Genomic DNA, 72,089 nt, shown 5'->3' on the forward strand with positions numbered 1-72,089 from the left:
GGAATATGACTGATTTGATGCCGATGACATGCTTCTTCTTCGCGAGCGTGTGCAAATTCCTCATGCCTGCATGACCTAGTCTTCGGTGCCACAGCCATCCTTCTGAGGTTTTTGCTAGTAAGCAAGTGGCTGGTTGAGGACCTGTAGAGAAATCAACAATGTACAAATCCCCTCTTCTTACACCTTCGAAGACTTTGGATCTGTCAGATTCCATGATGACTACACATCCATATCAACCAAAGATAACAATCATATCAAGATCACAAAGCATCGAGACTGACATGAGGTTAAAACCAAGGGATTCAACAAGCATCACTTTGTCCATATGCCTATCCTTGGAAATAGCCACTTTGCCAAGTCCCAATACCTTGCTTTTACCTTTGTCAGCATATGTGATTTGCTTCAGAGGTGATGGAGTTAGTGGCATATTCATCAGCAAGCTTTTATCACCAGTCATGTGATGTGTGCAGCCACTATCAAGAACCCACTCAGTGTTCTTGGGTTTATCATCCTGCAGATGAATTAGTACTGCTTACCATCTCATATGCTTCAGATTTGAAGAATATGATATCAATTTCATCAGATAAGAGTTTCATCACAACAGAATTATAAGGGCGTGTGAAATATTTCTATTTCATCAGTATTAGCTTGCGTCCTATCAAGCATTTCCCGAGGTCTCCAGCAAATTCTTCAGATGATGATTTTCATCTGGAGACCTGACCTGCAGAAGTGATTAGTTCGATTTCTTCACCACCCACATCTGAAGGGGTGGTAAAGCATTCATCATCCTGCGAGCACCATATGAGAAAGGTGGCATTGAAGCTAATGCACTTCTGTTAATAGTAGGGGGGTTAAAGTACTCATATGAATATGCAGAAAACTGGTTTGAGGATTTATGAACATAATGATTTGAAGAGTAACACTCATATTCATATTCCTTGTACTTTCCCTGCATGTTAGACGCATTAGCACGGGTACGAGCATAATTTTGACCAGTTCAGGATTTTGATCCTCTTGAAGATTTTGGTCCTCCTGAGGAATTTGATCTGGGGTTCAGATTCTTCATCGGTGGTGTCATGAGCACATTCACCTAAAGCTTTTCAAGACAGCTTTTGGGAACCCAGATTTTCCTCAAGGGAGGACCATTCCTGCAGTTAGTTCCAACATATCGAGCAAATACTTCACCAGATTGATTTTTGAACAGTTTATAGTTGGAGTCAAATGACTCATGTGCGGCATAGGATAATTCACATGAAAAGCCAGTTAGATTGGATGGATCAAAAGGAGGCCCAGTAGCAGCAACCCATGAGTTTTTGGGATACTGCTCAGGTTTCCAATAAGATCCATCAGCATTTAATTTCCTCTCAAAGGCAATTCCTTCTTTCCTCGGGTTCCTGTTCAAGATCTGCTTTTTGAGCACATCACAAAGGGTTTGATGTCCTTTGAGGCTTTTGTATATGCCTGTCACATACAATTCTTTCAACCTTGCATTTTCATCAGTAACATTTGTGTTTTCCTCAAGTGAGGAAATAAACACTACAGGTGCAGTTGAAGAATTTGTAGCAATAGAAGCATTTGATGATTCTGGTGAAGAATTAGCAGTTTCGCGTTCAATGCATTTAAGACATGGAGGAATGAATTCAGCTTGAGCAGCGCTGATCTGTTGAGCTAGTAATGAATCATTTTCCATACGAAGATCATCATGAGAAATCCTCAGCTTCTCTAGATCAAGCTTCCTTTGAAGAAATTCATAGGAAAGTTTCTCATGATCAGCGAGGAGTGTATCATGACGATCTTGAAGATTATCAAATCTAGACTGAAGACTTTTCACATCTTCAGTGAGGATTTGGGTAAGATTCATTTCATCATTCAACACATCATCACTTCTATCTAGCAGTTTCTGAAGCTTTTCCAGGGCAGTTTGTTGTTTAGTGGCAATGATAGCAAGTTCACTGTAACTGGGTTTTTTATAATCATCAGGTTCACAGTCACTTGAATCATAGGAGGAAGCATCATTCGGTACCTTTGAACCTTTTGCCATGAAGCAATAGGTTGGAGCAAAGTGATCAGCATAGTCATCAGTGTGGATGGTGTTATCATCTTCTTCAAGGTTGAAGATTGACTTGCTGACGAAAGTGGTTGCCAGTGCAAGACTAGCCTGTCCGGATTCTGAGTCTTCATCAGAACCCTCTTCTTCATCACATTCCTCTGATTCTGCCTCGGAATCCATTTCCTTGCCAATAAGTGCCCGAGCCTTTCTGAAACTAGTCTTCTTGTGCGATGAGGGCTTTGAAGATGAGGATTTTGAAGATTTCTTCTTCTTCTTCGAGTCATCAGAACTATCATCCTTGCATTTCTTCTTCTTTGATTCCTTTCCCCAATGGGGACACTCAGCAATGTAATGACCTGATTTCTTGCATTTGTGGCAGGTTCTTTTCTTGTAGTCCTCAGATGAAGATTCTGATTTCCTCATGTCTCTTCTTGAAGATTTACCGAACTAGCCACGTTGTGTAAACCTCTGGAATTTCCTCACGAGCATTGCAAGCTCCTGTCCAAATTCTTCAGGGTCAACAATGCTATCATCTGAATCTTCTTCTTTAGATGAGGAAATTGCACTAGCCTTCAGTGCACGTGGTCTAGAATAGCTTGGTCCATATAGATCTTTCTTTTCTTCTAGCTGGAATTCATGAGTATTGAGTCTTTCGAGTATATAACCTGGATCAAGCATTTTGTAGTCTAGTCTTTCTTGAATCATCAGGACTAAAGTATCAAATGAAGAATCCAAAGATCATAGCAATTTCTTCACAACTTCGTGATCAGTGATGTCTCGAGCTCCCATTGCTTGCGGTTCATTTGATATGTCAGTGAGGCGATCAAAGGTATCTTGGCAGCTTTCATTGTCATGCCTCTTGAAGCGATTGAAGAGATTGCGAAGAATATCAACACGAGAGTCACGCTGGGTTGATACTCCTTCATTTACATTGCACAGTCTCTCCCAGATAAGTGTTGCAGAGCCCAAAGCACTCACTCTTCCAAACTGGCCTGGGCTCAAATGGCCACAGATGATATTCTTCGCTTGAGAATCAAGTTGTTTGAATTTCTTCACATCAGCAGCAGAGACACTAGCAGAGATGATGGGGACGCCATGTTCCACAATATACCAGAGATCATTGTCAATAGCTTGTAGATGCATTTGCATCTTGTTCTTCCAGAAGGGAAAGTTCTTTCCTTCGAAAGTAGGACATGCTGCAGTAACCTTAAACATGCCTGCAGTCGACATAACTAAAACTCCAGGTGGTTAAACCAAAATCACACAGAACAAGGGAGTACCTTGCTCTGATACCAATTGAAAGTGCGTTATATCGACTAGAGGGGGGTTAATAGGAGATTTTTAGAATTTCATCACTGAGGAAATTCCTTTTGAGGAAATTCTTCACTGATGACCAACTTACAGCGGAAACAGTAAAGGATCAGAAATGCAAAGTTTCACAACAGCAGTTTTTCAGTGTGAGGAATGTGAAAACAGATTGCACAGTGAGCAGGCATGCAGAAAACAGATGAGGATTAACTAGCGTGAAGAATTTGGGGTTGAGGAATTTCAGAGAAAGTCTTCAGCAAATTCTTCAAACAGTAACAGTGAAAGTCATCAACACATAATCTGAGGAAAGTAAGGAGTTGAGGAATTAGAACCCGTTTCACAGCGAAGACAGTAGTTGATGACCCAGTTCCAACTGTTGTGACAGTTGTACATCTAGTTTGGAGCGGCTTGGTATTGAAACCAAAGGACACACGGTCCCTACCGTGTTCTCCTTGGGCTAAGAACACACAGTCCTCGCCCAACACTCATGGTAAGTCTTCAGGGCAGACTTCCAAACCCTCACAAACTTGGTCACCCGGCGATCCACAATTGACTGCTCGATTGCTCTAGACCATGACGCCTAAACGTTTGGAGGATGCACAGTCCTCAAAGGTAAAAGGCTTCATTCCCACACAGGAACAACTTCTTTAGTGATGCTCAATCACTTGGTTCGAGGTTTGTGGTTTCGGTGTATGGGGTATTTCCTCACTGATGAATTACTCTCGAAGACTCTGAGGAATTGGGTTGCTCTTATCACAAGTGTCAGTTTCTAATGGAGCAGCCAACCAGCTAATGGTTGTGGGGGGGCGGCTATTTATAGCCTGGGAGCATCCCGACATGATTTGACACTAATGCCCTTAAATAATATGACCGTTGGTGTGGATAAGACCAATGATGTGGTGTGGCTATCGAGACGGTCGGAACCCTCAACTGTGAGAGTCCTCATGTCACTCGTATTCCTCACTTGAGGCTTTTGGTAGGATTAGGCTTGGGTTGAGCATCATGAGGAAATTCATTCCAAAGTGTAACTTTGACCCCCTTTAACAGTACGGTGTTCCTACTACTCAAGTGTGAAGAAAATAAAACAGAAAGAGTAAATCTTCATGCTTCAAACTCTTCGAAATGATTTTCTTCAGGACACACCGAATTCCTCAATTTCAATATCTTCATGAGGAATATCAATTTCATCGCAGATTCTTCGTGATTCAGTTCTTCAGCTTCAGACCAATTTCTTCAACCGAAGATATACATTTTTAGGGGTCGATATTCATCAAATATATCAAACTCCTCAGTGACTTATAGATCCTATGTACACTCATAAACATATTAGATACTTAACCTATAAGTCTTCAAACCACCAAAATCACTAAGGGGCACTAGATGCACTTACACCTGCACTGCTAACTCTAGTAGTGAACTGGCATCTATTCTTAAGGAAAACTGTTCGCTAAAGGCACAGCTAGATAGAGGTCTCATGACATGTGCACAAGGACAAAAGACTCTCAATGAGATCTTAAGTCAACACAATGAAGTCTTTGCCAAGGAAGGGCTTGGGTTCAATCCAAGCACCGCCAAGAAAAGTGTATCTCCTCTCAAGTGCACCACCCCGCTTAAAGAAATATTTGGACGAGAGGGACACAAGGAGAAAGGTAAGGTTGTGAGTGGGTCGGCCGCTAGGGGTTTGCCCACTCTCAACAAGACAACTGAATTCATGCCTCCATCCTATGTACTTCGCAAATCAAAGGAAGGAGAGGTTTATGCTAAATTCGTTGGTCCCCGTAATGCATTCTGGTTTTATGCTATTTGGGTCCCTAAGACTCTTGTAACTAATGTGAGAGGCCCCATGACGAAATGGGCACCTCAAACCAAGTCTTAATTCGTGTACAGGTTGTTTTCTTCGGAGGAGTCAAATGGGTGATCGACGGTGGATGCACCAATCATATGACCGGAGATAGTAACTTGCTCTATGACTTCATGCAAGCCATTTGACCATACATGAGCATTGTATTCGGTGGAGGGTCGAAAGGGCAGGTAATGGGGTTGGGCAAGGTGGCAATCACTAATGACATGTCTCTTGCAAATGTCATGCTTGTCCAATCTCTTCAATATCATTTGCTTTCAGTTCGTCAATTGGCTTCCGTTGGTTATGACACACTTTCGGACTAGCGGATGTGAAAGTCTTTAAGAGAGACACTCTCTAAGTGGCCTTTGTTGGAGAGTTGGATGGCAACCTTTACACGGTTGATTTCTCGAAAGAGAGCACTTTCCATACAACTTGTCTGATGGCCAAGGCTGACATGGGATGGTTGTGGCATCGCCGGCTCGCCCATGTCGGCATGAGAAATCTTCAAAATCTCTTAAAAGGCAATCACATCCTTGGACTAACTAATGTATCTTTTAAGAAAGATCGTGTGTGCAGTGCATGCATAGCTGGGAAGCAACATCAATCAAAACACCCACCCAAGAATATTGTATCCACTTCAAGGCCGTTAGAGCTCCTTCATGTGGATCTGTTTGGGCCTCCTTCATGGGCAAGTCTTGATGGGAAAAAGTATGGACTAGTCATTGTTGATGATTACTCAAGATACACATCGGTATTCTTTCTCAAGTCCAAGGACTAGACGAAGATCACCTTCATTGATTTTGCCAAACAAGTCCAGCGGAAGTTTGACAAGGACATCAAGGCAATAAGAAGTGATAATGGCTCCGAGTTCAAGAATTACACCCTAGAAGAATTTCTTAGTGATGAGGGAATTGAACATTAGTACTCCGCACCTTACACCCCTCAGCAAAGTGGTGTAGCAAAGAGGAAGAACCGGACACTTGTGGGAATGGCAAGGTCCATGTTAGACGAATACAAGTCACCACATAGTTTTTGGGTTGAGGCTGTCAACACAGCATGTCATGCATCAAACTGGCTTTTCCTTCGACCAATATTGGAAAAGACTCCATATGAGCTCCTAACCGGGAACAAGCCCAATGTCAAGTACTTTCGTGTATTTGGATGCAAGTGTTTCATCCTCAACAAACGGGACCGGTTAGGAAAATTTCAATCCAAAACAACTGAAGGGATTTTTGTTGGCTATGGATCAAACTCTCACGCCTACAGAGTCTACAACAAATCCACTGGATGTGTTATAGAAACCTGTGACGTGACGTTTGATGAATTTAACCGCTCCCATGGGGAGCAAGTTGATCTAAGTGATGCGGGTGAAGAAGATTCCTTGCAAGATATCTTGAACATGGGTGTAGGTGCACTTCTTCCCATGGAACAAAAACCCCATGATGATGATGAAGATGATGACAGTATTTCTCATCCTCAAGACAGTTCACTGCCCGTACCTCCACAAGATACTAGCACACATATCATGCCAGTTGTTGAGGATCAAGTGGGAGAACATGTCTCTCACCCTGATCACACTCAAGAACAAGTTGACCTTCAAGAGCTAGACCAAAGTATGGATATGGTTGATGATGAACCTCAACAGGTGCAACGCGAAGAGGAATATCTTCCACCGCACGTTAATGATCCATATGTTGAGGACGTTGATGATGGAAACGAAGTCGAACCTCGTGAAACCCTGACCTCCATCATGCCACGTGTGGCTGGTCGTGTTGATATTGATCAAATCCTCACCGGCGTGTCGGAAGGTAGAGTGACTCGTAAACAATTAACAAACTTTTGTGCTCACTTTTCGTTTGTCTCTAGTATTGTGCCACACAGGGTTCATGATGCATTGTGTGACAATGACTGGCTCCTTGCTATGCAAGAAGAGTTAAACAGTTTTACATGCAACGAAGTATGGTCATTGGTAGAACGACCAACTGAGGAACACAATGTCATTGGAACTAAATGGATCTTCAAGAACAAGGAAGATGAGAATGGGACTGTCCTCCACAACAAGGCAAGGTTAGTAGCACAGGGGTACTCCCAAGTTGAAGGTTTGGACTTTGGTGAGACTTTCGCCCCTGTTGCTCGTCTTGAATCCATTCGCATTCTATTTGCCTATGCTGCTTTCAATGGTTTTACTTTGCATCAAATGGATGTGAAAAGTGCTTTCCTTAACGGTCCTCTATAAGAAGAGGTATATGTATCACAACCACCTGGGTTTGTTTACCCCCATCACAAAGACCATGTGTACAAACTTCACAAGGCTCTGTATGGCCTTAAACAAGCACCCCGTGCTTGGTACGATCATCTTAAGAAGTTCTTACTCGATGATGGATTTGTGAGGGGTGATCGATCCCACTCTTTTTACTAAGAGGGAAAATGGTGATTTGATCTTATGCCAAATCTATGTAGATGACATCATTTTTGGTTCTCCTAACATTCATCTATGCAAGAAGTTTGCGGCCTCCATGACCAAGACCTTTGAGATGTCACTCAACACGGACTTTAAGTTCTTTCTTGGGTTTCAAATACAACAATTTCAAGAAGGAATTTTCTTGTCTCAAACTAAATACCTCAAGGACATTCTAGAAAAAATTGATATGACAAATGCTAAACCAATGAAGACACCTATGGCCACAGATGTTGTTCTAAATGAAGACACCAACGGTATTCCTTTTGACCCATCTACTTACCGCTCTATGTTTGGTTCGTTACTTTATATTTGTGCATCTAGACCGGACATCATGTTAAGTGTAGGCATATGTGCTAGATTTCAAGCTTCCCCTAGGGAAAGCCATCATACGACGGTTAAGCATATTCTTAGATACCTTGTTCACACCCCAAAGTTAGGCCTACTAGTCGTCAACCCGTGCATTCGCACGGGCTAGTCCAGTTCATCATAGCAGTATTATTTGGTCATATATCAATTGCTTGTGTTGCCTTTTATTTTTTATGCATGAATGATTGATATAAGATTGTTAACTTCTAAGCTAAGTTTGGAACTTCAGTATTGAAAAAGATATCCGTGAAAGCATGTATTTTTTCCTTCCTATAAAAGAGCATGGAGAAATGCCTTTTGGATCCCAATTATTATTCTTAGGTAAATGGGTTAAACCTATGTAGGTGTGCATGCCCACTTATGTGACTGTAGCTTTGTGAACGGTGATGCATTCCTATACCAGAATCCTATTTGTTATTGATAATACATATATACATCTAAATGTAGATACATTTCTACAACATAGTTACAACATGGATAAAATGGCTAGCCACACTCATGTGTGAAATAAATATATATTTTGCAAAATCTCGATTAGTGGTTAGCACTAACTTTTTGGGTCAAAAAAGTCCATGGACGATAAAATTTGGTTCATTGTATGACGAAGTTTCTTATTTTTTAACCAAGGACATAATCGCTGAACATGCTGTCCTTGTTACCTAAAAAATGGTGTATAAGTTCAATGTTGAGTTCGATGATTAAATGTACTCCTATTAAAATTTAGAGCAACCTTATATTTTCATGCGAATGAAATAGAATAGTGCATGTCTCCAGTGAGGAAATCAACACATCAAATGTGTCTTGTTTGGCAATTTATTATTCAGGAAATAGAATTGCATTATCCATTTTTCTCATCTTCAAAACCTAAAGAAGCCAGAGGAGGATTTTTTTAGTCCAACCTGGCATATGCAATTATTTAAATTAATAAGAAAAGGAAATGTTGGCATTGATCGTTGACATAGAATCTCCTTATTCTTAGACCGGGTATCCTGACCTTTGTACCACACGACCTGGAGATACCGATTGACACTATGAACATCCATTTGTGTGATTGTGAACAACCATTTGTACCTGCGTGTCTTGCAAAATAATTGCCTTTTGTTCATCTAATTCAATGCCTAAAAATGGTCTGTACAAAGTTAGTAGGAAAGCAATCATATAGATTAAACCAAGTTATAATAGGAAAGAAATTATAATATTCAGATAGGTGCATATATACCTAGAATATGAGAAGATTATATACAATTAAGAGAACAATTAACCTGATTAAACCATGAACTATTTAGGAGTAGCAAGTTATTGGAAGAAATCAGATCCAAGTATAATAGGACAAAAAAGAACTGCATGCTCAAGAAGAAACTAATAAATGGGATTGAGGGCCAAAACTTAGGCGCACCAATTTTGTAGCAGTAAACATGAGGGAGATGAGGATCGACTTTGCTTATAGTACATATAAGAAAATAATGGCTGGTAGACAAACTGGTTAATATACATACAACAAAATAACTATTTTTACTGTTACTTGATGAGTATAAAATATTCTATGTGATTCACTTCGTTGATAAGAATCTGCGTGTAGAAAAGACTGACTCATAGCTATTTTCTATAAACATTACCTAAAAAGGCTCAAGTACACAGGGACGGAGCTCCCTTGTAGGCAATGGGGTCAATTGACCCCAGTAAAATTAGCAAGCCCTTCACTAATTTAGCACTAATCATTACTCATTTTTAAAGGATGACCCCATTATCATAGACATGACCCCATTAAACTCTTTTTCAAGCTTCGTCACTTCAAGTACATGCATGGGGAGCAGGCCGAACAGGTAGACAGAGGGATGTTTGAAACTGGCCAGAGAAAAGGGATGTATGCTATAACGTTTATTGTAGTGCCTCATGAGTAACACATGCATATGGGGGTCTGCTTCGTCCTTGTTATGTCGATGGATGGCAAGTTATTGCTGCTTGCAAGTCACATGCATGGTGGGTGTCATCATGTGGTCGCATGCCAAGTTGAAATTTAACTCATGCATTGTCTCGCACGCTGATCCTATATGAAAAATATGCAATACATCACCCGTAGCTATAAAAGGAGATAACAGGAAAAATCAATCTGTCAGGAATTCAAAACTCTAAGAAGAAAGTGAAGCACTGACGTACGTGCTCAGCATATGGTTGCAGGACGTAAGGGTGTAGTGGGGGCAATGGCTGGGCTGATGCGCATCATTGTTACTCGGGAGGTGGCAGCCATGTAACGTGCAAAAAAACCTGCAGAAGATAGACAGTGGAGGAGATGAGCTTGGGAGAGATTCGAGATTGAATCCTTTGAGACTAACCTACACGTTAATTATCATTAGCTTGTAGCCAATAACCTGTAGGTCGCGGGTCATTGTGTTATCGTTGTGGAAGTCGGGGATGTAGTGAGGCCGGCCGTAGCGATTCCTGCATATTGACTTTGATCGACACCTGTCAGGATAGAAATTGTTGGACTTGAAGTCCTCTTCGCACAGATCTTGCTACCCCGCTAGCAAGACGTAAATAATAAAATCTACACCATCACCCAGTTCTGTCAAGTTCCAGATTAAAGAACACACTGAGAATCTGGGCGGAACACACACATTCTCATGTTCGTTGGTGGCCATCAATAGACAAACCCAACCAAGGAGAAGAGCTTGCGGAGATCTTCAAGATTCAATCCATGGAAGCAAGAAAAAAACTGAATCAAAAACCAATGGGGCACGTCATCCTGATCCAAAGAGCCAAAACCAAAGGAGAACACCATCTTGATCCAGATCTCGGGGGGAGGGGGCTGTTTTTTTATGACGGGGAGAGAAGGAGGTTGAGACTGATGTGGCTCCTTTGGTTTTCTATTAGAAAATAATAGGATTGTTTTTGTTTTTCTAACGGAGAGAGAAGAAGATTATGATTGACGTGACTCCTTTTGATTTCTATAAGAAAAAATAGGACAAATATAGCAAAATTAATTAGGGGTAGCTCAGTTAATCTCCACCGTAATAATTCGGACCCACCAAAATAAACGGCTCATAAATTCTAATTAACGTGGTAATTTCTTGGAAGTGCCTAATTAGTATAAGTATAGATGGTACCCTAAGGATGCAAAGTTCGATCTTATTGGGTACTCCGATGCGGATTGGGCTGGTGACAAAGTGGGACGGAAATCCACTTTCGGTGCATGTCAGTTTCTTGGACGTTCCTTGGTAAGTTGGTCCTCGAAAAAGCAGAATCGTGTTTCTCTCTCCACGGCCGAGGCCGAATATATTGCAGCCGCAAGCTGTGCAACCCAACTGCTATGGATGAGGTAAACCCTAAAGGATTATGGCATCACGTATCGACACGTGCCTTTTCTGTGTGATAATGAAAGTGCCATAAAGATCTCCGAGAACCCCATTGATCACCCTCGCACAAAACATATTGATATTAGGTATCATTTCTTGAGAGACCATGTGCAAAAGGGTGACATTGATATTGCTCATGTGGGTACCGACATGCAGCTCGCTGACATTTTCACCAAGCCACTTTGCGTAGCAAGATTCTGTCAACTTAGGCGTGAACTTGGTATCTTGGAGCTTGATAACATAACTTGAAATCTTGTACACATGCACACACTCACATTATGTTCTTGTCTTGATGTCGCCATGCATTTAGGGGGAGTCACTAGGACTCACGTCATAACTTTTGTTTTAACCCTATAATATGCATAAGTCAACTACTTTCCACAAGTAGTATATATAATTCTTGTAGGCAACTGTGTTGGGTGTCCCTTGTGATAAACCATGTCAAATCACCTCATCATCCAAATCCCAGAAATTGCCTCTGCCTACTTCTCTCTCGGTCGTCCGACGAGTCTCGGACGTTCGATGGCTAAACACACTCCGGACGTCCGGCACATGTCGGTCGTCCGACGGCTGATGCTCTCCGGACATCCGACGCCCGTCGGACGTCCGACACATCGGGAGCCTCTATAAATAGAGGGGCGCGGGCTGGGCCTTGCCCTAGCCCCCACGCACCCCCCTTTCTCACAGCCGCCTCCCCAGCCGCCGCCAGCTGCCTGAGGAGCTCGACCGCGCCGCCACCGGGGGCCCTGCCACGCGATCTGTCTATTCTCCTCCGTGTGATCCTTCTTCTATTCCTCTCCTCTCTCGATTTGCAGGTATCCTCTCGGTCTCCCTCGTGATTGGTTCCCCTTTCTCACTAGTTCATGTGTTCGTTCATGTGTTTTGACCGTGACCGTTCCCCATTGGGTTTCCAATCGTGTAGGCCTTTTTCCATCATGCCCAAGATTAAGCACACTGCCCGGAAGAACTCTGTTGTCTCATCCGCTCGTGCCCCTACTGGCACGGGGTCGGATGACTCCGATGTACCACGTCGTCCCTTCAAACGGCTCACCCGGTGCCCTCCTCCACAGCCCCACTCCTCGTCTGATGGCTCTGACTTCGAGGATGAGCTTGCAGCTGAGGAACGTGCTGACTACGTTGCCGTTCGGAAGACTATGCCGAAGTCGGGGACTCGCAGGCCCTCATATATGCCACCGCCTCCTCCTGAACAGCCCGAAGGTGATGCTCGTCGCATCTCCCTTGAACCTCCTCCTACTTTAGGTCGTGAAGTCAAGGACTTCACCAAGGTTCCTAAGTCTTCCTACTTTACATTCCGCCGCGATGTTAACCAATTTTCTGTTGAACGTGACTCTATGGACTCACGTTTCCGCACACACGTCCAAGCGGACATCTTTTCTACTGTCATCGTTCCTAAGGGTCTCTCAGTACATCATTATATTGATCTTGAGCATATTCGCACTCACCCAGCGAAATACCCGGGTGCCATTGAGCTCATTGAGTCATCGGGGCTCACTGCCCCCTTTGCTTTTCGGTGCGATTTTAACAGTGGCGCTATTCATAAATTTTATGCCACGTGTTTCTTTGGCTCAAACAACACTGTTCGTTGGATGACTTCTGATGTTGAGTTCACAGCCTCTTATGATGAGTTTGTTGCCGCACTCGGTTTCCCCGACTCCGGCATCAAAATCCATAAGAATGATCCTAACCATGCACATAAGCCCGTTGAGGCGTGTGGCCTTCTCCTCAAACCACTTCGTGAACTTGATGCAGACGAACGGATGAAGGATCTTAACCAAGTATCCATCTGGCGCTCTCCTTTCTTTATCATTTTTCAGTGTCTTATCTGCAACATCTATCCCAAGATGGGTGACAGGGGAACCTGCAGCGGCTACTGTATTGATATCATGTCACATTTACATGAGTCCCCCAAGCGCAAGACTAATGTGCCTCACTTTCTCTGGCATGAGATTCGGCTCACCAGTCTTCAATACAAGCGAGCCTTCCCTCATGCCCCCTTCATCCAAGCCTTTATTCACCACGTTGCTGAATTCACTGTTGCTCCCACTCACACGCATCACAAGTGGGCCATTCCCAATCACATGGCGGATGACTATGCTCCTAAGAAAACCTCATCAACCTCCACTCGCCGCACTGCTGCCCGGTCAGCAACCCCTTCATCCAGCTCAGCTCCTCTCGGTCGCTTTGCCAAATTCATTGGCAAGGCACATTCTGCCATGATGAAGGCTTTCTCTTTCCAGTGCGGTCAAACTCATGAGGTGGTTTCTCGCCTCGTCTCCTCCAAGAATTCCCTCAAGACTCGTCTGAGAGACTCGGGCGCTCTTGATGTGAGTGACGATGAGGATCTTCCTGCTGCTCCTCCTTCTGACTTTGGCTTCCCATCTGGTCCTGAGTGGGCTGATTTTCTTGACGAGGCTGGTGGCAGTGGCTTGCCTGAGGATGAGGATGATGCTGCTGATGATCTCTGAGCATGGTTGATGCTTCTGGTGCGTCCCTTTTTGGTACTTGATGCCAAAGGGGGAGAAATGTATCCTAGTTTTAGTCTTTGGAGATTTAGTTTTTAAACTCAATTTGCATGTTTGTGTAATGTAATGGATAAACGAATGTGATGCACTATGTATAGCTACCTATGAATGTCGTGATTGCTATGAATTGCTATGATATCATCGTATGCTATTATGTTTTGCTCTATTACTTCATATGATGATCTATTATCTTTACTAAGTCACATGATATTTTCGATACACACATTAAGGGGGAGCTCCGATATTTTACCATGCACATACTAAGGGGGAGCTCCGTACTAAACCTCTCCAAAGCTAAAATGTATGTTAAATCTTTTGAGAGCTATGTATATGTTGTCATCAACTACCAAAAAGGGGGAGATTGAAAGTGCAGTCATGCCCTTAATCGTGTTTTGGTGTTAATGACAACACATACATAGGAAACTAATCTTATTTGTTGAGTGTATCTCAGGATGTCAAGTACTCTTAGTAGATCGAGAATTATGTGCCAATGTGGCCTGAGAAGATCGGGACTTATATGTCAAGAAGGCTCGGGATTGAGAAAAGATGATGTAGCCTATCCTTTAAATTTACTATTCTTGAGTATAGGGATCCCGCACTATTAAGAGGGGATCACAGGTTTTGCGATGAACTTGCTCATACTACATCTCTACTTTTCTGCTCATACCACATCTCCACTGCTCTGCTTTTATCTCAAAACAGAACAAATGCCTCGGACATCCGGCTTCCTCCGGACGTCCGAGGGCTGGACGCCCGACAACTTCGGAAATCCGGAACCTTATACGAGAGAAATCCAGAGTCAAATAACTCGGACTTCCGGCTCCCTCCGGACGTCCGAGGGCCGGACGCCCGACCACTTCGGAAAACCGGAACCTTGCACGAGAGAAATTTGAGTCAAATAACTCGGACTTCCGGCCTCCTCCTGTCGTCCGAGGGCCGGACGTCCTACCTCCTTCGGAAATCCGATGCCCTTGAACAGAGCCAATGTCTCGGACATTCGGCTTCCTCCGGACGTCCGGTCCCTGTTCGACTACACAGTGGTTCCTGATATATATACATCCCTCAAACGACCGACCCGTGTCGGACGTCCGACCCCTTGTGGGTGTCCGGACATCCGAGAACTGCCGGGTGTCCGACCATTGTCAGACTTAAGTGACCCAAACGGTTGTTTTATTCTCCCCACTATATATACCCCCGTCCCACTTCGTGAGAGGGTGTTCAACACAGCAAGAACACTTACCAGAACACCTTTCTCCTCACTCACTCTTGCCTACACCCAAATTTAGATCCCAAGAGCATTTGTGAGCCCCTTTGAGTGTTGTTCCAATCAAAAGATAGATTGTCTCCTTCTCCTCCTCTGCACCAAAGCGATTTGTGATTTGAGCAAGTTTTGAGAAATCCCCGTGATCTTGTTGCTCTTGGAGGTTGGAGACTCCTAGGCGGTAGGAGTCTTCGGAGAGGAATCAAACCATTGTGATTACCCCCCGAAAAGTTTGTGAGGGTTGGGAAGCCACCTCAAGGCTTACCACTAGTGGTTGAGAAACGCCTTCGTGGTGTTGTCTCAAAGGGAGAATAGGGTGAGCCTTTGTGGCGTTAGTGTGCCTTCGTGGTAACATCCGCCCCTCTAACGGTGACGTAGCTTCCCTCCAAGGAAGTGAACACCGGGATACATCCTCGTTTCTCTTGGAGTTTCGGTTATCCCTAACCCTAACTCTCTACTTGTGTTAATCCTTATTACGTACTTGCATTTGATTATTGTTTACCGGCTGCCTTACTTTACTCTAAATAGCTTATTCTTTGTCTTTGCAATTATTAGGCTCACGCTCATATTCCGCACCATTGCCTAAAATTGCTAAGTAACTATTAAAATTTGGTACTGTACCTATTCACCCCCCCCCCTCTAGGTCCATCTTGATCCTTTTCAACTAGGTTCAATCTCCACATACTTTTCATTGCTAGGTTGAGCATCTTCATGAACATCACTATTGATATTATCATTGGGCTCATGTTCATCACCAGATTGTGTTTCAGCATCAGAGATAGAGGCATCGTTTGGACTCTTAGGGGTAGCAGCAACAGGGTTGCTAGCGTGCAGGTTCCTATCATCTCTCTTCTTCTTTCTAGGATGACTAGGTGCATCAGTGCTAACTCCTTGAGACTCTTGTTCAACTCTCTTCGGATGACCCTTGGGATACAGAGGTTCCTGGGTCATTCTACCGCCTCTAGTGACGACTCTGACGGAATTGTCATTCAACTCATTGAGCAAGTCATTTTGAGCTTTAAGTACTTGTTCTACTTGAGTAGTAACCATAGAGGCATGTTTACTCAGAAGTTTAAGATCATTGACGTTTCTGTCCACACAAGCACTTAAATGACTAAGCATACGAGCATTCTTTTCCAATTGTCTCCTAACATAATCATTGAAACTTTGTTGTTTGACAACGAAGTTATCAAATTCATCCATGCATAAGCTAGCAGGTTTATCAAAAGGAATATTACTCTCGTCAAACCTACGCAGAGAATTTACTTCTACTACCTGTATCGGGTTATCGAGACCATGGATCTCTTTGAAAGGTGGTAGATTTTTGACATCTTCAGATTTAATGCCTTTCTCTAGCATAGATTTCTTAGCTTCTTGCATATCTTCAGGACCGAGGAATAGAATACCTCTTTTCTTAGGAGTTGGCTTAGGAGGTGGTTCGGGAATAGTCCAAGCATTCTCATTGCACAAGATGTTGTTCAATAGAATCTCAGCTTGTTCTATAGTTCGTTCCCTAAAAACACCACCAGCACAACTATCTAAGTGGTCTTTGGAAGCATCGGTAACTCCATTATAGAAGATATCAAGTATTTCATTCTTCTCAAGAGGGTGATCAGGCAAAGCATTCAGTAGCTGGATGAGCCTCCCCCAAGCTTGTGGGAGACTCTCTTCTTCAGCTTGAGCAAAGTTGTATATTTCCTGCAACGCAGCTTGCTTCTTATGGGCAGGGAAATATTTTTCAGAGAAGTAGTAGACCATATCCTGGGGGCTACGCACACAACCAGGAGCAAGAGAAGTGAACTAGGTCTTAGCATCATCCTTTAGCGAGAAAGGAAACAACTTGAGCATATAGTAGTGGCGGATCTTTTCCTCACTAGTGATATATTGTGCAGTTTGGTAAGATGGGCTACAACCGTTTCAGACTCGTAACCGTGAAAAGGATCAGATTTGACCAGAGTGATTAACTTAGGTCGACAGAGAATTCATAATCCTTATCGGTCACAAAGATAGGTGAAGTGGCAAACTTCGGGTCGTATTTCATCCTAGCGTTCAGAGATTTTTCTTTCCACTTGCGCAGAAGTTTCTCAACATCATAGCTATCCTTACACGCAAGAAAATGTTGGGGAACTTCGCATGGGAAACCAAAATTTTCCTCCGCGCACGAAGACCTATCATGGTGATGTCCATCTACGAGAGGGGATATTCGATCTACGTACCCTTGTAGATCGCACAGCAGAAGCGTTAGTGAACGCGGTTGATGTAGTGGAATGTCCTCACGTCCCTCGATCCGCCCCGCGAACCGTCCCGCGATCAGTCCCACGATCTAGTGCCGAACGGACGGCACCTCTGCGTTCAGCACACGTACAGCTCGACGATGATCTCGGCCTTCTTGATCCAGCAAGAGAGACGGAGAGGTAGATGAGTTCTCCGGCAGCGTGGCGGCGCTCCGGAGGTCGGTGGTGATCTAATCTCAGCAGGGCTCCGCCCGAGCTCCGTAGAAACGCGATCTAGAGGTAAAACCGTGGAGATATGTGGTCGGGCTGCCGTGGCCAAGTTGTGTCAAATCAGCCCTTTACTATACGAATCCGTTTCACTACTCATAGTTATTCGGATTAGTGTCAAAGCTTGCATCGACGTAACCCTTTACGACGAACTCTTTAACCACCTCCATAATCGAGAAAAATTCCTTAGTCCATCAGTTACTAAGGATAAATTTTGACCGCTGCTAGTGATTCAATCATGGATCACTTTCTGTACCTCTCAACAGACTTTGAGTCAAGGCACACATCAGGTGCGGTACCCAGCATGGCATACTTCAGATTCTACGGCTAAGGCATAGAAGACGACCTTCTTCTATTCTCTTTATTCTGCCGTGGTTGGGTTTTGAGTCTTACTCAAATTCACACCTCACAACGCAACCAAGAACTCCTTCTTTGCTGATCTATTTTGAACTCCTTCAAAAACTTGTCAAGGCATGCATCTTGTTGAAACTTCTATTAAGCGCTTTCGATCTATGCCCATAGATCTTTGATGCTCAACGTTCAAGTAGCGCAATCCAGGTACTCCTTTGAAAACTCCTTTCAAACAAATGCTTTACAGAAATTCTACATTACTTCTGATCAACAATATGTCAACCACATATACTTATCAGAAATTCTATAGTGCTCCCACTCACTTCTTTGGAAATACAAGTTTCTCATAAACCTTGTACAAACCCAAAATATTTGATCATCTCATCAAAGTGTATATTCCAACTCCGAGATGCTTGCACCAGTCCATTGAAGGATCGCTGGAGCTTGCATACTTGCTAGTATCTTTAGGATCGACAAAACCTCCTGGTTGTATCACATACAATGTTTTCTCAAGGAAACCGTCGAGGAAACAATGTTTTGACATCCTATGTGCAATATTTCATAAATAATGCAGCAACTACAAACATAATTCTAACAGACTTTTAGCATCGCTACGAGTGAGAAAGTCTCATCATAGTCAACTGTTTGATCTTTTCGGAAACATCTTTGCGACAAGTCGAGCTTTTCTTAATAGTGACTTATCACCATCATCGTCTGTATTCCTTTTAAAGATCCATCTTTACTCAATAGTCTTACTACCATCAAGTAGTTCTTCCAAAGTCTACACTTTGTTTTCATACATGGATCCTCTCTCGGATTTCATGGCCTCCATCCATTTGTCGGAATCCGGGCCCACCATTGCTTTCTCCATAACTCGTAGGTTCACTGTTGCTCAACAACATGACCTCCAAGACAGGGTTACCGTACCACTCTGCAGTAGTACGCGACCTTGTCAACCTACGAGGTTTGTAGTAACTTGATCCGATGCTTGATGATCACCATCATCAGCTTTCACTTAAATTGGTGTAGGCGCCATAGGAACAACTTCCTGCGCCCTACTACACACTGGTCGAAGTGATGGTTCAATAACCTCATCAAGTTCTACCACCCTCCCACTCATTTCTTTCGAGAGAAACCTTTCCTCGAGAAAGGATCTGTTTCTAGAAACAAACACTTTGCTTTCGGATCTGAGATAGGAGATGTACCCAACTGTTTTGGATATCCTATGAAGATGCATTTATCCGCTTTGGGTTCGAGCTTATCAGACTGAAACTTTTTCACATAAGTGTCGAAGCCCCAAAATTTCAAGAAACGACAGTTTAGATTTCTCTAAACCTCAATCTATACTGTGTCATCTCAACGAAAATACACGGTGCCCTATTTTAAAGTGAATGCGGTTGTCTCTAATGCATAACCCATAAACGATAGTGGTATTTCGATAAGATACATCATAGCATGCACCATACCAAATAGTGCGTGGCTATGACGTTCTGACACATCATCACATTATGATGTTCCAGGTGGCATGAACTGCGAAACAATTTCCACATTGTCTTAACTGCGTACCAAAACTCGTAACTCAGATATTCATTTCTATGATCATATCGTAGACAGTTTATCCTTTTGTTACGACGAACTTCACTCTGAAACAGAATCGAACTTTTCAATATTTCAGACTTGTGATTCATTAAGCAAATACTCTTGTATCTGCTCAAATCTTCATTGAAGTAAGAACATAATGATATCCACTGCGTGCCTCAGCACCCATTGGACTGCATACATCAAAATGTATCACTTCCAACAAGTTACTATCTTGTTTCATCTCAATGAAAAACAAGGCCTTGCTCATGTGGTATGATTTGCATGTCACTAGTGATTCAAAATCAAGTGAGTATAAAGATCCATCAGCACGGAGCCTCTTCATGCAATTTATACCAACATGACTCAAGCGGCAGTGCCACAAGTAAGTGGTACTATCATCATTACCTCGTGTCTTTTGGCACCAATATCATGAACATGTGTAACACTACGATCGAGATTCAATGAACCATTGAAGGTGATTATTCAAGCAAATAGAGTAACCATTATTCTCTTTAAATGAATAATCATATTGCAATAAACATGATCTAATCATGTTCATGTTAACGCAAGCACCAAATAACAATTATTTAGGTTTAACACCAATCCCGATGGTAGAGGGAGCGTGCGACGTTTTGATCATATCAATCTTGGAAACACTTCCAACATGTATCGTCACCTCGCCTTTAGCTAGTCTCTGTTTATGCCGTAGCTATCATTTCGTGTTACTAATCACTTAGCAACCGAACCGATATGCAATACCCTCGTGCTACTAGGAGTACTAGTAAAGTACACATCAACATCATGTATATCAAATATACTTCTTTCGACTTTTGCCAGCCTACTTATCTACCAAGTATCTAGAGTTGCTCCGCCTCAGTGACTGTTCCCCTCATTACAGAAGCACTTAGTCTCAGGTTTGGGTTTAATCTTCGGTCTCTTCATTAGTGCAGCAACTGTTTTGCCGTTTCACGAAGTATCCCTTCTAGCCCTTGCCTTTCTCGAAACTTAGTGGTTTTACTAACCATCAACTATTGACGCTCCTTCTTGATTTCTACTTTCGCAGTGTCAAACATCGTGAATCACTCAAAGATCATTGTATCTATCCTTGATATGTTATAGTTCATCACGAAGCTCTCACAGCTTGGTGGCAGTGACTTTGGAGAACTATCACTATCTCATCTGGAAGATTAACCCCCACTTGATTCAAGCGATTGTCGTACTCAAACAATCTGAGCACACGCTCAACGATTGAGCTTTTCTCCTTTACTTTGTGGACAAAGAATCTTGTCGGGGGTCTCGTACCTCTTAACAAGGGCACGAGCAAGAAATCACAATTTCATCTCTTTAGAACATCACTTATGTTCCGTGACGTTTCAAAACGTCTTCGGCGCCTTGCTTCTAAGCCATTAAGTATTTTGCACTGAACTATCGTGTAGTCATTAGAAACGTGTATGTCGGATGTTCACAGCATCCACAGATGATGCTCGAGGTGCAGCACACCGAGTGGTGCATTAAGGACATAAGCCTTCTGCGCATGAACGAGGACAATCCTCTCCAAAGTTTGCTACTATCAACTTTCAACTAAATTTTCTCTAGGAACATATAAAAACAGTAGAGCTATAGCGCAAGCTACATCGTAATTCGCAAAGACCATTAGACTATGTTCATGAAAATTAGTTCAATTAATCATATTACTTAAGAACTCCCACTCAAAAAGTACATCTCTCTAGTCATTTGAGTGGTACATGATCCAAATCCACTATCTCAAGTCCGATCATCACGTGAGTCGAGAATAGTTTCAGTGGTAAGCATCTCTATGCTAATCATATCAACTATACGATTCATGCTCGACCTTTCGGTCTCATGTGTTCTGAGGCCATATCTGCACATGCTAGGCTCGTCAAGCTTAACCCGAGTGTTCCGCGTGTGCAACTGTTTTGCACCAGTTGTATGTGAACGTTGAGTCTATCACACCCGATCATCACGTGGTGTCTCGAAACGAAGAACTGTCGCAACGGTGCACAGTCGGGGAGAACACAATTTCGTCTTGAAATTTTAGTGAGAGATCACCTCATAATGCTACCGTCGTTCTAAGCAAAATAAGGTGCATAAAAGGATTAACATCACATGGGAATCATAAGTGACGTCATATGGCCATCATCACGTGCTCCTTGATCTCCATCACCAAAGCACCGGCACGATCTTCTTGTCACCGGCGCCACACCATGATCTCCATCAACGTGTCGCCATCGGGGTTGTCATGCTACTCATGCTATTACTACTAAAGCTACATCCTAGAAAAATAGTAAACGCATCTGCAAGCACAAATGTTAGTATAAAGACAACCCTATGGCTCCTGCCGGTTGCCGTACCATCGACGTGCAAGTCGATATTATCTATTACAACATGATCATCTCATACATCCAATATATCACATCACATCGTTGGCCATATCATATCACAAGCATACCCTGCAAAAACAAGTTAGACGTTCTCTAATTTTGTTGTTGCATGTTTTACGTGGTGACCATGGGTATCTAGTAGGATCGCATCTTACTTATGCAAACACCACAACGGAGATATATGAGTTGCTATTTAACCTCATCCGAGGACCTCCTCGGTCAAATCCGATTCAACTAAAGTTGGAGAAACTGACACTTGCCAGTCATCTTTGAGCAACGGGGTTACTCGTAGCGATGAAACCAGTCTCTCGTAAGCGTACAAGTAATGTCGGTTCGAGCCGCTTCGATCCAACAATACCGCGGAATCAAGAAAAGACTAAGGAGGGCAGCAAAACGCACATCACCGCCCACAAAAAATTTTGTGTTCTACTCGAGAAGACATCTACGCATGAACCTAGCTCATGATGCCACTGTTGGGGAACGTCGCATGGGAAACAAAAAATTTCCTACGCGCACGAAGACCTATCATGGTGATGTCCATCTACGAGAGGGGATATTCGATCTACGTACCCTTGTAGATCGCATAGCAGAAGCGTTAGTGAACACGGTTGATGTAGTGGAACGTCCTCACGTCCCTCGATCCGCCCCGCGAACCGTCCCGCGATAAGTCCCACGATCTAGTGCCGAACGGACGGCACCTCCGCGTTCAGCACACGTACAGCTCAACGATGATCTCGGCCTTCTTGATCCAGCAAGAGAGACGGAGAGGTAGATGAGTCCTCCGCCAGCGTGACGGCGCTCCGGAGATTGGTGGTAATCTAATCTCAGCAGGGCTCCGCCCGAGCTCCGCAGAAACGCGATCTAGAGGTAAAACCGTGGAGATATGTGGTCGGGCTGCCGTGGCCAAGTTGTGTCAAATCAGCCCTAAAACCTCTGTATATATAGGGGGAAGAGGGGGAGCCTTTCCTTGGGGTCCAAGGACCCTCAAGGGGGTCGGCCGAGCCAAGGGGGGGAGTCCTCCCCTTCCAAACCGAATCCAACTAGGTTTGGAAGGAGGAGTCCTTCCCCTTTTTCCCACCTCCCCTTTTTTCTCTTTGATTTTCTTCCTATGGCGCATAGGGCCTTCTTGGGCTGTCCCACCAGCCCACTAAGGGCTGGTGCGCCACCCCCAAGGCCCCCGGGGTGGGTTGCCCCCCCCCCCCCCGGTGAACACCCGGAACCCATTCGTCATTCCCGGTAACTCCGAAAACCTTCCGGTAATCAAATGAGGTCATCCTATATATCAATCTTCGTTTCCGGATCATTCTGGAAACCCTCGTGACGTCCGTGATCTCATACGGGACTCCGAACAACATTCGGTAACCAACCATATAACTCAAATACGCATAAAACAACGTCGAACCTTAAGTGTGCAGACCCTGCGGGTTCCAGAACTATGTAGACATGACCCGAGTGACTCCTCGGTCAATATCCAATAGCGGGACCTGGATGCCCATATTGGATCCCACATATTCTACGAAGATCTTATCGTTTGAACCTCAGTGCCAAGGATTCATATAATCCCGTATGTCATTCCCTTTGTCCTTCGGTATGTTACTTGCCCGAGATTCGATCGTCAGTATCCGCATACCTATTTCAATCTCGTTTACCGGCAAGTCTCTTTACTCGTTCCGTAATACAAGATCCCGCAACTTGCACTAAGTCACATTGCTTGCAAGGCTTGTGTGTGATGTTGTATTACCGAGTGGGCCCCGAGATACCTCTCCGTCACACGGAGTGACAAATCCCAGTCTCGATCCATACTAACTCAACTAACACCTTCGGAGATACCTGTAGAGCATCTTTATAGTCACCCAGTTACGTTGCGACGTTTGATACACACAAAGCATTCCTCCGGTGTCAGTGAGTTATATGATCTCATGGTCATAGGAATAAATACTTGACACGCAGAAAACAGTAGCAACAAAATGACACGATCAACATGCTACGTCTATTAGTTTGGGTCTAGTCCATCACGTGATTCTCCCAATGACGTGATCCAGTTATCAAACAACAACACCTTGTTCATAATCAGAAGACACTGACTATCATCGATCAACTGGCTAGCCAACTAGAGGCATGCTAGGGACGGTGTTTTGTCTATGTATCCACACATGTAAATGAGTCTTCATTCAATACAATTATAGCATGGATAATAAACTATTATCTTGATACAGGAATTATAATAATAACTATACATTTATTATTGCCTCTAGGGCATAATTCCAACACCAGTTACGTTGTGACGTTTGATACACACAAGGTATTCCTCCGGTGCCAGTGAGTTATATGATCTCATGGTCATAGGAACAAATACTTGACACGCAGAAAACTATAGCAATAAAACAACATGATCAATATGCTACGTTTATAGTTTGGGTCTTGTCCGTCACATGATCCTCCTAATGATGTGATCCCGTTATCAAGTAACAACACTTGCCTATGGTCAGGAAACCTTGACCATCTTTGATCAACGAGCTAGTCAACTAGAGGCTTACTAGGGACAGTGTTTTGTCTATGTATCCACACAAGTATTGTGTTTCCAATCAATACAATTATAGCATGGATAATAAACGATTATCATGAACAAAGAAATATAATAATAACTAATTTATTATTGCCTCTAGGGCATATTTCCAACAATACATCCATTTCTCCGACAAGTATTTCCGGAGCAAGGGAGTACGCCATTGTTTTGTTATTTATGTTGACGGCCTCGGACTTTAGTTCGCCCCGGCCCTCCGAATTCTCAGGACCGGCCCTGTCTACTATGTGTCATGCATGTCAATAAATGAGATCACCTATGATACTAGTTTAGGATACTATGCACTATAAAGGTAGTATCATACAATAGTAACATATGAATGATACTACTATATGTTACCCCCCACTATGAGCAGCCTCAAGCACTGCCCCGCATCCAACTATGAGCCTTCTGCCCCGATTCAGCACCGAGCCAAGCCACTGGAGACGATGAGGTCCAATAGCTAGGCAGTCGGCCGCCGTGTGTAGCAGGGCCGAAAGGTGACCCATCCCCATGCCACGGCGGGTGTGGCCATGGCGGCTACCATCAACGAGCTACCCAGATAACGAGCACAAATGCCATAGAACCAGGCAGCTAGCGCACAAGGACGCACATGAAATTTCCTTTTTTTCTCCAAATTTTACTTGACTTCTTGATATCAGTTTCACTATACAGGCAACCTGAAATTTCACTGACTAATGTGTGTATGGTTTAGAATCTTTTCTTTTGAGTTGCACAACTTATTTGTTGTAGCCCCGTTCGTGATCTATGCAAATACACCGTGACATGAATGAAGCCAGAGAAATAGCCGACGCCATGGGATGTGAAGAAGTACATGCGTCGGTGACCAACAAGATCCAACCCCTAAATTGGGCAAGGGATTCCTGACACATATCCAACAGAGAAATGTGGATCTCTAAAGCAGAACAAAAGACAATAGGGGCATCTTCGGATAAAGAGGAGGGATGAGACAATCTAGTAGAAAGGAAGGCATGTCCATCCCTCAAAACCCTCCCAACAGAATCAAGATGAAACAATGTTGAAGAACAATAAAAGGAGCACAAGGAAGATAGAAAATGAAATCCAGAGCCAGTGGACAGATCAAGAGATTACAAAAAGATAATTGTTAAAAGGCAACACACAACTAAATGATCTGTCGGCATAATATTCTTTCTCTATCTCATGGAGAGATAAGGGGAAGAGCATGAATCATGCCGGATTCCGGAAGTTGTTGACTGCAGTTGCCACAAAGGCCTACCAAAATGCAGTCGTCGACAAGGAAGACATCGAGTGCCACAAGAACAAAGCCAAAGCTAAGTCGCCTTCACATCCGCTCGCTCCTCCAGAGACAAAATGACAACAAGTCCAAATTCATTAGGAACAAAGCTACATCTAACGTACACTCCAGGAGGAAGGGACCCTCACCGTTCTCACAATCGATGATGCCAAAGGAAGAGGAGAGGTCGAACGATGCAAATCTAGGGGGGGGGGGGGGGGGTGAATGAGAGGGGCGAGATGCGGCGAGAATGAGGAAATGGGGTGAAACCGTCACTTGCATGGAAGATATGGCACTCTCTTTACGATGGTGCAACTCCCTTGTGACTGTTGAACAGTATTGCCCAGTTGGAGATGATAAAATGCGACCATAAGATGCAACATGTTAGTAGTCACGAGAACACTTGTAGTGGTTACATGGCTAAGTTTGCATGTAACAAGCGTCGCACAACCATTTGACTCCATTACAGTCCAAATGACCTATAATAGATGAATTATATGAATTATAATAGGATTTATAGGATACTAAAGCCATGTTAGACAACACTCCATAAAGCAGAGCGTGTGGAGCGGCGGTCTAACCGCTCCACAAATTAGACCTGCATGCCACGGAGGGATGTTGAACAGGTCCTAAATCAGCGATATTTGTTTTGGAACAAAGAAAGTACAACTTTCTTATCGAAAAGAAAAGGAGCCGAAGGGCCTAACTTTACATACATGGATGGAGGTCCAAACAGGAACAGAACTAGAAATCACACACAAAGAGAAAACACTAGAAAAGCGGAAAAAGGTTTGCGGCCTTCCGCGCGCGAAGCACACCTTCCTACTATGTACAGAAACCAAAGGTGGTGCCACGTACTGTATATACCAACACGATCAGTAAGTACAGCAAACCGTTGCACGGCCGACCACGTACCCACCGTCAGGTCGATGAGGATTTCAGAACCCCACGGTGGCCACCGGCCCGAACGACGCGGCGCGGGAGCACTCGACGCCGGCGGGCGCGTTGAGGGCGCCCAGGAGCGCCCTGCCCTCGACGAGCTCGCGGAGCGCCCTGGCGTAGCTCGCGCGCAGCCGCCGCAGCGTCCGCCGGTACAGCGCCGCCAGCCACCGCACCCGCACCCGCCGCAGCGCCCCGAAGAGCCTCCGCCGGCTCTCAGACGGCCCGCCTCCATCGCCGCCCAGCCTCGCCACCGCCATTCTCTTCCTCCTCCCGCCGCCCCCGCTCGCCGTCGCCCCCGCGTCCGCCCTCCGGCGCCTCGGCATGCGGAACTGCATGGCCCTCCTCGCCGCCCCCGCGTCCGCCATACCGATCAATCAAAATGTATGCTCAGGGTCAGAGATCGGCTCGCTCTCTCGCTCGTTCTTGTCTCTCTCTCTCTTGTTATGCGCCATTGCCACGGGAAGAAGCTATATATAGTATACACGCGCCCCATATGGGGGCTAGCCTTCGTGTCCTCTCTGCTTGTTGTAAGTGAGCCGTCATCTGCGTGCGGCAGTTGAATTTTTAGACTAAGATAACAAAATCTATGACCTATATACAGCTTCAGATGGCGTCTTTTCTTTTTCTTGAAGGGTAGTGCGTCCCATGGAGCGCTCAAGGGCCGGCATTGACCGCCGTGACGTCCATCCATCAACGTTCGAGCAGGTGGTTTAGTCAGTTGGCCACCACAGTCACCAATAATCAACAGAGCAGGCCCCCGTAACCAGGATGCGCCAATCTAACAGGCCACTGACTCATACGTACGTCTCTGTGTGTGTGTGTGTGTTTATGGCACTGCGAGACAAAAGCACTGTGATTAAGCTATTGCGATCGAGCTCGCCTGCTAAGCTAGCTGCTTGCTGCAAGATAAGCTCGATAATGCGTCAGGATAAACAAATCTTGGCTATGCGACCGACGGCCCGAGCTAAACTAAGATTCCGAGCTAGCCTAATCATGGGCGGACGAGCTGATGGTCATTGACTTGTACTAGATATGACCTGTTCATTTCTGTTAAAGATGTGCGCAAGCTGCTGATTGAGCCCAGTCCATGGGCTGCTGGAGCATGTCGAGCTATTGAATGAAATTGCCCAGATCATTGTGATCGATTCATTGCTGAGGGCACGGTGGAGTTCATTGTGATCGATTCAAATTAAGGGTTAAATATAACGGAGTTGACAAAATTCGTTACAAAAAATGTAGGTCGTTCTAGGAAGGACAGCTAGCTAGGGTGGAATGGGCCATGCAAATAATGCTGCCAGAAAAAGCTCCCTCTTAGAATCACCAAGACTTTTCTTGAAAAATGAACGGAGCTAAGACTTACAAAAGGTCAAATAATTCCAAATATAATTTAAAACAAGATAACATGTTGAAAAGTATTTTGTTGTGCTGGAATCGCCTTACCTTTATTCTTCGTCTCTGATTGTAATGTCACATGAGCATTCAGTTATTGTTTGTTGGGTTTAGTCCCACATCATTTGTGAAAGGAGAGATAACACGACTTATAAGGATGAAGGTGTCCCCTCCTAACAGGCTAGTCGCCTGTCATAAGTTGGTGTTGCTTTTCGGTTGGGCCTGTTAACGCATGTGGATCGGAAACACTGGTATTAGCGGACGCAATCCACGCGCTTGGTGCCGAGCATGGCACAGCATCCTGGTGGGAAAGGCCGGGGCCGCGGGCTGCTGTTTGGGAGCTAACATAGTTGGAAGTCGAGGCGTGCCTCTGCACGTGCGTCGCGCACAAGGGAGCAACGTGTGCCTTTACTACGTTGGGTTGTGCAGTTCAACGGAGCAGCAGACGGGTTTGGATGCATGTGTTCGTACGAGCAGTAGGATGGTAGATTTGTTAAAGAAAAAAGTATGGTACCTGGAGAAGCTAATAACATGGAAAGTAGAGAAGAAGAAGTTGCGTAGAGAAAGGATCCAGCGTGATCAAGTTTTTGCACGGATAATTTTTCTTCTTTGGGTCTAGTTTGCTAAAGAGCTTCAAGCATGTATGCAAAGAAAAAAAAAAGGAAGCTACGTAACAGATTGGTGCTAACCATCAGGAGAAAGAGATAGAAAAGACCAATGAATCTACAGCCTACAAGAGCACGTGGTTCTGAGAAGCCGACTTCTGGGGCGTGAAAACACGCGGCGCAGGTCTGAGAACTTGTGTGGCTTCGACGGACTATGGCGCACGGTTGATTCAAGGCTGTGTACACATGAGAGGTTGAAGTCGACAGGGCGTGGGGTAGCATGGTCAGCTACATGGAGTCATGTTGAAGGTGGAGTTGGAGTCTAGCGGAAGACTTCACTCTGTGTTGATGGAGGGGCTACGGCGTAAGAATTCGGAGAATCGTAGCCTATTTCAGTGGGATAGTGAGAGACGCGCGGATCAGATAGGGTACCAGTGGTCTGATGTAGACGTGATACTCGGCATTGGTCGGTAATGATTGATGGTTCTCTGCAGTAGAGGGTTTGAGTGGTGTGGGTCTGCAGCCCTAGAGACTCGACCAGGACAGCAGATGCTCGACGCGGTGATAGCGGCGAGGCGTGCGGTAAGCACGGGACACAGCGACAGACCAAGACACTACTGGTCAGACATGTGGTCAGAAAAGTTGTGAAAAGGGTGCTGAAGCAGTGTTGGTGAGTATCGGATTCAAGTTGGTGATTGGGTCTATCGGTGCCGGCTTGATGGACGGGAATTTACCATGGAGAATCTGAGAAAGTGACAAAAAGTTTGAATTGTCACAAGCGGAGAGAGTACATGGCCGTATATTTTGTGGGGTTCAATGCACATGGCAAAGTGCGGATGACAAGTACTGAAGGAGGCGGAGTGCTATAGCTGTGGGACATGTCAGAGACTATTCGGGAAAAGGATGAGATAACTGCGAATTAGACTCGGGGTGATACAAGGCGACCATGAAATTCCTTCAAGTTTCATACGGACGGTCAAGAAAGAGCAAGGATGTTGAGTTCAAGTAATTCTTATATGTGGCATTCAATATGTGGGTTGTTTACTTTCACGCAGGTCATTGATCAGTGTGTGATGACGTTGAATGGATACTCCGGAAGTTGGAAGCACAAAGTAGAGTAATAAGGAACTTAACTTTGCTCGAGGGTTGACTACAAAGAAGACGAGAAGGGACTACAGTTGCAGGTGGAGTCACATGAAGTCTGGGAGTAGCAGTGGTGCTCATGGCGTATCTCAAGTCCAATGTACATGGAAGTTTGACACATGAATGAACTCAAGGTGGTGGAAAATATTCGTCAAGGTGGAGTTAGAATCGACAAATCATTTTACTTTGCCACAAACAGAGCATATTCTAGTGAACCACTCAGAAATCATCAAAGTTTGAGAACCTAAATGAACTAGACTGACAAATAAAGAAATTCTAGAATTCTAGTGTAGTTCATCCTCAGGTAATAAGGCATATCTTCTCTGAGAGACAGAGAATGAAGTAATAAAAGAGAAATGTACATGTTTGTTTTGACACTAAATAATTACACATAATTTAAAAGAACGTACATTTCGTTTTGAAAATTATAAACATTAAAAAACAGTTCCGTACAACCTCGTCCTAACTTTTGGTTTTTATTACTCCTTTCCCTGAAAAAACAAACTATTTTACAGCCTTTTTTTTTTACAGTCTAAATTCGTCCAAGTCAAACTGGGGCTTATATTGGGCTGGATGTAAAGCACAACTGACAAGTATAACCCAATCCCAGCCCAGAACTCCCATCGGGAGGCCCAACGAAGCCACGCCTTCGCGACGAAGGCACTCGGCCCCAACCCAACCCAACCCAACAGCCAACGACTTTCACCGGCCGTTCTCCTCTGCGCCACTTCTGTCCTCCCCACCCCCCACCACCACCACCGCAGAGATCGCCGGCGACGGCGACGCGATGGCAGCGTCGGCCCTGGCGGCGTCGGCGGCGGCGAGCCAGTCCATGAGGAACCGCGAGATCCTCGACGCCGTGGGCACCACCGCGGCGGCGCTCTCGCTCGCCGGCTCCTCCTTCATCGTGCTCTGCTACCTCCTCTTCCGCGAGCTCCGCAAGTTCTCCTTCAAGCTCGTCTACTTCCTCGCCGTCGCGGTGAGAGCATCGGATCTGAGAGCCTCGCTTTCCTGTTTTCCTGGGTCTGGGATGCTGATTGCGTGATCTGGCGTGGCCGCGGCTTGGAATTCGGGGCTTGTGCCGCGATCTGCGAGCAGTGGTTTGATAGTTTTGGCCTGTAATTGAGCAATTTTGATGCCTCGTGTCGTTAGTTTGCACACAATGGTTTGGTGCGGGAAGTAGTAAGGGCCGGGATCTTCAGAAATGTGCGTCGAATTTTTACCCATGATGCTTATTTCTGCCAGTTGGGGCCATCATAGATTCATTCTCACGATGGTTTAGTAGCTGCAGTAGCTGTGGCACGACGCTAAGCATGTCTTATATTATGATTAGCTTGAATTGTTGATCAACTTAACACTTGTTTTTATTATAAGATGAACTGAAGATAATTGAGATCATGTGACCTGTTGCCATTCCCACATGGGCCGCTCCAGTTTAATGAAGCTAAGCGGTAGGATGTCTTTCACATATATACTTGAATGCGGAAAAACCGGGCATCCAATAGGCATTTCTTAAATTGTTCATTTGCAAGAGATCACATTGCCCCCTAGCTCTATTTTATTTATTTTTGTTGAGAATTGTAACCAGTGGAATGATGAGCATCTGCCCATTTTTATTTCGACAATATAATGCGGAATATTTCTTAGAAAAAGGAAATACATGTCCAGTCAAGGTGCTCCGCCTATACTAGTGAAAGCATTATGTGAAGCAAACTTTCTTCATTGCTTTAGCTACTGTATATGCTTTAGTTTTCTGACAGTGTTCACTTGAATTGCAGGATATGCTTTGCAGCTTATTTACTATAATGGGGTATGTTGCTGTCTGTATAATTTTAATATACTCTCTGATGAACGCAGTTGCTTCCTGTCTTTCTGATTATATCCACATCAACATTTTATCATGGGTAGCATATATATGATATTTCCCTACAATTATCAATAGGAGGAATGTAAACGGAATGTATAGCACTTTTTTCTGCTAGAACAAAACAGACTGTTCTTTTTTCTCTTCCGTATTTTACAATGATATTTTCCATGCAGCTTGATTGCTCGGTTTGTGGCAGATTAATTTAGTGAATTTGTTATATGATGTTGCAGGGGCCCAGCAAATGCATTCTATTGCTTTGCGCATGACTACAGTGCACATTTCTTCTGTGTGGCTTCTTTTCTATGGACAACCACTATAGCATTCACTCTTCATCGCACGGTTGTCAAGCACAAAACTGATGTTGAGGAGTTTGGATTCATTTTCCACTTGTATGTATGGGGTATGTATGTTGTTCACCACTTTGGCACTTATCTGCTTTCTTTATGTTTCCAAATTACTTGCAGCGACCTGTCCAACCAGTTAAAAAGCATGCTTTGAATAGATTACATTTTTTAAAGCTTCACAAATTCATAGCTGTTTCATCACTCATCTAGGTGTAGCTAATTTGCCGATGAATATGGAAATTTTCAGACGACATAGCTGTCAGCTGTGTTGGATGCATCAGGCTTTGTATCTCTTAATATTCAGGTTGCTATATCTAATGGCAACATTTATATACCGCGTACGTATGTAACCCCTTTTTTGTGTTGCTATTTTCAACCCTGCCTATGCCAGTTCCAATTTCTGTTGTTTGTCCAATCAGATGCTCCTGCCTATTTATCTCGAAAATGAGTACTAGTGATTGCATTTGCTGGCATCATATAGTTGTAACTGGTAACCAGCCATGTTAGTAACTTGTGCTGCAGATTTTGTCTATGCATCATCTGAGTTTACCGCCCCAGGTGCTTCGTTGCAGATGATCACTGTGCTCAAAACATCCATTTCTCTTTATTATATTTTCGGCCTAGTTCACATTATGTGTATATGGGTTGCTTTAAACAGAGAGCCTCCTTCTGTTGATTCCAGGAACTTCACTAGTTACAACTGTATTACGTTCAATAGGAAGTGATTACGGAAGGCCAGGGACCTGGTGTTGGATCCAGCAGGGAAGCATGGGAAAGGTACATCTTTCTCTTTTATTAAGAGCTTGTTAATTTGGTTGTACACACTCCTGTTGCTTAAACTAAGATACATTTGATCCTATTTTTTCTTATATTATTTGTAATTCCAAAGAACAGCTCAAATAGTTATCTTCCTGAATTCTACTGTTTCCATGTAGCATTTGTACATCATCCAGAGCTGTTACCAAACTGTTCAAACTGTCATTCACCATTTATATGGATTTGTGACATAGCTTGCTTGGACTACCTTCAGACTTTCAAAGACATTGCAATATATTGACAGTCCAGTTTTATGGTCTTCACTCAGTCCCTGAGATGTAGAAATGTTTTCATTGTATCAACTTCTTAGCAATTCCTTCACTAGAATGCCCTTTACTTGCAGATCTTACACTTGATTACCTTTTACCTTCCACTTTGGGGTGCCATTCTCTACAATGGGTTTACGTACTATCAAGTAAACCGCATGTTGAACAATGCGACACGGGTATGCATACAACACACGTTCTGTTAACTGTTTTCTCTTGTATATTGACTATTGAGGGTAGGCTGACTGAGGCTTGTATTGTAGCACTTGATATGTTCTGTTCTTTCTGGCTGTATCTTCTGAAAAGTTGATGTTAATTTGTAGATGGCTGTTGGCATGAGTGATCGATCAAGTCAATCTGACGTGAGGGCGGACAAGAAGGTATATGCATTGTGTACATCATCAGTTTTTAACCAATAACAGACTGTTCAACATTGCTAGTCCATAAGCTCCTTTTATGTTTTTCTACTACTCTATAAGATTCAATGATAAAAAATTACAACTGCTTTTATTGTGAGGAACATGTCACTATGTAGTCCACTCATCATCATGCTACTTTGGTATGTCCTTGATCAGCTTCTTACCATTATTTGCTTCCTTCTGCAGGCATTTAACCGGTGGGGTTATTACCCTCTGATTTTAATCGGTTCATGGGCTTTCGCGACAATCAATCGCCTGTATGACTTTGCTAATCCTGGTCACAAGATATTTTGGCTATCCATCCTTGATATTGGGTTTGCTGGACTTATGGTGAGTCTTTGGATGTGTTTGTCTTTAATTCTTAGACTAGATGCTTCTGGATTCATATGATGCAAAGTTGCTAACTCGGGGTTCCTACTTCCTGGAGATACTGAACCAATCCATGTTATCGTTTTGTCATTCTATTGATAGTTCTACTCCAAATGATAGCCTTATTTCTTGGAACGAGCCCATGCAATTGGCTTGTACTCCCTCCGTTCCTAAATATAAGTCTTTTAAGAGATTTCACGAGAGGTCTACATACGAAGCAAAATGAGTGAATCTATACTCTAAACTATGACTATATACATCCGTATGTAGTCTTTTATTAGAATCTCTTAACAGACTTATATTTAGGAACGGAGGGAGTATTTGCTAGCCTTCATTATAGAACTAAATTGTTTAATAGATTAGGATAAAATCCACCATCAAAACAGGCCTTAGGGTATTTATGAGTTATGACTCCCTCCTGTTGCTGTATTTGCTAGGAGCATACTGTTCCTCTGTGTGTACATTATGTACGAAATAATTTCGTTGATAACTTCATTACATATTTCTCCTATTTTTCATCAGTTCCCCAGATTAATGTTCCCCAACATTTGTAGGGCCTTTTCAATTCGATTGCTTACGGCCTCAACTCCTCAGTGCGCAGAGCAATTGCAGAAAGAATTGACATGTAAGTTGCCTTCTGTAGACCAACTTTCCGCCACCATATGTTTCTTCAGTCATGTACATTGAACTATTTTGGTTGTGTTGGTAGTCATAAAGGGTCTAATTCCAAAATTTTCCAGGTATCTACCCGAGAGAATCAAAAGGAGCCTCCCTACTTTGTCAAGATTGAGAAGTCAACAAGAAAATGAGCTGACATCTCTTATTGTTGAGAGTAATAACAGATTCAACAATGCGAGTAACACCTAGGAGTTCTCTGGCTGGCCGAGTTTGTTCATATCTTTCGGGCTCTTCGTCAAGAGGAGGGTGTATTAGTGTGTACCATTTACATCACTTTAGGAGCAGATGCTTAGCACTTACACTGACATTTGGCAAATCGGGTTGTCCGCGGTACATAAGAGGTTGTTAGGAGATAGCCAACAGTGGGTAGATACTCTGATGTTCATCTGTGACCTGTAGGTAAGTTGGTGAGATTGCCGTTCTTCTGGGCGCGCCCTCCTGAGAACTCGTCTCATCGGCTTGGCGAAACTGACTACGTACTGATTACTCTTGTATACTAGCACTGTTCCATACAGTTCTTCAACCATTTGGGGTATGGTTTCACCTTGGTTTCTGCCTAGAATGTACTCTTCTGATTTTGGCCATAAAAAGAATACTGACCCCTTTTTTTTTACTTTGGATTTGGATATTGTAACTTTTTGGCCGCTTTACTGCATTTTTCGTCCAACAATTGTGAAGTCGTGACAAATATCTTTGATAGCCAACAATTTAACTTGTAGAATTGGGTTCTCATAGTACTGCTACTTCTTTTGAAAAAACATATAATTTTCCAGTTTCAGCTTGAGTAGAAGTGCCGCACAAAGTTTGCTAAATGCTCAAAAGGGTTTATGCACTAAGCGCAGGCAAAGTCTCTCCGCATAAATTTTTGCCAAAGTAACTAATGCACTACTATCTTCCACTCCGTTACAAAAAACAGACCACGCAGCGGATACCCATCAAAAATACATAAAAAGAACAACTCTTGAACAATGAGTAGAGTGTAAAGAACAACTCTTGAACTATGAGTAGAGTGGCTGGCGGCGAACGTATCGAAACATGTAACGCTTTCTGCTCATCGCATACAGCTAGGCAGGCCTTGGCGTCGGCGATTCCGTTTCAAATCCTTGTCATGTATTTTCAGCCGTTGAGATTACATGGCTGTGGCATGACCGTTCCCAATTTCCTCCATTTTGCATTCTCACAGGTGCTCTCTGCATCACCACCTCCTCGTTTCAGAGTGAGCCTGACGTCGTGCAAGGCTATCCCATGGCAAGGCACGGCTCTACTGCAACTGAGCTTGATAGCCTCTCTCGAGGCACTTGTCCCCCTAATGTTCTTGAACAACACATTGCTCACCTCCACAGCCGATTTCTATACAAAAAAGAAAACACTAGATTATATCTATATGCATATAAACAAATGAATAAAACCGACGTCGTTGTCGTCATGTTCTTTTACCTGTTCGTTACACGGAGTAGCCGAGTCGCAGTAGTTCTGGTCGATGATGATCGGGTTCCACACATCATCCATCATCATGTTCTGGAACACGATGTTCTTTGCATAGCCCCGCCCGCCCTGCCATGTCTTGATACGGGCCCCGTTCGTCGTGCCGCGCAGTCGCGCCCCGTCGATGGTGATGTTTGCAACCCGAGCTTGAGAGTTGCGATCGCCTAAGCTCCCGATGCTTATCCCGTGCCCTGGTCTGCACACGATGTTCTTGACATGTAGGTTCTCGGTTCCATCCTCGATCGACATGCAGTCGTCCCCGGTCTTGATCGCGCAGTCCATGACTTCCACATCCTTGCTATGGGCGATATGGATGCCGTCGGTGTTGGGGCTAGCGCCGGGTGCTGTGATTGACAGGCCTGACATCACTACGTCGCTGCAATGCTCCACCGATATGTGGATTTGTTGGCTGTTCAAAAGTTCCAAGTTATCCACTCTCAGATTTGTGCAAGAATAGAACGTCAAAGCCTGGAAAGTGGAAAGAAAGATAGCCAATATGTAATCAGAAAAACAAGGCTACTCGATTGGAATATGCGAAGTAGTTAGATGATTTGAAGGTGGTGCACTCACCGTTGGAGCTTGCCTGCAAGGCTGTCAAGGAAAGAAAAAAAGAACAATTCATATTAGAAAACTTTCAGGAAAATAAATAAATGAAAGCTGCAATAGTTAAACTTTAAAGTAACGGTGAAACATCACAGTTTTCTAGTTGTTTTCATTAATTCACAACTTAGAAGATACATATACTTACGAGTTTTGAGTTTACTTTGCAGGAGTTCTGCCACCAAATCTTCCCATTTCCATCAATGGTCCCACCGCCGGTGACGGTGAGGCCTCTCACGGATCTGAACAAAATCCAGTGCCTAACGGTATCCTCTATCCAATATGTCCTCTTTGGAGGAGCTAACAAAGTGCCTTCAATCTGGAGTTTGGTAAAATTTGTCATATTTGTTTGCAAAAAAATTAGGAAAGAAAATAACGCATGCATACGTTCTTGTCATTCATCTATCTCACCATTAACTTGATGGTAGATTTGCATGGGCCAGAGAAGGTTAAATGCTTGGTTAGGTATTTCTTGTTTCTGGGGATGAGCACAATGCTAGGATTCAAAGAGGAGCAAGCTGCGGCCCACGCCTTCAACAATGCCTACAAAAAGTATCCATTTCCATTTCTAGTGAAATGAATTATGTTATGTACTAATTTTGAGGTGGTTTTGCACTATACATACATACCTTTGTGTCGTCATGGCGTCCATCGCCGTAAGCCCCGTATCCGAGCACACTGAAAACATCATTTGACTCTAGAAACCCGCGTCTGTGATCATCGGCCCGATTCGTCAAAGGGGCCACTTTCATGTCTCCCTTGGCAAGAACACAACACAAGAACAATGAAAGTAGAGAGAAAAGGGGCGCAATGGAGGCCATTTGTGCAAGAAGAAGAATTCCTTCTTGGTGCAGAAACTGATGGGATCATCGATGGGACCAAAGTATCCCATCGTGAGGATTATTTATAGACGCCAAGTTGGGTTGGAGATCTTTGGATCTTCTTAGCTCAGGTTGCTTCTGGTTGATTAGCTAAGTTGGCATGTATGTTTGGAGAGTAGCAAACAGAAGATTCTCATGGCATGGGAGTCAAGATAAATGTGCTTGAAACATTACGTCTGCCAGTGCATCCAACTAACCCAGTTTGGCTTGTGAGGTTATTATCAACATGAAGATCTTAGCAGCAAAATTATGGACACCGGAGCACGACAGATCATCTGAAAAATGCATGCATTTCTTCGGTGCTGCACTCTTCATACCCACTAGCCTTGCATGGATGTTTGAAGCCCTGAAGTCATGAATCCTCGTGCACCTTATCGTGATGTAGTATAACCTGCTGGCTGGTGGAAGTCATGAATCATCGTGCACCTTATCAGTGCTAATGACAAATCATTAGGGAAAGAAGGCATGTGAATGTATTTGGATGTTTCAAGGTAGGTATCTTGACATTCATGAACAGAGCTTTCGGTTATAATAGGATCTTAGCTGAGAAAGGAAAGGCGTGGGGCTCAATTCATGCTTGCCAATTAGATGGACATTTCGTATGCTAACAATTAGCGAGGTCGTTATCTTCTTGCCAGTATAAACGGGTTACACATATCTGTCAATGTCAATCAAGTAAGAAAATGCATTTCCACTGTCTGAGGATCAACGTAAACGGTATGGGCAAAAATCATATTTTGTTTGGGTACCTAAGTTAATGAATACTAATGCCACCGGCCCTAGCGGATGCAACGACTGGACGGTGACGACATCGGCTAGTTGCGGTGACGCGTGCACCATTATCAGGTTATGATACAAAAGCACAAACCAAACACCTATCAAGTCTTAGAGCATCTCCAGCCGTTTGGTCTCCCAGTGTATCCGGCGATGACGTGCGTGGGTTAGTGTCGGCGTTTTTTGCTTTAGGGGGGGGGGGGGGGGGGGGACGTTTGCAGCCATTCCATTCCCCATGTTTCGGCCCCAAACGCACATAAAATTCAAGGTTCTCTTTCCCGCTATCAAAAAATCAACACAGGTTCGGCGATCACCATGTCATAGGTCCGCGATCATCATGCCACAAGTCGGCGATCAAACATAGCCGAAGTCCGGCGATCAAAAGGGTAAGAACCATAAACATGAAACTCAAATGGCAAGCTCCTCTCCTGCAGGGGTGGGAGAGCTCCGCGTAGGCGTTGTGGTCATAGTTGAGTGCTCGGCGTTGGCATTGGCGCCGTTGCAGTGCTCGGTGTTGGCGTTGTGGGAGCAGTTGCAGTGCTCGACGTTGGCGTGGGCGGGATTATGGTCGCCGCCGGTCCCATCATGAGGTTCAAGATGAGGTTGCGCTCTGTCGTGATGTTGGGGCTGAAGCCGCCGAGCACGTCGGTGTTAGTGTGGGCAGGATTGTGGTCGCTGCCGGTCCCATCATGCGGTTCAATATGAGTTTGCGCTCTGTCGTGATGTTGGGGTTGAAGCCGATAAGCGCGTCACCATCGGTGTATTCAGGCGAGCGCACATACCCCCACATAGGCGGCAAGAAGCTGGCTGGTGACACAACGTGATGCTGGCTACCCCACGCGCCTTGTGGCGGAAAGATCTACCGCTCGTTTGCCATGACCACACGAGACGACTCCTCCTGCTCCGCCGTGTTCCTGGCCTTCTTCATGTTGAGCCTGTTTCATCTGTCGTTGGTGACGCGGCTGAGACTTTCTTGTTCACCGACGGCCTGAGGGCACTGAAGATGCTCTTACTCCCATGTCTGGTTATACTCCCAAAATGGCAGGATGCCAACCAAGGAAACAAATCTCAAGTTTCAGTGAACATATCATTGAATGGTTTCACTTCCTCCAGTACTTCAGATCTACAGTATGTCTCCTACTTCAGATCTATAATAGGAGTATGTTTTAGTTATTGTTGCTGGAGAATGTTCTTACTGATACAAGATACAGATATCTTCAGCAGAAGCCAAAGCCACAAAATCACAACACACATCAAAGAACCACGTTCACAAATAAAATTGTAACTTATAGTGCACCTACGTAACAACAGGCCAGATAGAACCAGACAGGCCAAAGTGGTCGTCCCATCACGCATAACAATACAGCCCTAAAAAGGATCATCCGCCCTACAGGATTTACCTTACAGTGACTATATCATCAATCTTCAAGATCATTCTAACGCACTCGCACGCCAGCGAGATGGCGCTCGTGCTCACAAGCAACGGTTGCACGACATTCTCCTCCAGGATGTTTGTGATCTGGCCTTTCCTCACGTTGATGCCTGTGTTCTTCTCACCCTTGGCATGGCGGTTCCTTAGCTCGGTAACAATGGCAATTGGGTTGAGCCCTGCATTCTCTGCCAATGTGTAAGGGATGACCTCAAGTGCATCAGCAAACTCCTTGATGCAGTAACTCTCCATCCCATGGAGCTCCTTTGACCAAGCAGCCAGTTGCATTGACATTTCTATTTCAGGAGCACCGCCACCAGCAATTAGAAACCTCTTGTTCACCAAGCACCTTCATAAAAACAAGCATGGACAGGATCAGAACACGGTAATAAATTTTAAGTTAAAAGTAGCTCAAGTAAGAAATAATAAATGTTAAGCTAAACATAGCTTCATGTAATATGCAACACCAGAAATACCATAAAATGATGCACAAGCTTGAAATACACCATGAGCAAGTAATTATTTCACGAGGATACAAGCCTACTTATGATCAAGGCCTATACATTTGTATAGAACTTATCTTAATTGTCATTATTATACTTATTACGCCCACAAGGCCATACAGACCATGAGGCCAGGTCCCATATTTGGGTAAAAAAGACCTGGAAAACCATGTACTTCAAGCAGTTGTTTCTTCAGTAAAATTAAGAAGCAACCATCTAATTATAAATCAGCAAAAGTTGCAAGGTAAAGCCGTCAGGCTCTCACATCAAGACTTCACAGCATGAACTTCCTTAAAATGAGTGAAAATTGCGATAAGAGGACAACAATATTTTGCTCAGAAAATATTACAATTTCACAAGATTTGATGCGTGCATTTACTGACTTTTAAGGAAACTATTGTTGTCCTCTTATCTCAATTTCCTTTTTGAAGTATATGATGAATACACTTCGTCACTATCCTGGTTTCTCACATAAAATGCACAGAACTAGTGGTCTGGACTCTGAAGCTTATACACTACAATAAGCTTGTATTACAAGGAGGACATAGGGTCTTTTTATTACGAGTACAAACAGACCTGCACCACTGCCAACTTTACCAAGCTGACATTTTACAGCTAAATCTCAAACAGCTAACTATTGCTTCGCATGACTAGCCAAATTGACTTTGATATTCAATTTACATGCAACTCGAGATTGTACAACTAGCTAGCCAACTTGCATTCTACTTCTTGCCATCTTGCTAGAGCTAGAAACATCATAACCTGCCGGCATGCATGCACAGATACTAACAACTACGAGTACTACTTGTAACAAGATTATAACTAACAAAAGGTGCTGCCTAGCCACTACGTGGTGCCCTACTGCAGCATTTGGCCCATAAGAGGTGATTTAGCCATCAGATTCAAGCACTCCGATGCAGAAGGGTGAGGTTGAGTAAACACTGCACAAAAACCCTATTTCTATTGAGTGAAAAATGGGCGACCATGAATGAAATACAGAAGTGCTGCTTGTGGCGGTAAGTAGTAGGGTAATCCTAAAAGGTCTCCACCTTGCTCAAAGCCTCAAAGCTTCCACACAAAGGAACCTCACCACTAACTCTTGTGAATTTAATTTGACAAATCTATTATTATCGACATAAAGCACCAAATTTCCGGATTGAAAAGTATAGATGACAAAGGGTCATCATAAAGTTCCATGAACACATATGACATGCAACTTAGAAAATGAGAAAGTATATAGCCCACACAAAGCACCATGTGCCAGCCTAGTGATCACAGGATCACCGAGTCACTCAAATAGCATAAGAATGTAAACTGAGCTCAATCAAACTTGGCTCGGTGTAACACATAATCACATAGTGAACCTATGCTCCTTATGTATACCACATCATATATAGTGGTCAAAAGGGAACATAGCTATTTTTTCCAGAAGTTGTTACAACGGTGTATGTGGAAGTAACATAACAGCAGACCATGTTCATAATGGCAGAAATAGAACATGACAGTGTATGTGCAAGCAACGTGACAGGAAAATGCCATTTACTTGAAGCATGAGGCTACCAACCTACAATAACACAGGGATCCTATAGTTTTTGTGTAACTAATTAAAACATTGTTGCTTTCATCATGTAAATAAACATATTATAGCAGAACAAATGTAATGGTGTGCGTATTTAAGTTGCTTCACAAAATTTACCAATAAGACTTCACCCAAGTTACCATACACACAGACGATTGTTTCAGTGGAAGTCACATTACCTGATGACACAAAGGGCATCATGGAGACTGCGATCAGCTTCATCAATAACCAACTGGTTGGACCCACGGACAAGCACAGTTGCAGTCCTCCCCATGTCCCTGATGCCAGTGATCTTGACAATCTTGCCATCTCCAGCAGACACTTCCTCGACAACATCAGCATACCCAAGTTTATCCTCACGGAAATGCTCAATGTTGGCAATTGGCAGGCAGTTGAGAGTCTTGGTGATGAACTCAATCTCGTCCCTCTCCACATCCTTGACCACCAGAATCTTAGCCTTTGCGAGATAATGCAGCGACAACTCAGTCACCGCATCACGCAAGATGCTCTTCTGGATGAGGAGGACGTTGCATCCAGACGCCTTGATCTTCTTAACCATCCCTAGGATGTAATTGCGCTCCTCGCGGAGGATGCGGTCCATCTGCGCATAGTCTGACACGATGACGCTCTGCTCAATATCAGTCTTGGGCGGCGAGATCTGAAACTGGATGACAGCGATCTTGGCATTCTCGATCCTAGATGGCCCTCCGGCAGCATGGCTAGCCTTCTTGTCAAAGATGAGGCCGCGGACGAGCTCGGTGTCATCCACGGTGCCGCCGAGCTTCTTTATGATGCGGATGTCGCGGAGATCAAGAAGCTCCGGGTGGGCGGGATCGACCACGGAGAGGGCGGCGTCGACAGCGAGCGGGGCGAGGAGGCTGGAGTACTGGGAGACGACCTTGGAGTTGAGCGCGGTGGAGGCAGATTTGACGAGGGAGTCCCGGTCGGTGAGCTCGATGGGGATGGCCATGCCCTCGAGGACCTGGACGGCGCGGGCAGCGAGGCGGTGGAGGGAGTCGGCGGCAGCGGTGGGGTGGGCGCCAGCCGCTAGGAGCGACTGCGCGCGGCGGAGCAGGGCCCCTGCGAGGACGACGACGGTGGTGGTGCCGTCGCCGGCCGCCGCGTCCTGGGAGCGGGAGAGCTCGGCGAGCATGCGGGCGGCGGGCTGGAGGAGGGACATGCGCGAGAGGATGGTGGCGCCGTCGTTGGTGATGATGACCTCCTGGTCCCCGGAGGAGATCATCTTGTCCATGCCGCGGGGCCCGAGGGAGGTGCGCACGGCGTCGGCGACCGCGCGCGCGGCCGCGATGTTGGCGCCGCGGACGTCGTCGCGGCGCTTGGTGTCGGTGTAGGTCTCGCCCTTGCGGGCCGACGGCGCGGCGGCGACGGCTGCGGCGGCCATGGCGGCGGCGGCAGATCGGGGTGGAGGGGGCGCTGGCTAGGGCTTTTCAGATTTCGCTTGCTCGGACGGAGGAGGACAGGGACAGAGTGCGCGATCGCGGTCTCTGTATATAATCACAGGAGAGCGGGCCGAAACTTGCGGCCCAGTGGACGTCGTGGCCGTGAATATTTGGTCTCCTAGGCCTAGAATGATGCAACTGTCACCGTCGTACCCGTGGTAAGGCGGTAAGGAATTCTGAAAGAAAAAAAAAAGGTAAGGCGGTAAGGGCCGTGTATGGTAGACCTGTCGGTCACCCTATAAAAATCTATTTCTCCGAGTATAAAAAAGACCCATTTCTCACAAATAAAACTTGATTTTTTGTCCTTTTCTGTGTTTGCACGATCTTTGATACGATGACAGTAGTTTTTAATACACTAGCACAAGGACCCGTGTGTTGCAACAGGACATACAAAGTTTAGTCCTAGTGGTTCGATATTTTGTGAAAGCAAGAAATGCCATGTGTTACAAGGGATACAAAACAAATAAGCGTGTATTCGGAAACCTGAAAAATAATTTACCAATCGGATTTGAAAATAATGGCAGCTCGCTACTCATGTGACATGATCCCAACTGCAATAGAAAAGATTCTGATTTAGCTTGTTATACAAAACGTTTTTTTTTCTTGAAGAACTATTGCCTATAAATCAAACAAGTATGATAAATTTTGGCACAATGCAATGATTCATACTTTTCAATTTAAGATGAAGGATATAAATGAGAGAACTATTACCATACTAAGGCTATCGGGAAAGACATGGGCACCATAGCACACAGTTATATGAAACAACACGCCTTTAGACATTTTCAAATATACAAAACATAAGGTGTGGAATTCTTTTAGATAGACTGATATGACTTAAAAATGCAATGGCCGATGAGAGGGCAAAAAGGCCAGACGGTTTCCGTTCCTATATCAGTGCCAGCTAAAAATAATAAGAATTGAAATTAAAGACATAAATAACGGAAAAAATATCTTAAGAGCGTTTGACTTGCACTTTGACACAAAATTTTGCTGGTGCATTTCCTTGTGAACAGATTTTCTTTACTAACCCTCCTATAAACTTTGTGTAAACTTTCAACTTGATGCCAGCGCCGCTGAACTACCCGCTCCATTGAAAGCTCAACTTCAGCCAGCTCCATTCTAGGAATAGATGATTTGTAGTTTTTGACTCCTACTTCAATAAGATCATATATGTGGTGGTCGTAAGTCCTTCCAAAAGGAGTTTGTTGGCCTCTACTTTGAGTGAGAACCATATAGTCCTACTGCAAACACATAAAAGTAATAGTTGAAGAATTTTTTTTAAAAGATCGATATAACAAACATGGAAAAGGTTTATAAGTTCTATATTGGTGCTCACAAAGTCGCTATCTAGCTCAAAAAGTCCTTTTACTTTTGAGAGTGCCACCGATTTAATCTCTATTTTCTCAAGCAGATAACAATTCCTCGTTGTCAGCTACTACAGAATGGTAAATGTGAATAAAAGTCTGTAGTAAGATTTAAGGAAGAAGAAATCCAGGGAATTTTAACCCCCACTCTCAAATGATATAATGTTGTCGTTATTCTTGGTGTACTTCACAAAATGATCACGCTTCAGGTGAAAAGATCTGACAACATGGAGTTCAAAACTGCGCTAGTCTTCGTACCATGGAGACCATGGAGAATAAGCATCTTCTTGCCATTCTCAACCTGGAATAAACATTAGAGCAACAGTCTCATGTGGGAGTCAGGGAAAAGCACATCCATACTATTTCTAGTTTCTCGGCATGGAAGGTTCGAAATCAACTGTCTTTTCCAATAGCAACTAAATTAAGATTTACATGTGGTTACTTACAAATCATGGACTATGTGCTAGAAAATCTGGCCCTTTTGTGTGTGACTCGGTTCCTATAAAAAAATACAATGTTGGGAAAAGCACATTCGTACTATTTCTAGTTTCTCGACATGGAAGGTTTGAAAGCAAGAGTCTTTTCCAATAGCAACTAAATTAAGATTTACACGTGGTTACTTACAAATCATGGACTATGTGCCAGAAAATCTGGCCCTTTTGCGTGTGACTCGGTTCCTATAAAACAAAATACAATGTTGCAACACACTACTTGAAGTAATATGGGAAATTGCTAAAAGATGTCGTTATGTCAGTCTATGCTTGGCCAGTGTCATAAGACAATAATGCTGAGATACTACCTATGAAAATACCTATACTTCGTTGTGTCCATAACAATAATGACTTGATGCTAGACAGGGTTAGTGTTCTTCTGGCATTATAAACTGAAGGTGAAATTGCAACAACTAAAGAAAGGGAGTGAAGATATGAGAAGCTTACGAGCTTGGGGGCATGCTTGAGGAGCTCAAACGTGGCGAGCATGGTCATGGAAACCCTTATGCCACCATCTTGATCCTCCAGCAACCTAGGGATGAGGCCTCTGGGAAGGGTTCATAAGTGTACCAAAACTTGAATAATCCCGAATGGATGCTCGTGTTCGCTGCCATACTTGAAAGATTAGATAAACCATGTAATCATGGTCTTGGCTGGGCTCTTGAGATTACATAGAACATGTTAGCATTAGGTACAATAGAGCTTACATGAAAATGAAATAAGGTGGCACATCATGCTCAATCAATTTTTTGATTTCCCCCCGAACAAGATAGAACCTGCATAGAAGTCAAATCAATAAATTTTACTCTTGTTGTGAAGTCCAAAAACGAATCTCACATGTACTGAATAGCAAAAAAAGAAATTTATTTTGGTACTCATGATTACTGATTAAAACTGCGAGAGAAAGGATTTAGCGACAACCAAATATGCAGTGAAATTGTAGCCTAAGTCGGCATGATCTACCGCAATCTCCTATGATTTTGTAATGCATGAAAATCATGCGGTGATTGCGGCCAAATCAATCTCATCATTAGTATAATATCATAACACTTGGAACTTGCGAACATTTAAAGAACAAAGGAGAATGAAATGATGGTGTGGAACAACTTCTTTTGCTAGTGCATGTCGTAAATTTTTACTCGTTCCCGCTGCCATTCTACTGAAAATTCCATGAGGCAAATCTACGCCTTCTTTCATAGCAATGAACTCTAGAACCTTGGCCATCAAAGAGAAGATAATTTTTCATCAAATTATCCATCACTGTAATGAGAAGATAAGCAACCATAAAGTAATAAACAAGCCGAATATGACTGTACCTCATCAAATGAAGGTGGCTGAAGTGTAGCAACCTAGCATAGATATATCACAGCCGCAAGGCTTGAGGAATCAATGAAGTCAAAAGCCTCTATGTATAATATGTAGGCATGCCTACTTAGTTCATGAGCATGTTATCTACTTTCCATCAATTTTTTGTAAGCACACTTATCTTATTACTTGACAATCCTCGCTTCTTTCAAGATTTGATCAGGAAATTGACCCTAGTGGTAACTCAATAGTTGATGAGTACGCTAGAATACTAAAAGTTGTGGCTGGAAGCTCGAGTTCAGATTCTATTGATGAACACAGTGGAGGAAGAACATGAGGTAAGTACTGAAGCTGATGCTGAAAATAAATCAAGGAACTCCCCAACTCAAAACGAAAGGTGGGTGCTGAGGCTCGCCGCGATCTGCCACGGCGTGCAGCAGCCGACTGACCGACGCCACCACACACAATGGCTAGCCGTCCCATTTGAGCGCCCGAAACTCCAGCCACAACACCACCGCGCGTCCAGCCTTCAGCGTCCACGCATGTCGAGGTGGAAGCAGTGTGGAGGATTCCCGGCAGCATGATGGTAGCAGGGGCCGGGGAGCCGCCAACGGCTGCGGCTTCGAGTGTCGCTGGAAGTGGAAGACCGCGGGTCGCCGTATGTAGAAGGTCGCGGGTGTGGGGGCACTTGAGGTAGGGGTAGTCACACCAGCCAGGTAGGTGGCGGCGGGCGGCAAACTCCACACGGTGAGGTGCAGTGAGTAAGGGCGGCACACAGTGAGGCAGGGCGGCGGCAGGCGGCGCGCGGTGAGGCGTGGCGGTGGTAGGCGACGCGATGAGGCGGGATGGCGCATGCGGGGCGGCAGCAAGTGGTGCGCGGTGAGGCAGTGCGGCGCGGCGACGACGGCGGACGGTGTCGCGATGAGGCGGGACGGTGTGCGGCGGCGGACAGTGTCGTGGTGAGGCGGGACAGCGTGCGGCGGCAGCGGTCGGCGTGCTGGAGGTCGAGATGGGGTCGGGGAGGTAGAGTCGTGCTTGTGCGCGTGGGTGGGCTAATTTTTTCTCTCTCGTCCATACCTGTTCGGGTTGAATTATGATGAGGACTGCGGGTTGAATACCCAAGCATCAGGGGCTTTTTGCAAAAATGCCACGACGGACGACCAGAAGCACTGTTTGCTTTATTATTAGGTAGAGGTATCACAATAATAAAATAAAGATTCAGTTACAAGGCAAGTAAACACCGACATTACATGACTAAAAAGATAATATAATCCTACAAAAAATATTGAGCATGTCCCTCTTCATCAAGGGAAAAGGGGACACATCACCTCTTCACCTCAGCTCGACGCGCTTCATCGCTGATCTGGAGCTTTATGGACGTTCAAAGTAGTTTGCCTCAAGGAAAACCATTGCCTCGAACGAATCAGACCGGGGCAATGTGCCCCCGGACATGCCATCAAACTCCAGAATTGACGCCCCCGCACGACTAAGACATCAAAGGAGAAAATCAGAACTGTCAGCCTCCAACCACCAACCCAACACAGGATGCACCATCTTCAAGTTGTCACATGCGCGGACAATCATCTGCACGTACTCTGAGGCGATAAACCCCCCTGCTCCATCATGGTGTCGGAGAGAATGTTGTAGCAACACGGACAAAGCAAAATGAGAGACACACCTGAAGTGGCCGCCGTCGCCCCCTCACCGACATCATCCATGAACCCTATCTTCACATATCTGACGGATTGGCAAATACACGATGCCATCAACTCCGAGACGCCGTCATGAATGTCATCGCTGGTGTGGGAGTGGAGTTGAGGTAAATTTATTCGTCCGAGCATCGTTCCCACCACCCCAACGGCGCACCACGACCTACAAAATCAAACCCTAACTACAGAGCGGATGAACGGGCCCCCCTCCCTTCTGTCGTTGGAGCAACAGTTGGAGGGAGAGGGAACCAGTCCTGGTCGGTGTAGATCGGAGGTAGAGGATCACCTCCCTAGTCGCCTTCACGTGGCGGCGGCTAGGTTAGGGAAAACAGACGTCGTTTTGTTTCGATACTATTGGACAATAGCTGTGAAGCTGAATATGTTGGAAATATGCCCTAGAGGCAATAATAAAGTCGTTATTGTTATATTTTCAGTTCATGACAATTTTCTACTATTCATACTATAATTGTATTAACCAGAAATCGTAATACATGTGTGAATATATAGATCACAATGTGTCCCTAGTGAGCCTCTAGTTGTCTAGCTCGTTGATCAATAGATGATCATGGTTTCTTGATCATGGACATTGGATGTCATTGATAACGGGATCACATCATTGGGGAATGATGTGATGGACAAGACCCAATCCTAAGCATAGCACTAGATCATGTTGTTTGTATGCTAAAGCTTTTTTATGTCAAGTATCATTTCCTTAGACCGTGAGATTGTGCAACTCCCGGATACCGTAGGAGTGCTTTAGGTGTATCAAACGTCACAACGTAACTGGGTGATTATAAAGGTGCACTACAGGTATCTCCGAAAGTGTCTGTTGGGTTGTACGAATCGAGACCGGGATTTGTCATTCCGTGTGACGGAGAGGTATCTCTAGGCCCACTCGGTAATCCATCATCATATTGAGCTCAGTGTGACTAAGGAGTTGGTCACGGGATGATGTGTTACGGAACAAGTAAAGAGACTTTCCGGTAACGAGATTGAACAAGGTATAGGAATACCGACGACCGAATCTCGGGCAAGTATCATACCGGTAGACAAAGGGAACTCCATACAGGATTGATTGAATCCTTGACAACGTGGTTCATTCGATGAGATCATCGTGGAACATGTGGGAACCAACATGGATATCCAGACCCCGTTGTTGGTTATTGGCTGGAGAGATGTCTCGGTCATGTCTGCATGTCTCCCAAACCCGTAGGGTCTACACACTTAAGGTTCGACGACGCTAGGGTTATAGGGAAATAGGGTACATGGTTACCGAAGGTTGTTCGGAGTCTCGGATGAGATCTCAGACGTCACGAGGAGCTTCAGAAAGGTCCGGGAGTAAAGATTGACATATAGGATGAGAGGTTTTGGACACCGGAAATGTTTTGGGCGTCACCGGTAACATACCGGGACCACCGGAAGGGTGTCGGGGTCCATCGAGAGGGGCCACCAGCCCCAAAGGCTACCATGGGCCAAAAGGTGAAAGGGAACCAGCCAAGAGTGGGCTGGTGCGCCTCCCATCTAGGTGTTGGAAATATGCCCTAGAGGCAATAATAAATTAGTTATTATTATATTTCTTTGTTCATGATAATCTTTTATTATCCATGCTATAACTGTATTGATTGGAAACACAGTGCATGTGTGGATACATAGACAAAACACTATCCCTAGTAAGCCTCTAGTTGACTAGCTCGTTGATCAAAGATGGTCAAGGTTTCCTGACCATAGGCAAGTGTTGTCACTTGATAACGGAATCACATCATTAGGAGAATCATGTGGTGGACTAGACCCAAACTAATAAGACGTAGCATGTTGATCGTGTCATTTTGTTGCTACTGTTTTCTGCGTGTCAAGTATTTGTTCCTATGACCATGAGATCATATAACTCACTGACACTGGAGGAATGCTTTGTGTGTATCAAACGTCGCAACGTAACTGGGTGACTATAAAGATGCTCTAGAGGTATCTCCGAAGGTGTTCGTTGAGTTAGTATGGATCGAGACTGGGATTTGTCACTCCGTGTGACGGAGAGGTATCTCGGGGCCCACTCGGTAATACAACATCACACACAAGCCTTGCAAGCAATGTGACTTAGTGTAAGTTGCGGGATCTTGTATTACGGAACGAGTAAAGAGACTTGCCGGTAAACGAGATTGAAATAGGTATGCGGATACTGACGATCGAATCTCGGGCAAGTAACATACCGAAGGACAAAGGGAATGACATTCGGGATTATATGAATCCTTGGCACTGAGGTTCAAATGATAAGATCTTCGTAGAATATGTAGGATCCAATATGGGCATCCAGGTCCCACTATTGGATATTGACCGAGGAGTCACTCGGGTCATGTCTACATAGTTCTCGAACCCGCAAGGTCTGCACACTTAAGGTTCGACGTTGTTTTATGCGTATTTGAGTTATATGGTTGGTTACCGAATGTTGTTCGGAGTCCCGGATGAGATCACAGACGTCACGAGGGTTTTCGGAATGGTCCGGAAATGAAGATTGATATATGGGATGACTTCATTTGGTTACCGGAAGGTTTTCGGGCATTACCGGTAATGTACCGGGAATGACGAATGGGTTCTGGATCTTCACCGAGAGGGGGGACCACCCACCCGGGAGGGCCCAAGGACCTTGGGGGTGGCGCACCAAGTAGGTGGGGTCAGCCCAAGGCTGTCTTGCGCAAGAGAAAGAAAAACCAAAAGAAGAGAAAGAAAAAAAAGGAAAGGTGAGAAAAGAGAGAAGGACTCCACCTTCCAATCCTAGTTGGACTAGGATTGGAGGAGGACTCCTCCGCCCATTGGTGGCGCAGCCCTTGGGGCTCCTTGAGCCTCAAGGCAAGCCTCCCCTCCCTCCTCCTATATATATGGAGCAATTAGGGCTGATTTGAGACAACTTTTCAAGGCAGCCCGACCACATACCTCCACGGTTTTACCTCTAGATCGCGTCTCCGCGGAGCTCGGGCGGAGCCCTGCCGAGATTAGATCATCACCAACCTCGGAGCATCGTCACGCTGCCGGAGAACTCATCTACCTCTCCGTCTCTCTTGCTGGATCAAGAAGGCCGAGATCATCGTCGAGCTGTACGTGTGCTGAACGCGGAGGTGCCGTCCGTTCGGCACTAGATCGTGGGACGGATCGCGGGACGGTTCGTGGGACGGTTCGCGGGACGGTTCGCGGGGCGGATCGAGGGACGTGAGGACGTTCCACTACATCAACCGCGTTCACTAACGCTTCTGCTGTGCGATCTACAAGGGTACGTAGATCGGAAATCCCCTCACGTAGATGGACATCACCATGATAGGTCTTCGTGCGCGTAGGAAGATTTTTGTTTCCCATGCAACGTTCCCCATCAGTGGCATCATGAGCTAGGTTCATGCGTAGATGTCTTCTCGAGTAGAACACAAAAGTTTTTGTGGGCGGTGATGTGAGTTTTGCTGCCCTCCTTAGTCTTTTCTTGATTCCGCGGTATTGTTGGATTGAAGCGGCTTGGACCGACATTACTTGTACGCTTACGAGAGACTGGTTTCATCGCTACGAGTAACCCCCTTGCTCAAAGATGACTGGCAAGTGTCGGTTTCTCCAACTTTAGTTGAATCGGATTTGACCGAGGAGGTCCTTGTATAAGGTTAAATAGCAATTCATATATCTCCGTTGTGGTGTTTGTGTAAGTAAGATGCGATCCTACTAGATACCCATGGTCACCACGTAAAACATGCAACAACAAAATTAGAGGACGTCTAACTTGTTTTTGCAGGGTATGCTTGTGATGTGATATGGCCAACGATGTGATGTGATATATTGGATGTATGAGATGATCATGTTGTAATAGATAATATCGACTTGCACATCGATGGTACGGCAACCGGCAGGAGCCATAGGGTTGTCTTTAAACTAACATTTGTGCTTGCAGATGCGTTTACTATATTGCTAGGACGTAGCTTTAGTGGTAATAGCATGAGTAGCACGACAACCCCGATGGCGACACGTTGATGGAGATCATGATGATGGAGATCATGGTGTGACGCCGGTGACAAGAAGATCGTGCCGGTGCTTTGGTGATGGAGATCAAGAAGCACATGATGATGGCCATATCATGTCACTTATGAATTGCATGTGATGTTAATCCTTTATGCACCTTATCTTGCTTAGAACGACGGTATGATTATGAGGTGATCTCTCACTAAAATTTCAAGACGAAATTGTGTTCTCCACGACTGTGCACCGTTGCGACAGTTCTTCATTTCGAGACACCACGTGATGATCGGGTGTGATAGACTCAACGTTCACATACAACGGGTGCAAAACAGTTGCACACGTGGAACACTCGGGTTAAGCTTGACGAGCCTAACATGTGCAGACATGGCCTCGGAACACATGAGACCGAAAGGTCGAGCATGAATCGTATAGTAGATATGATTAGCATAGAGATGCTTACCATTGAAACTATTCTCGACTCACGTGATGATCGGACTTGAGATAGTGGATTTGGATCATGTACCACTCAAATGACTAGAGAGATGTACTTTTTGAGTGGGAGTTCTTAAGTAATATGATTAATTGAACTAATTGTCATGAACATAGTCTAATGGTCTTTGCGAATTACGATGTTGCTTGCGCTATAGCTCTACTGTTTTTATATGTTCCTAGAGAAAATTTAGTTGAAAGTTGATAGTAGCAAACTTTGCAGAGGATTGTCCTCGTTGCTGCGCAGAAGGCTTATGTCCTTAATGCACCACTCGGTGTGCTGCACCTCAAGCGTCGTCTGTGGATGCTGTGAACACCCGACATACACGTTTCTGATGACTACACGATAGTTCAGTGCAAAATACTTAATGGCTTAGAAGCAAGGCGCCGAAGACGTTTTGAAACGTCATGGAACATAAGTGATGTTCTAAAGAGATGAAATTGTGATTTCATGCTTGTGCCCTTGTTAAGAGGTACGAGACCTCCGACAAGATTCTTTGTCCACAAAGTAAAGGAGAAAAGCTCAATCGTTGAGCATGTGCTCAGATTGTCTGAGTACGACAATCGCTTGAATCAAGTGGGAGTTAATCTTCCAGATGAGATAGTTATGGTTCTCCAAAGTCACTGCCACCAAGCTGTGAGAGCTTCGTGATGAACTATAACATATCAAGGATAGATACAATGATCCTTGAGCAATTCGCGATGTTTGACACTGCGAAAGTAGAAATCAAGAAGGAGCATCAATAGTTGATGGTTAGTAAAACCACTAAGTTTCAAGAAAGGCAAGGGCTAGAAGGGATACTTCGTGAAACGGCAAAACAATTGCTGCACTAATGAAGAGACCCAAGATTAAACCCAAACCCGAGACTAAAGTGCTTCTGTAATGAGGGGAACAGTCACTGAGGCGGAGCAACTCTAGATACTTGGTAGATAAGAAGGCTGGCAAAAGTCGAAAGAATTATATTTGATATACATGATGTTGATGTGTACTTTACTAGTACTCCTAGTAGCACGAGGGTATTGGATACCGGTTCGGTTGCTAAGTGATTAGTAACACGAAATGAAAGCTACGGCATAAACGGAGACTAGCTAAAGGCGAGGTGACGATACGTGTTGGAAGTGTTTCCAAGGTTGATATGATTGGATCGTGTTTATTGCAATACGATTATTCATTTAAAGAGAATAATGGTTACTCTATTTGCTTGAATAATCACCTTTAATGGTTTATTGAATCTCGATTGTAGTGTTACACATGTTTCATGATATTGGTGCCAAAGGATACGAGGTAATGATGATAGTACCACTTATTTGTGGCACTGCCGCTTGAGTCATGTTGGTATAAATTGCATGAAGAGTCTCCATGCTGATGGATCTTTATACTCACTTGATTTTGAATCACTAGTGACATGCAAATCACACCACATGAGCAAGGCCTTGTTTTCATTGAGATGAAACAAGATAGTAACTTGTTGGAAGTGATACATTTTGATGTATGCAGTCCAATGGGTGCTGAGGCACGCAGCGGATGTCATTATGTTCTTGCTTCAATGACGATTTGAGTAGATACAAGAGTATTTACTTAATGAATCACAAGTCTGAAATATTGAAAAGTTCAATTCTGTTTTGGAGTGAAGTTCGTCGTAACAAGAGGATAAACTGTCTACGATATGATCATAGAAATGAATATCTGAGTTACGAGTTTTGGTACGCAGGTAAGACAATGTGGAAATTGTTTCGCAGTTCATGCCACCTGGAACATCATAGTGTGATGATGTGTCTGAACGTCATTGCCACGCACTATTTGGTATGGTGCATGCTATGATGTCTCTTATCAAATTACCACTATCGTTTATGGGTTATGCATTAGAGACAACCGCATTCACTTTAAATAGGGCACCGCGTATTTCCGTTGAGATGACACAGTATAGACTGAGGTTTAGAGAAATCTAAACTGTCGTTTCTTGAAAGTTTGGGGCTTCGACACTTATGTGAAAAAGTTTCAGTCTGATAAACTCGAACCCAAAGCGGGTAAATGCATCTTCATAGGATATCCAAAACAGTTGGGTACTTCTCCTATCTCAGATCCGAAAGCAAAGTGTTTGTTTCTAGAAACGGATCCTTTCTCGAGGAAAGGTTTCTCTCGAAAGAATTGAGTGGGAGGGTGGTAGAACTTAATGAGGTTATTGAACCATCACTTCAACGAGTGTGTAGCAGGGCGCAGGAAGTTATTCCTGTGGCGCCTACACCAATTGAAGTGAAAGCTGATGATGGTGATCATCGAGCATCAGATCAAGTTACTACAAACCTCGTAGGTTGACAAGGTCGCGTACTACTGCAGAGTGGTACGGTAACCCTGTCTTGGAGGTCATGTTGTTGAGCAACAGTGAACCTACGAGTTATGAAGAAAGCAATGGTGGGCCCGAATTCCGACAAATGGCTGGAAGCCATGAAATCCGAGAGAGGATCCATGTATGAAAACAAAGTGTAGACTTTGGAAGAACTACTTGATGGTCATAGGACTGTTGAGTAAAGATGGATCTTTAAAAGGAAGACAGACGATGATGGTGATAAGTCACTACTAAGAAAAGCTCGACTTGTCGCAAAGATGTTTCCGACAAGATCAAATAGTTGACTATGATGAGACTTTGTCACTCGTAGCGATGCTAAAAGTCTGTTAGAATTATGTTAGTAGTTGTTGCATTATTTATGAAATATTGCACATAGGATCTCAAAACATTGTTTCCTCGACGGTTTCCTTGAGCAAACATTGTATGTGATACAATCAGGAGGTTTTGTCGATCCTAAAGATACTAGCAAGTATGCAAGCTCCAGCGATCCTTCAATGGACTGGTGCAAGAATCTCGGAGTTGGAATATACACTTTGATGAGATGATCAAAGATTTTCGGTTTGTACAAGGTTTATGAGAAACTTATATTTCCAAAGAAGTGAGTGGGAGCACTATAGAATTTCTGATAAGTATATGTGGTTGACATATTGTGGATCAGAAGTAATATAGAATTTCTGTAAAGCATACAAGGTTGTTTGAAAGGAGTTTTCAAAGGAGTACCTGGTTTGTGCTACTTGAACGTTGAGCATCAAAGATCTATGGAGATAGATCGAAAGCGCTTAATGGAAGTTTCAACAAGATCCATGCCTTGACAAGTTTTTGAAGGAGCTCAAAATAGATCAGCAAAGAAGGAGTTCTTGGTTGCGTTGTGAGGTGTGAATTTGAGTAAGACTCAAAACCCGACCCCGGCAGAATAAAGAGAATAGACGAAGGTCGTCTTCTATGCCTTGGCCGTAGAATCTGAAGCATGCCATCCTGGGTACCGCACCTGATGTGTGCCTTGACTCAAAGTCTGTTGAGAGGTACAGAGAGTGATCCATGATTGAATCACTAGTAGCGGTCAAAATTTATCCTTAGTAACTGATGGACTAAGGAATTTTTCTCGATTATGGAGGTGGTTAAAGAGTTCGTCGTAAAGGGTTACATCGATGCAAGCTTTGACACTAATCCGAATAACTATGAGTAGTGAAACGGATTCGTTTAGTAGAGTAGATATTTGGAGTATTACCGAATAGCACATAGTAGCATCATCTATAAGATGACATAAAGATTTGTAAAGAACACACGGGTCTGAAAGTTTCAGAACCGTTGACTAAAACCGCTCTCACGAGCAAGACGTGATCAGACCCCATGACTATATGGGTGTTGGATTCGTTGGAATCACATGGTGATGTGAACTAGATTATTGACTCTAGTGCAAGTGGGAGACTGTTGGAAATATGCCCTAGAGGCAATAATAAATTAGTTATTATTATATTTCTTTGTTCATGATAATCGTTTATTATCCATGCTATAATTGTATTGATTGGAAACACAATGCATGTGTGGATACATAGACAAAACACTGTCCCTAGTAAGCCTCTAGTTGACTAGCTCGTTGATCAAAGATGGTCAAGGTTTCCTGACCATAGGCAAGTGTTGTCACTTGATAACGGGATCACATCATTAGGAGAATCATGTGATGGACTAGACCCAAACTAATAAGACGTAGCATGTTGATCGTGTCATTTTGTTGCTACTGTTTTCTGCGTGTCAAGTATTTGTTCCTGTGACCATGAGATCATATAACTCACTGACACCGGAGGAATGCTTTGTGTGTATCAAACGTCGCAACGTAACTGGGTGACTATAAAGGTGCTCTACAGGTATCTCCGAAGGTGTTCATTGAGTTAGTATGGATCGAGACTGGGATTTGTCACTCCGTGTGACGGAGAGGTATCTTGGGGCCCACTCGGTAATACAACATCACACACAAGCCTTGCAAGCAATGTGACTTAGTGTAAGTTGCGGGATCTGGTATTATGGAACGAGTAAAGAGACTTGCCGGTAAATGAGATTGAAATAGGTATGCGGATACTGACGATCGAATCTCGGGCAAGTAACATACCGAAGGACAAAGGGAATGACATACGGGATTATATGAATCCTTGGCACTGAGGTTCAAACGATAAGATCTTCGTAGAATATGTAGGATCCAATATGGGCATCCAGGTCCCGCTATTGGATATTGACCGAGGATTCACTCGGGTCATGTCTACATAGTTCTCGAACCCGCAGGGTCTGCACACTTAAGGTTCGACGTTGTTTTATGTGTATTTGAGTTATATGGTTGGTTACCGAATGTTGTTCGGAGTCCCGGATGAGATCACGGACGTCACGAGGGTTTCCTGGAATGGTCCGGAAACGAAGATTGATATATAGGATGACTTCATTGGGTTACCGGAAGGTTTTCGGGCATTACCGGTAATATACCGGGAATGACGAATGGGTTCCGGATCTTCACCGGGAGGGGGGACCACCCACCCGGGAGGGCCCAAGGACCTTGGGGGTGGCGCACCAAGTAGGTGGGGTCAGCCCAAGGCTGTCTTGCGCAAGAGAAAGAAAAACGAAAAGAAGAGAAAGAAAAAAAAGGAAAGGTGGGAAAAGAGAGAAGGACTCCACCTTCCAATTCTAGTTGAACTAGGATTGGAGGAGGACTCCTCCTCCCCTTGGTGGCGCATCCCTTGGGGCTCCTTGCGCCTCAAGGCAAGCCTCCCCTCCCTCCTCCTATATATATGGAGCAATTAGGGCTGATTTGAGACAACTTTTCAAGGCAGCCCGACCACATACCTCCACGGTTTTACCTCTAGATCGCGTCTCCGCGGAGCTCGGGCGGAGCCCTGCCGAGATTAGATCATCACCAACCTCGGAGCGTCGTCACGCTGCCGGAGAACTCATCTACCTCTCCGTCTCTCTTGCTGGATCAAGAAGGCCGAGATCATCGTCGAGCTGTACGTGTGCTGAACGCGGAGGTGCCGTCCGTTCGGCACTAGATCGTGGGACGGATCGCGGGACGGTTCGTGGGACAGTTCGCGGGGCGGATCGAGGGACGTGAGGACGTTCCACTACATCAACTGCGTTCACTAACGTTTCTGCTGTGTGATCTATAAGGCTACGTAGATCGGAAATCCCCTCACGTAGATGGACATCACCATGATAGGTCTTCGTGCGCGTAGGAAGATTTTTGTTTCCCATGCGACGTTCCCCATCACTAGGCCCAAGGAGCAGCAAGAGAGGGAAGGAGGGGGAAACCCTAGCGTAGGAGGCCCAAGGCCCACCTAGGGGTGCGCCTTCACCTCTCCCTGCCCTGGCCGCCACCTCCCTCGCGCAGATGGGGCTGTCGCACCCCTTAGGGTGGGGACCCTAAGGGTGGGCACCTCCGCCCTCTTCCCCTATATATAGTGGAGTTTTTGGCTGATTTGAGATACGAGAACTCTCTCTCTCTCTCTCTCTCTCGGCGCATCCCTTCCTCTCTCTCTCTCCTCGTCCTCCGCATAGCTTAGCGAAGCTCTACCGGAGAACCACGTAGCTCCCCCGCCACCACACCGTCGTGCTGCTGGAGTTCTCTTCGTCAACCTCTCCTTCCTCCTTGCTGGTTCAAGGTGTTGGAGACGTAACCGGGCTGCACGTGTGTTGAACGCGGAGGTGCCGTAGTTCGGCACATAGATTGAAATCCACCATAATCTGAATCGCTGCGAGTACGACTCTATCAACCGCGTTCATAGTAACGCTTCCGCTTAGCGGTCTTTAAATGTATGAAGATGCTCTACAACCTCTCTCGTTGCTGGTTTCTCCATAGATAGATCCATGTATGGCGTAGGAAAATTTTGAAATTACTACGACCCCCAACAGAATATGCTATTGGCCACCAATGTATGCAATATAAGAAAAAGAAAGATCATGGTTATAATGCACAAACGTGATGATCGGGTGTGATAGATTCTAACGTTCGCATACAACAGGTGTAAGCCAGTTTACACACGCAGAACACTTAGGTTGACTCGACGAGCCTAGCATGTATAGACATGGCCTCGAATACGGGAGACCGAAAGGTCGAACATGAGTCATATGGTTGATATTATCCGCATGGAGATGCTCACCATTGATGACTAGTCCGTCTCACGTGATGATCGGACATGGGCTAGTCGACGTGGATCTTGTAACACTTGGATGACTAGAGGGATGTCGATCTAAGTGGGAATTCATTTGTAATTTGATTAGATGAACTTAATTATCATAAATTTATTCTAAAAGTGTATTTACAAATATTGTAGATCCAATGGCCAACACAAATATCCCATTCAACTTCAACGCGTTCCTAGAGAAAACCAAGCTGAAAGACGATGAGAGCAACTATGCGGACTGGGCTTGTAACTTAAAGCTCATCCTCATGGCCTCCAAGAAGGCATATGCCCTTGATGCACCGCTAGGTGATCCTCCCGTTCCCGCAGCAGACCAGGATGCTAGGAATGCCTGGCAGTCACGGAGTGATGACTACTCTCTCGTTCAGTGCGGCATGCTTTACAGTTTAGGACCGGGGCTCCAAAGGCGTTTTGAGCAACACGGAGCATATGAGATGTTCGAGGAGCTCATACTTATTTTTCGATCTCACGCCCGGGTCGAGAGATATGAAGTCTCCGACAAGTTCTTTAGCTGTAAGATGGAGGAGAATAGTTCTGTCAGTGAGCACATACTCAGAATGTCTGGGTTGCACAGCCGCTTGACTCAGCTGGGAGTTGAACTTCCGGATGATGCAGTCATTGACAAAATCCTCCAGTCGCTTCCACCTAGCTAGAAAGGCTTTGTGATGAATTACAACATGCAAGGGATGGAAAATACTATTCCCGAGTTGTATTCAATGCTAAAATCTACGGAGGTAGAAATCAAGAAAGAGCATCAAGTGTTGATGGTCAATAAGACCACCAGTTTCAAGAAGGGCAAGGGTAAAAAGAACTTCAAGAAAGACGGCAAAGTTGTTGCCGTGCCCGGTAAGCCAGATGCCGGGAAGAAGTCAAAGAAAGGACCCAAGCCCGAGACTGAGTGCTATTAATGCAAGGGGACCGGTCACTGGAAGAGGAATTGCCCCAAGTACTTAGCGGACAAGAAGGCCGGCAACGTCAAAGGTATATGTGATATACTTGTTATTGATGTGTACCTTACCAGCTCTTGTAGTAGCTCCTGGGTATTTGATACCGGTGATGTTGGTCACATTTGCAACTCTAAGCAGGAACTGTGGAACAAGCGTAGGCTGGCTAAGGACGAGGTGACGATGCGCGTCGGGAATGGTTCCAAGGTCGATGTGATCGCCGTCGGCACGCTACCTCTACATATACCTTCGAGATTAGTTTTAAACCTTAATAATTGTTATTTAGTACCAGCTTTAAGCATGAACATTGTATCAGGATCTCGCTTGATGCAAGATGGCTACTCATTTAAATCTGAGAATAATGGTTGTTCTATTTACATGAGTGGTATGTTTTATGGTCATGCCCCACTGGTTAATGGTTTATTCCTGATGAATCTCGATCATGATGTTACACATATTCGTAGTGTGAGTACAAAAAGATGTAAGGTTGATGATGATAGTCCCACATACTTGTGGCACTGCCGCCTTGGTCATATCGGTGTAAAGCGCATGAAGAAACTCCATACGAATGGACTTTTGGAGTCGCTTGATTTTGAATCATTTGACACATGCGAACCGTGCTTCATGGGCAAGATGACCAAGACTCCGTTATCCAGAACAATGGAGCGAGCAACTAACTTGTTGGAAATAATACATACCGATGTATGCGGTCCAATGAGCGTTGAAGCTCGCGGTGGCTATCATTATGTTCTCACCCTCATTCATGATTTAAGTAGATATGGGTATGTCTACTTAATGAAGCACAAGTCTAAAACCTTTGAAAAGTTCAAGGAATTTCAGAGTGAGGTGGAGAATCAACGCGACAAGAAAATAAAGTTTCTACGATCTGATCGTGGAGGAGAATATTTGCGTCACGAGTTTGGCACACACATAAGGAAATGTGGAATTCTTTCACAACTCACGCCGCCTGGCACACCGCAGCGTAACAGTGTGTGTGAATATCGTAATCGCACTTTATTGGATATGGTGCGATATATGATGTCTCTTACCGATTTACCGCTATCATTTTGGGGATATGCCTTGGAAACTACCGCATTCACTCTAAATAGGGCACCGTATAAATCCGTTGAGACGACACCGTATAAATTATGGTTTGGCAAGAAACCTAAGCTGTCGTTTCTTAATGTTTGGGGCTGCGATGCTTATGTGAAGAAACTTCAACCAGAGAAGCTCGAACCCAAAGCGGAAAAATGCGTCTTCATAGAATACCCTAAGGAAACTATTGGGTACACCTTCTATCTTAGATCTGAAGGCAAGATCTTTGTTGCTAAGAATGGATCCTTTCTAGAGAAAGAGTTTCTCTCGAAAGAAGTAAGTGGGAGGAAAATAGAACTTGATGAGGTAATTGTACATCCTCTTGAACCAGAGAGTAGCGCAGCGCAAGAAAATGTTTCTGAGGCGCGTGCACCGGCTAGAGATGAAGCTAATGATGATGATCATGACACTTCAGATCAAGTTGCGATTGAACCTCGAAGGTCGACAAGGGTACGATCCGCACCAGAGTGGTACAACAACCCTGTCATGGAAATCATGTTGTTAGACAACAGTGAACCTTCAAACTATGAAGAAGCGATGGGGGGACAAAATTCCAACAAATGGATTGAGGCCATGAAATCCGAGATAGGATCCATGTATGAGAACAAAGTATGGATTTTGGTCGACTTGCCCGATGACCGACGAGCCATAGAAAATAAATGGATCTTCAAGAAGAAGACTGACGCGGATGGTAATGTGACCATCTATAAGGCTCGACTTGTCGCTAAGGGTTATCGACAAGTTCAACGGATTGACTACGATGAGACCTTCTCACCCTTAGCGATGCTGAAGTCGGTCTGAATCATGTTAGCAATTGCCGCATTTTATGAATATGAAATCTGGCAAATGGACGTCAAAACAACATTCCTGAACGACTTTCTTAAAGAAGAATTGTATATGATACAACCGGAAGGTTTTGTCGATCCTAGCAATGCTAACAAGGTATGCAAGCTCCAGCGCTCCATCTATGGGCTGGTGCAAGCATCTCGGAGTTGGAACATTCGCTTTGATGAGGTGATCAAAGCGTCTGGGTTTATACAGACTTGTGGTGAAGCCTATATTTACAAGAAAGTGAGTGGGAGCTCTGTAGCATTTCTCATATTATATGTGGATGACATATTGTTGATGGGAAATGATATAGAACTATTGGAAAGCATCAAGGCTATTTGAATAAGAGTTTTCAATGAAGGACCTTGGAGAAGCTACGTACATATTAGGCATCAAGATCTATAGAGATAGATCAAGACGCCTCATAGGTATTTCACAAAGCACATACCTTGAGAAGATATTGAAGAAGTTCAATATGGAAAAGGCTAAGAAAGGGTTCTTGCCTGTATTGCAAGGTGGGAGGTTGAGTGCGACTCAACGACCGACCACGGCGGAAGATAGAGAAAAGATGAGTACCGTCCCATATGCTTCAGCTATAGGCTCTATCATGTATGCCATGTTGTGTACCAGACCTGATGTGAAACTTGCCATACTTTGGTACGGAGGTACCAGAGTGATCCAGGAGTGGATCACTGGACAACGGTCAAGAATATCCTAAAGTACCCGAAAAGGGCTAAATATATGTTTCTCGTCTATGTAGGTGCCGAAGAGCTCGTCGTAAAGGGTTACGTCGATGCTAGCTTCGACACAGATCTGGATGACTCCAAGTCATAGACCGGATACATGTACATTTTGAATAATGGGGCAGTTAGCTGGTGCAGTTGCAAGCAAAGCGTCGTGGCGGCATCTACATGTGAAGCAGAGTACATAGCTGCTTCGGAACCATCACAAGAAGGAGTCTGGATGAAGGACTTCATCACCGACCTTGGAGTGATTCCCAGTGCGTCGGGCCCGATGACTTTGTTCGGTGACAACACTAGGGCTATTGCTATTGCAAAGGAGCCCAGGTTTCACAAGAAGACCAAGCACATCAAGCGTCGTTTCAACTCCATACGTGGATACATCTGTTGGAAATATGCCCTAGAGGCAATAATAAATTAGTTATTATTATATTTCCTTGTTCATAATAATCATTTATTATCCATGCTAGAATTGTATTGATTGGAAACTCAAATACATGTGTGGATACATAGACAACACACTGTCCCTAGTGAGCCTCTAGTTGACTAGTTCGTTGGTCAAAGATGGTTAAGGTTTCCTGGCCATAGGCAAGTGTTGTCACTTGATAACGGGATCACATCATTAAGAGAATCATGTGATGGACAAGACCCAAATTATATATGTAGCATATTGATTGTGTCATTTTATTGCTATTGTTTTCTGCTTGTCAGGTATTTGTTCCTATGACCATGAGGTCATATAACTCACTGGCACCGGAGGAATACCTTGTGTGTATCAAACGTCACAACGTAACTGGGTGACTATAAAGGTGCTCTACAGGTATCTCCGAAGGTGTCCGTTGAGTTAGTATGGGTCAAGACTGGGATTTGTCACTCCTTGTGACGGAGAGGTATCTCGGGGTCCACTCGGTAATACAACATCACACACGAGCCTTGCAAGCAATGTGACTAAATATAAGTCACGGGATCTTGTGTTATGGAACGAGTAAAGAGACTTGCTGGTAACGAGATTGAAATAGGTATGCGGATACCGACGATCGAATCTCGGGCAAGTAACATACCGAAGGACAAAGGGAATGACATACGGGATTATATGAATCCTTGACACTGAGGTTCGACCGATAAGATCTTCGGAGAATATGTAGGATCCAATATGGGCATCCAGGTCCTGCTATTGGATATTGACCGAGGAGTACCTCGGGGCATGTCTACATAGTTCTCGAACCCGCAGGGTCTGCACACTTAAGGTTTGGCGATGTTTTATTATAGTTGAGTTACATGCGTGGTTTCCAAATGTTGTTCGGAGTCCCGGATGAGATCACGGACGTCACGAGGGTTTCCGGAATGGTTTGGAGACGAAGATTGATATATAGGTTTGTCTCGTTTGGTTACCGGAAGGTTTTCGGGCATTACCGACATCGTGCCGGGAGTGACGAATGGGTTCCGGGTATTTAGCGGGAGGGTGGCAACCCACCCAGGAGTGGCCCAAGGCCATGAGGGTGGCGCACCAGCCCTTAGTGGGCTGGTAGGTGCTACCTCTTGAGCTTGCGTTGGTTTTCCCCTTGAAGAGGAAAGGGTGATGCAGCACAGTAGCAATAAGTATTTCCCTCATTTTGAGAACCAATGTATCAATCCAGTAGGAGTATCAAGCCAAGTCTCTAAAGTACCTGCGCAAAAACAGCAAACTTGCACCCAACACTACAAAGGGGTTGTCAATCCCTTCACGATTGATTGCAAGGTGAGATCTGAAGGCGGAAAGTGCAACAAAGTAAAAGTGTAGGGTTGAAAATATGATGTGAAGTAGACCCCGGGGCCATAGTGTTCACTAGATGCTTCTCTCAAGATAGAAAATATTATGGTGGGTGAGCGAATTGCTGTCGAGCAATTGATAGAACCGCGCAAAGTCATGATGATATCTAAGGCAATGATCATACATATAGGTGATACGTCTCCAACGTATCTATAATTTTTGATGGTTTCATGCTATTATCTTGTCAAACTTTGGATGTTTTGCATGCCTTTTATATATTTTTTGGGACTAACTTATTAACTCAGTGCCAAGTGCCAGTTCCAATTTTTTCCATGTTTTTGACCCCTTTCAGAGGAGATTTTGAAACAGAGTCCAAACGGAAGAAAATCCCCGAAAAGATTTTTTCCGTAACGGAAGAAGATCGGGAAGCTTGAGAGCCAAGGCACGGGGGCCTCAGGGGCCCCACAAGCCCCCACCCCACGGCTAGGGGGGAGGCCGCGGCCCACAGGCTTGTGGCCCCTGGGCGCCCTCTGCCCTAGGGGTTGCGCCTATATATTCCCTAAAAGTCCCAAAAAAATCACGAGATCATCAAAAATACTTTTTGCCGCCGCAAGCTTCTGTCTCCGCAAGATCCCATATGGGGCACGTGCTGGTGCCCTGACGGAGGGGGGATTCGGACACGGAGGGCTTCTTCATCAACACCATGACCTCTCCGATGATGCGTGAGTAGTTCACCATAGACCTACGGGTCCATAGCTAGTAGCTAGATGGCTTCATCTCTCTCTTGGATCTTCGATACAAAGTTCTCCATGATCTTCATGGAGATCTATCCGATGTAATCTTCTTTTGCGGTGTGTTCATCGAGATCCGATGGATTGTGGATTTATGATCAGATTATCTATGAATCTTATTTGAGTTTCTTCTGATCTCTCTTATGCATGATTTCATATCCTTGTAATTCTCTTCGAGTTGTGTGTTTTGTCTGGCCAACTAGATCTATGATTCTTGCAATGGGAGAAGTGCTTGGTTTTGGGTTCATACCGTGCGGTGACCTCACCCAGTGACAGAAGGGGTAGCGAGGCATGCATCATGTTGTTGCCATCAAGGGTAAAAATATGGGGTTTTCATCATTGGTTTGAGATTATCCCTCTACATCATGTCATCTTGCTTAAGGCGTTACTTTGTTCGTCATGAACTCAATACACTAGATGCATGCTGGATAACGGTCGATGTGTGGAGTAATAGTAGTAGATGCAGAAAGTATCACTCTACTTGTCTCGGACGTGATGCCTATATGTATGATCATTGCCTTAGATATCGTCATGACTTTGCGCGGTTCTATCAATTGCTCGACAGTAATTTGTTCACCCACCGTAATACTTGCTATTTTGAGAGAAGCCTCTAGTGAACACTATGGCCCCCAGGGTCTACTCCACACCATATTTTTAGCCTTACATTTTTTACTTCGTTGCACTTTTCGCCTTCAGATCTCACTTTGCAAACAATCTTGAAGGGATTGACAACCCCTTCGAAGCGTTGGGTGCAAGCTTGTTTGTGTTTGCGCATGTACTCTCGACTTGACGAGACCCTCCTTCTGGATTGATACCTTGGTTCTCAAACTGAGGGAAATACTTACTGCTCCTGTGCTGCATCACCCTTTCCTCTTGAAGGGAAAAACCAACTCAAACAAGACAAGTAGCAAGAAGAATTCCTAGCGCCAAGGAAGGACTTTTGTTCCAGTAGCAATAGGCATCACGTCCGACACAAGTAGACCGATACTTTCTGCATCTACTACTATTACTCCACACATCAACCGCTATCCAGCATGCATCTAGTGTAGTGAGTTCATGACAAACAGAGTAACGCCTTAAGCAAGATGACATGATGTAGAGGGATAAATTCATGCAATAGATATAAACTCCATCTTTTACCCTCGATGGCAACAACACGATGCGTGCCTCGCTACCCCTTCTGTCATTGGGTGAGGTCATCGCACGGTATGAACCCAAAACCAAGCACTTCTCCCATTGCAAGAACTAGCAAAATGGCTCGTGCATTGCCACGGAAAAAACATAATCTTTAATGATGCTGACCACATTATGTTCACATATCATCGCTTGATTTTGAAATTTTATGCACAAATACAAGAAAATGTTTCTTCTTTTAAATTTATTCACAAGTTGAAGCAAACTTTACATTTTCAAAAAATATATATCATGGTTGTAAAAAATTTGGTAACTCAAAGATTTATTCTGAATTTCAATAATTTTTTTTTAGAAAACATACAATAATAATTCGATCCATCCAACAGTTAATTCTTCAAAATTCACACAGTTATATTGTCACAAAGACTTAGAAGCATTAATGTTTAACTACATACGTTAGATCTTTCGTGAACAATTTTACAAATATGGAAATACTTTTAAAATCGAGAACATTTTTTACAATTTACAAACATTTACTAAAAATCGTGAATATTTTTTATATTTCGAACGGGTTTAAATATTTTCTTTTGAATTGGCGACGAATTCAAGAAAAGGCGAACATATTTTTTTATGTTGGATGATTTTATTTTAAATTCACAAACATTTTTTGAAATGCATGAAGTTTTTCTAATTAAAAAACATTTTTATAAATCAGTAATATACTTATTAAATTCATGAACATTGTTATAAATCAGTAATGTATTTATTAAATTCATGGACATTATGTTTTCGTCAGCATTTTATTTCAAAATTCCTATTTTTAATATGCAAAAGTTTATGTAATTCTAAATTATTTAAATTAGAAATAAACAAAAATGGAATGGAAAATTTTAAATAAAAAAACTATCAAAACAGGCATTAGCTATTTTTAAAATTTTAGGACATTTCTTAAATGCATTAACATATTTTCAATTAGAAAGCATTTTGTTAAATGCCTTAAATAATTTTGAATACATGGAATTGTATTTGAAATCATGGACTTTTCTTATTGTACAAATATTTTTCTAAAATTGCAACATTTTATTGTATATGCGAGCATTTTATACAAAACTCCAGGCAATTTTTGAAGTCACAAATATTTTATTTTTTAAATATGTTGATTTATAATTTTCAGTTTATTAAAATTTTAAAGATTATTTGAAGTTCTAATTTATTTAAAATAAAAAAATAAAACGGAACTGAAAATAAATAAATAAACGGAACTAAAAGTAGGCGCCTATGCATGGGCCGGCCCATACGGTGTGCTGGATATTCTCCCAGCGTGCAAAGCGTAATATAGGAGGTTTTTACGTGGGCCGGCCCAGTCCAAGATTTTTTGCTTTGTGAAACGTTTTCTATTACTTACCGGTGGCATGGTGGGTAATTTATGCAAACTTTAATGGTAATTTCCATGACGGACGACCAGAAACCCTATTTGCTTTATTATTACTAGCAAAAGAGCCCGTGCGTTGCAACGGAAGAGAAAATAACACGCACTCCTAACCCAATAACCATGACTCAAGACCTTAATAGATCCACGTCTTTTAGTTTCGAATGACATCACATTTTATGTTATCAACAGTGGTCTGAGTGCTCACACAAGGAACACGCGTTCGAATATGGTCAGTCCTAAACATAAAACTATTCTCTCTAGTCAATTTAAAAGGATAGAACTCATATATAATAGGAATTTTAAGGATGCATCCTAAACATAATTTTAGAAACAATTAACGTTCGTGATTGTAGCATATTTAGTACACATTTTTCTATGGATTTTTCATAAATCAAATGTTCAATTTAATGTTGAGGTTTGAAAGATATAAATTTTTAAAGCATTTGATTCGTCAAAAAAGAAAACAAAACGTTGCAAAACTGAGTAGCTCGGCCGACACCAAAAATTTCGTCAAAAAAGAAAACAAAAGGTTGCAAAACTGAGTAGCTCCGCCGACACCAAAAATTGAACGCTGCATGGGCGCAAAAACATGAGAATAGCTGGATTCGAACCGTGGTCTCCTTTGTGGGTAAGAGAGGCTTAAGCGAGTGTGCTATTCGGCTAGTCATGCCTTATAAAGCGCTCGCTCAGAATAAGCTAAAGTTTGCGCGGATTTTAGAAGAAAAAAGAACCGTTCTCTTCACTTACCGGTGGCATAGGGGGTAAATTCATCCGAACTTTAGGGCTATTTTTAGTGACGGACGACAGAAACCATATGTGCTTTATTATTAGGGAGAGATCATAGATCAAGTTGGCCAAACAAAACCCACAACTGAAGAGAATTACAAGAATATGAAATCTGCATATAAAAGATCAGAAGAAACTCAAATAAGATTCATAGATAATCTGATCATAAATCCACAATTCATTGGATCTCGACAAACACACCGCAAAAGAAGATTACATCGAATAGATCTCCATGAAGATCATGGAGAACTTGGTATTGAAGATCCAAGAGAGAGAAGAAGCCATCTAGCTACTAGCTATGGACCCGAAGGTCTATGGTGAACTACTCACGCATCATCGGAGAGGCAATGGTGTTGATGAAGAAGCCCTCCATATCCGAATCCCCCTCCGACAGGGCACCAGAACGTGTCCCAGATGGGATCTTGCGGAGACAGAAGCTTGCGGCGACGGAAAAGTATTTTCATGGCTCTCTCGCGTTGTTTTAGGTTTTTCAGGGATTTATAGGCGGAAGAAGTAGGACAGAGGAGCCACAGGGGGCCGACAAGCCTGTTAGGCACGGGCCCTAAGGCCGCGGCTAGGGGGCTTGTGGCCTCCGGTGGCGCCCTCTGCCTTGGTTCTCAAGCTCCATGCGTATCTTTTGTTTCGGAAAAAAAAATCTTTTCGGAGGTTTTATTCCGTTTGGACTGTGTTTAATATTCTCCTCTGAAAAGGGTAAAAAACACGGAAAAAACAGGAACTGGCATTTGGCACTGAGTTAATAAGTTAGTCCCAAAAAAGATATAAAGGCATACAAAACATCCAAAGTTTGACAAGATAATAGCATGGAACCATAAAAAATTGTAGATACGTTGGAGACGTATCAGTAGGACAACCCAAGTGAGGCTAGGCACCACAAGGAGAAAAACCAAGAGAAAAGGAAAAAAAGAAAGGTGGGAAGGTGGAGAAGGACTCCACTTTCCAATCCTAGTTAGACTAGGATTGGAGGAGGGCTCCTCCACCTCCTTGGCCGGTGCACCTAGAGGTCCTTGGCCCTCAAGGCAAGTCTCCCCACCTCTCCTCCTATATATACTGGTGATTTAGGGCTGATTTGAGACAACTTTTGCCACGTGCAACTCAGATCTAGACACCATAGTTTTGCCTCTAGATCGTATTTCTGTGGAGCTCGGGCGGAGCCCTGCAGGAGTAGATCCTTCACCACCACCGGAGCACCGTCACGCTGCCGGAGAACTCATCTACTTCTCCGTCTTGCTTGCTAGATCAAGAAGGCCAAGATCATCGTCGAGCTGTATGTGTGCTGAACGCGGAGGTGCCGTCCGTTCGGCACTAGATCAGAGCGGTTTGTGGGATGGATCATGGGATGGTTCGTGGGGTGGATCGAGGGACGTGAGGACGTTCCACTACATCAACCTCGTTTCTTAACGCTTCCTGCTGTGCAATTTACAAGGGTACGTAGATCCAAATCTCCTCTCGTAGATGGACATCACCTTGATAGGTCTTCGTGTTGAAAGTGTGTTATATCGACTAGAGGGGGGGGGGGTGAATAGAAATTTTTTAGAATTTCATCACTGAGGAAAGTCCTTTTGAGGAAATTCCTCACTGATGACTAACTTACAGCGGAAACAACAAAGGATCAGGAGTGCAAAGTTTCACTACAACAGTTTTTCAGGATGAAGAATATGAAAACAGTTTGCACAGTAAGCAGGCACGCAGAAAACAGATGAGGATTAATTTGCGTGAAGAATTTGGGGTTGAGGAATTTTAGAGAAAGTCTTCAGCAAATTCTTCAAACAGTGACAGTGAAAATCATTAACACATAATCTGAGGAATATAAAGAGTTGAGGAAATAGAACCCGTTTCACAGTGAAGACAGTAGTTGATGACTCAGTTCCAACTGCTGTGACAGTTGTACATCTGGTTTGGAGCGGCTTGGTATTGAAACCAAAAGACACACAGTCCCGAGACACACAGTCCCTACCGTATTCTCCTTGGGCTAAGAACACATAGTCCTCGCCCAACACCCGTGGTAAGTCTTTAGGGCAGACTTCCAAACCCTCACAAACTTGGTCACCCGCGATCCACAATTGACTGCTGGATTGCTCTAGACCATAACACCTAACCATCTGGAGGATGCACAGTCCTCAAAGGTAAAAGGCTTCAGTCCCACACAGGAACAACTTCTTCAGTGATGCTCAATCACTTGGTTCTCGGTTTGTGGTTTGGTGTTTGGGGTATTTCCTCACTGATGAATTACTCTCGAAGACTCTGAGGAATTTGGGTTGCTCTTATGACAAGTGTTAGTTTCTAACGGAGCAGCCAGCCAGCTAATGGTTGTGGGGGCGGCTATTTATAGCCTGGGAGCATCCCGACATGATTTGACATTAATGCCCTTAAGTAATATGACCGTTGGTGTGGATAAGACCAATGATGTGGCGTGACTATCGATAACGGTCGGGACCCTCAACTGTGAGAGTCCTCATGTCTCTCATATTCCTCACTTGAGGCTTTTGGTAGGATTAGGCTTGGGTTGAGCATCATGAGGAAATTCATTCCAATGTGTTACCTCGACCCCCTTTAACAGTACGCTGTTCCTATTACTCAAGTGTGAAGAAAACAAAACAGAAAAAAAATAAATCTTCATGCTTCAAAGTCTTCAGATTGATTTTCTTCATGACACACCGAATTCCTCAATTTCAATATCTTCATGAGGAATATAAATTTCATCCCAAATTCTTCGCGATTCAATTATTCAGCTTCAGACCAATTTCTTCAACCAAAGATATACATTTTTAGGGGTCGATATTCATTAAATATTTCAAACTCCTCAGCGACTTATAGATCCTGTGTACACTCAAGAACACATTAGATACTTAACCTATAAGTCTTCAAACCACCAAAATCACTAAGGGGCACTAGATGCACTTACACGTGTGTGTAGGAATTTTTTTGTTTCCCATGCAACGTTCCCCAACAACATCCAGGATGGAGATATAGATATTTGTAAAGTACATACGGATCTGAATGTCGCAGACGCGTTGACTAAACGTGTTCCACGGGCAAAGCATGATCAACACCAGAACTCTATGGGTGTTCGGTTCATCACAATGTAACTAGATTATTGACTCTAGTGCAAGTGGGAGACTGTTGGAAATATGGCCTAGAGGCAATAATAAAGTCGTTATTATTATATTTCTAGTTCATGATAATTGTCTATTATTCATGCTATAATTGTATTAACCAGGAACCGTAATACATGTGTGAATATATGGATCACAATGTGTCCCTAGTGAGTGATACGTCTCCAACATATCTA

At 44.1% G+C, this 72,089-nt stretch overlaps 4 protein-coding genes across 4 annotated transcripts; 1 reads left to right on the forward strand and 3 right to left on the reverse strand.

The window, feature by feature from the left end:
• Positions 1–26,797: 26,797 nt before the first annotated feature.
• LOC123408311 lies at positions 26,798–27,166 on the reverse strand. The gene has a single exon (XM_045101441.1). The coding sequence runs from the start codon at positions 27,164–27,166 to the stop codon at positions 26,798–26,800; it is 369 nt and encodes a 122-aa protein (XP_044957376.1).
• A 3,484-nt stretch (positions 27,167–30,650) lies between these two features.
• LOC123410972 (G-protein coupled receptor 1) lies at positions 30,651–35,310 on the forward strand. The gene is made up of 9 exons (XM_045103889.1): positions 30,651–30,917; positions 31,717–31,748; positions 32,036–32,205; positions 32,832–32,926; positions 33,309–33,410; positions 33,555–33,611; positions 33,837–33,980; positions 34,574–34,644; positions 34,760–35,310. Exons 1-9 carry the CDS (start codon positions 30,726–30,728, stop codon positions 34,884–34,886), a joined length of 990 nt encoding a protein of 329 aa, XP_044959824.1. The 5' UTR covers positions 30,651–30,725; the 3' UTR covers positions 34,887–35,310.
• Positions 35,311–35,813: 503 nt separating this feature from the next.
• Positions 35,814–37,603, reverse strand: LOC123408312 (polygalacturonase-like). Its single transcript, XM_045101442.1, has 6 exons — positions 37,412–37,603; positions 37,194–37,325; positions 36,931–37,101; positions 36,753–36,773; positions 36,135–36,650; positions 35,814–36,047 (listed from the first exon to the last, which is right to left on the reverse strand). Exons 1-6 carry the CDS (start codon positions 37,601–37,603, stop codon positions 35,814–35,816), a joined length of 1,266 nt encoding a protein of 421 aa, XP_044957377.1.
• Positions 37,604–39,690: 2,087 nt separating this feature from the next.
• On the reverse strand, positions 39,691–43,428 carry LOC123410971 (T-complex protein 1 subunit delta-like). Its single transcript, XM_045103888.1, has 2 exons — positions 42,128–43,428; positions 39,691–40,215 (listed from the first exon to the last, which is right to left on the reverse strand). The coding sequence occupies exons 1-2, from the start codon at positions 43,348–43,350 to the stop codon at positions 39,834–39,836; spliced, it is 1,605 nt and encodes a 534-aa protein (XP_044959823.1). The 5' UTR covers positions 43,351–43,428; the 3' UTR covers positions 39,691–39,833.
• Between the last annotated feature and the right edge of the window lie 28,661 nt (positions 43,429–72,089).

Source organism: Hordeum vulgare, chromosome 7H (assembly GCF_904849725.1).
Source record: "Hordeum vulgare subsp. vulgare chromosome 7H, MorexV3_pseudomolecules_assembly, whole genome shotgun sequence".
NCBI classification, from domain to species: Eukaryota; Viridiplantae; Streptophyta; class Magnoliopsida; order Poales; family Poaceae; genus Hordeum; species Hordeum vulgare.

Bases quoted from the DNA above. Each gene is read 5' to 3' on its own strand.
- LOC123408311 (XM_045101441.1), bottom strand. From the start codon at position 27,166: ATGGCGGACGCGGGGGCGGCGAGGAGGGCCATGCAGTTCCGCATGCCG.
- LOC123410972 (XM_045103889.1), top strand. From the start codon at position 30,726: ATGGCAGCGTCGGCCCTGGCGGCGTCGGCGGCGGCGAGCCAGTCCATG. The intron at 33,411-33,554 runs GTATGCATACAA...GTTAATTTGTAG, and splicing joins TGTTGAACAATGCGACACGG to ATGGCTGTTGGCATGAGTGA. The intron at 33,981-34,573 runs GTGAGTCTTTGG...CAACATTTGTAG, and splicing joins TTGGGTTTGCTGGACTTATG to GGCCTTTTCAATTCGATTGC.
- LOC123408312 (XM_045101442.1), bottom strand. From the start codon at position 37,603: ATGGCCTCCATTGCGCCCCTTTTCTCTCTACTTTCATTGTTCTTGTGT. The intron at 37,326-37,411 runs GTATGTATGTAT...TACTTTTTGTAG, and splicing joins GACGCCATGACGACACAAAG to GCATTGTTGAAGGCGTGGGC. The intron at 36,048-36,134 runs GTAAAAGAACAT...TTTTTTGTATAG, and splicing joins CTACTCCGTGTAACGAACAG to AAATCGGCTGTGGAGGTGAG.
- LOC123410971 (XM_045103888.1), bottom strand. From the start codon at position 43,350: ATGGCCGCCGCAGCCGTCGCCGCCGCGCCGTCGGCCCGCAAGGGCGAG. The intron at 40,216-42,127 runs GTAATGTGACTT...GTTTTTATGAAG, and splicing joins GATGCCCTTTGTGTCATCAG to GTGCTTGGTGAACAAGAGGT.